This window comes from Rana temporaria, chromosome 8 (assembly GCF_905171775.1).
Source record: "Rana temporaria chromosome 8, aRanTem1.1, whole genome shotgun sequence".
Lineage (NCBI taxonomy): Eukaryota > Metazoa > Chordata > Amphibia > Anura > Ranidae > Rana > Rana temporaria.
In genome coordinates this window covers 99,299,550-99,363,355 of record NC_053496.1, presented here as the reverse complement: position 1 = coordinate 99,363,355, position 63,806 = coordinate 99,299,550, and the positions used below count along the sequence as shown (strand labels likewise).

Genomic DNA, 63,806 nt, shown 5'->3' with positions numbered 1-63,806 from the left:
CGTTTGCGTAAGTCGTCCGTGAATCGGGATTTACGTCCACGTCAAAATCAATAGGCCCGTGCGGCGTACTTAGCCGCAATGCACACTGGGAAATGTAGGCGCCCGGGTGCATGCGCAGTAACAAAAAAACGTCAAAAATGTAAGGTCAAGCCTTATTACCATTAAACACGCCCCCCTAACACAGATTTGAATTCGGCGCCCTTACGCCCGCCCGCTTTAGGCTACGCCGCCGTATATTAGCAGGCAAGTACATTGAGAATCATTACTTGCCTAGCTAACTTACCGCAGCGTAGCCTAAACACGCTAAGCTACGCCGCCGTAACTTTATTCCATTCTACCTGAATCTACCTATTGAGCTCCAGAAGGTTTTACCTGCTTCATGACCACAGCATTTTTTTTGTTGTTCAGCACTGTGCTATTTTAACTGGCAATTGCACGGACATGCAACACTGTACGCAATTTTTTTTTTTTTCTTTTATCCTTTTTTCACACAAATAGAGCTTCCCTTTGGTGGTATTTTATCACCACTCTGTTTTATTTTTATCTTTTTTGCTAAATAAACAAAAAAAAGGGCAAAACTGCTGAATTTTTTTTTTGTCTTTCTGTTATAAAATCTTGCGATATAAACAAAACAAAAAAAAAAAATACCAAAAATGTTAAAACACACGATATGTTCCATTTTCTGTTATATGTAATAGTCTAATTTCTTCATTATTTAGGATACAATTGTGTCTGCTACATAGAGCTGCACGATTAATCTTTCTATGCAGAGAATCCTCTCTGCTCTGCTGAAGCCGACAGCTGGCAAAAGAAAGGAAAAAAAAAAAAAATGTCAGTCTGCCAAGTATCACAACATTCTTTAGCAGTGGAACAAAGTATAAACATTGCAACGATTTGTCCTTTAGATCAAAGGAATACACTTCTGTGTGTAAATGAGGAAAGTTTAAACACTAAGGGCCAGATTCAGGTACAAATACGTTACGCTGCGGCGGCGTAACGTATCCCATTTACGTTACACAGCCGCAGGTTTACAGCGTAAACCTGTGTAAGTGCTTGATTCACAAAGCTCTTACCTGTAAACTTGCGGCGGTGTAGCGTAAATCCGCTCGGCGCAAGCCCGTCTAATTCAAATGGGGCGGGCACCATTTAAATTAGGCACGTTCCCGCGCCGAACGCATGCTCCGTTAGGAAATTACCCGACATGCTTTGCGCGAAATTACGGCGCCCTGACTTATTTTTTGAATGGCGACGTGCGTTACGTTGTTTCGTATTCCCGGACGTCTTACGCAAAAAAAAAAAAAATTGAAATTCGACGCGGGAACGACGGCCATACTTTAACATGGCTGTTCTAAATAAAAGCCATGAAAAAGCAGGCCTAAGTTTGCGACGGGAAAAACCGACTAGCGACGACGAAAGAGATTGCGACGAACGCGCGTATCTTTGTGGATCGCCGTATTCAGCTAATTTGCATACCCGACACAGGAAAACGACGCGAACTCCACCCAGTGGCCGCCAGAAAATTACACCTAGGATCCGAAGGCGTATGAAGCCGTTCGCCTGTCGGATCTTAGCCAAAAGCCGTCGTATCTTTTTTGTGAATTACAAATAAAGATACGACGCGGCAAATTTGAAAATTCCCCCGGAGTATCAGTAGATACTCCGGCGTATTTCCTCTGTGAATCTGACCCTAAACCTTTTTCCGACATTTGTTGGTTTCAAGTTAAAATATATGTATTTTTTTTTCCTAGAAAATTACTTAGAACCCCCAAACAATATATATATATTAGTAGAGACCCTAGACAATTAAAAGGTGGTTGTTGCAATATTTTATGTCACACTGCATTTGAAAAACTGCTGCGCAAATACAATTTTTTGGGGGGAAAAAAGTACACTTTAATGAATAAAAAAAAAAACTAACCAGTAAAGTTAGCCCAATTTTAAAATCTGTCCATTTGAATGAGGCTGGTTCACATATGTGCGTTGCATTTGCACTCCGCATTACCCCAAAAATGTGTGCACATAATCTTGGGAACGCATCTGATTCGCAGAACAAGAATACTCTCCCCCTCCTCACTACACCTCCCCGCTCGGCTGATCCGCAGATACAACAGAGAGGAATCGCCGAGAAAACGGTGCTGGATTTTGCACCGCCCATGTGTGAATCCAGCCCAATACTCCACTAGTGTGTGGTAGCGACAGAAGCAGTCCTTGATGCAGAGACCAGGTTGGCCAAGACCAGGTGGAACAAAAATACTGGGCGTTATGTCTCATTCCATGTTTGCTACATACAGGACGTCTTTTTTGGGGTGACCTTTGAGTCGGGGTACCTGAGGAGACATCTGGAAAATGCTTTTCTTGCAGCCTGCTAACTGCATCTGGATTCCAGCTTTGGCCACAGTACCTTTTGGATACAAAAGGGCTGTGATGTTTGCTTCCTAAAATTGTATAAAAGGATCCATTTCTCCCAGTTGCTGTGTAGATTATAAAAGCATTAGATAGAGAGCCAATTAAAAAAAATACACTTTTTTTTTTTATATACCAGTGTCTAGCTCTGGGGGATGCTAAATACAGCTTCATCATTTGGTCGTTGTAGTCATGGACACAGAAAGGCTTTTCAACAACACCAGATGCTGTGTTAATTTGGACTATCATATCTGTGTGAATGGAAGACAGGATGAATACATCTCATTTGTCCTTCCACTTCACTGCGAGTAGTTCTTCATAGTGCAAGCAGGCTCTCTCCCTTTCTAAGTGGGGTGGTAATAAACCATTGGAGGAAGCCCCATGTGAATATGTTGCATGGTGCCACAGCAGCCAATTCCAAGATTGAAAAAAAGTGGTACACTTACATAAAAGTTGTGCGATGGCAACAAGTACCATACTATCTTGCCACTGCTCCCTGCGTGGTCTGAGAGCTCCATTTTACTGTCTTCTCCCTCGTAAATTCTAAAAGGATATGTATAGCCTGTGGCCCTGTCACAGAGCTTACGCAGTTTCACCCCATATCTCCACAATTGCTGGGGAGATATTGCTTGAATACAAGCCTGACCGTAAAATTTGTGGCGTATAAAAATATGCACATTTTTGGGAAAGATAATTTGAGGGGCCGAATTCTGTGGAGCTGATCAGAGTCAGGGTCACTAATAGAGTATTGTAATACAACAAATCGGGTCTATGGAGCAATAGGACCACAATTCATTCTATTGTTGTAGAGCCCATGTTAGGGATTGGGCTCCAAAAATCTTAAATTCAGAAACCGTGATAGGTCTTCACTCAAATGTCCTGGCAAGGAAAAGTCAAGGGGGGGGGGGGGTTAAGTTTGCGTTTTCCACCTGAACCCCGGGCTGGGCTGAGTTGGGGAATTACGGGTGATGCTTAATCTGGATCTAGCCAGTTTGGGTTTGGAAGGGCTCTACTCCAATTCATTCCGCTACTAGTGCTAACCACCTCACCAGCTTGTCTTGCACTTTTGGTGCTTGCCCCTTCACCATAAAATACTGGAGTCTTAAAAGGCCACCATGTACTAGGCCGCTGGTGCTTGCCAGATCACCAAAAAGTAGTGCAGCGCTAGTACTAGCACTCTGCTGCATATGAGCATAATCATGCGTTTCTAGCACCTCAGCAATCTGGGGCCCGGTATGCCTGATCTTAGCAAGGATCATCATCTGCGCTACCTGTCAGGTTTGTATTCTGTCAGTGAGGATTCCCCTTAACTCTCATCTGACATGCTCAGAATCCTGTAGGCCTTTTTACTAGTGTACATTTTATGGGACATTTTGGCCACAAAAATGAACAGGTACCTAGTCCAACTTTGGGAACAAGAGCCCCTGGTTGTCAGGGACTGCTTGCGCGCTAAAAATAGAAAAAAGTGCAAGCAGAGATCGGGCCTGATCTTGCCAACACTGTATAATGTGTCAGAAATGGCAGTGATCAAAAATTATACTGACACTGCACTTGTTGGGGGGGGTGGGGCTAAACGCAAGTGCTGGCAGTGAACGGGGCGGATCCTGCCAACACTGCATTTTTGGGGATACTATATTAAGAGGGAAAACTAGTCTAGTTCTGATCATGATCTAAACACGGATTCGCTCAGACACTATACTAGTAATGGCGGTGATCAGCGACTTTTAGTGTGACTGCGACAATATGCGATCAATCGCTAACTGATCCTTGCTGGGAGGGATGCTATCTGAAGTCGCCTGTGACACATACTGTACAGTGATCATAAAAAAAAAAAAATGAAATATTGTACCAATGATACTGTGACAGGGCACTCAAAAGGGTTAAATGGAGGGCGATCAAAGGGTTACATGTGCCTAAGTGTGTGCAAGTGTAGATGTGCTGGTTCTACGCACAGGTCTGCTTTCTTGTCTCCCTGAACTGAAAAGGGCTCAGGGAGAGAACGGTGCAGTTCCTGTGTCTGTTTTCACTACAGGCAAACATTGTCTGGAACCTGTTGGTAAACTTGTGCTGTAGAAAAATCACAGCACAGATCCGGCACACTCCCTAAACAGGCTGGAGGATTTACAGGTTTGTGATCCAGCCTGGCCATTCCAGGAAGCAGTTAAAAACAAAACATACATACCTCTATGCTGCAGCTGTCCCAGTCAGCTTGGAGCAGAGAGCAGTGAATGTCAGTTTTCCACTCTCCGCTCTGCCCCTCCAGCTCAAAGCTGGAGTGTCTGAGCCAGCCGTCAATCAGGCAGCTGGGTGAATCCCTACAATATGGTCAGATCAATGATAGCACACTTGCAAACAGTCATTAGCTAGACATAGCAGCTATACCTAGCTCCTTCAAAACCAACAATGTTAGAAGGCTCTAGCGCACAATCACTTTGAAGGTCCCACTATATGGCTGGGCTGCAACAACCGAAAGTAATTGCTGTATGTTCCTCCAGTAGCATCTGGACATTGAGAGCACCTTATGCAGAGATGTCAGCTAACATGACAGGCAGGATCTATTATGGCGCAATCTTTCAGCACTACTGAAAAGTTTAGTAGCCAATTATTAATCCATGGAGGCACTAGGAAACAGAAAATTGTATCATACTTCCTGTAATTTTCATTTCCTGGTGCCTATCCATGGCAACATACTAAACTCACCCAGTTTGTTCCTAGTGATGTACAGAGTGATGTACAGGCTGTTGTGTGGGTGTTAACTCTTTATAGCTATGCACTGGTTTTGTGGGCAGAAGTAGGTGGGGCTACCAACACATGTATGCTGCCAGAAAATTACAGCAATAATAAAGAGATTTTTAATACAGCTTACCTGTAAAATCTTTTTCTTGGAGTACATCACGGGACACAGAGCGGCATTCATTACTATATGGGTTATATGGAGTACCTTCAGGTGTAGACACTGGCAATCTCAAACAGGAAATGCCCCTCCCTATATAACCCCCTCCCATAGGAGGAGTACCTCAGTTTTGTAGCAAGCAGTATGCCTCCCAAAATGGTCCTCAAAAAAGAGGGGTGGGAGCTCTGTGTCCCGTGATGTACTCCAAGAAAAAGATTTTACAGGTAAGCTGTATTAAAAATCTCTTTTTCTTTATCGTACATCACGGGACACAGAGCGGCATTCATTACTATATGGGATGTCCCAAAGCAATGCTTACAATGAGGGGAGGGAGAACATCTCCAAGACAAAAGGATTTAATTTAGAGATATACTCAAATCATAATAAATCCAACTTAGTTGAGAAAAATAATTTTAAATTTTAAATTTAACTCAAAAAAGAGGAGCCCCCGGAATCCGAGGGTCTCAAACTGCAGCCTGCAGCACTGCCTGCCCGAAGGCAGTATCAGTATTCCTTCTTACGTCCAACTTGTAGAATTTTGTAAACGTGTGGACAGAAGACCAGGTTGCCGCCTTGCAAACTTGAGCCATAGAGATCTGGTGGTGTGCTGCCCAGGAGGCGCCCATGGCTCTAGTAGAATGAGCCTTTAATGATACTGGAGGAGGCAACCCTTTCAAGCCGTAGGCCTGAGTGATTAATTGCTTAATCCACCTAGAAATGGTGGACTTTGCAGCTGCCTGCCCCTTCTTGGGCCCATCCGGTAGAATGAACAGCACATCTGTTTTCCGGATCTTCTTTGTAGCTTTAAGATAGGCCTTCATGGCCCTGACAATATCCAAGGTATGCAGCAACCCTTCCTTTCTGGAAGTAGGTTTAGGGAAGAAGGATGGTAATACCAAATCCTGGTTCAAATGAAAACTGGATATGACCTTCGGTAGGAAGGAAGGATGAGGGCGGAGAACGACCCTGTCCTTATGAAAAACAAGATATGGTTCCTTACAGGATAAGGCCGCTAGCTCCGAAACTCTTCTTGCGGAAACTATGGCAACCAAAAATACTAACTTCCTTGTCAGTAGAACCAAAGGAATTTCAGCCAACGGCTCAAACGGTTGTTTCTGTAAACTTGACAGAACAAGATTTAAATCCCACGGACAAAGCGGGGATTTAACTGGAGGTCTAATACGTAAGACCCCTTGAAGGAAGGTCTTAACCAGCGAGTGGGTGGCCAGCGGCCGCTGAAACCACACTGACAGAGCAGAAATCTGTCCTTTGATTGTGCTTAATGCCAATCCTTTATCCACTCCTAGCTGGAGAAAACTTAATACTCTATCGATGGTAAATTTGCGAGAAAAGCCATCGCTTGGACTCACACCAGCCTACATAGGCCTTCCAGACCCTGTAATAAATCACCCTAGAGACCGGTTTCCTGGCTCTGATTAGGGTAGAGACTACTTTCTGAGACAGACCTCTACCCCTGAGAATCAGGGATTCAGCTTCCAGGCCGTCAAATTTAGATGCCGTAAGGCAGGGTGGAGGATCGGACCTTGCGATAGCAGGTCTGGCCGTAGAGGAAGAGTCCAAGGGTCTCCCACTACCATCTTTAGGATGAGTGAGTACCATGCCCTTCTGGGCCATGCTGGAGCTACCAGGATGACTGGTATGTGTTCCACCCGGATCCTGCGCAGCAGGCGGGGTAGTAACTGGAGCGGGGGAAACGCATAAAGAAGTTTGAACTGATGCCAAGGGCAAACCAACGCATCGGTTCCGCAGGCCATCGGATCCCTTGAGCGGGATATGAACCTGTCTAGTTTCTTGTTGAGTCTCGATGCCATGATATCCACGTCCGGCACTCCCCATCTTTGGCAGAGTGCTTGAAAGACTTGTGGATGCAGAGACCATTCCCCCGGCCATAGAGTCTGGCGGCTTAAGAAGTCCGCCTGAAAGTTGTCCACTCCTGGAATGAATATTGCCGATATGCAGGGCACATGCGCCTCTGCCCATAGGAGAATCAAGCTCACCTCTCTCTGAGCGGCTTGACTCCTGGTTCCCCCTTGGTGATTTATGTATGCCACGGCCGTGGCATTGTCTGATTGAATTCTCACCGGGAACCCCTGCAATTTTGACGTCCAAGCCCTGAGGGCTAGTCGAGCAGCTCTGAGCTCCAAGATGTTGATGGGCAACTGCTTCTCTGGCTTTGCCCAAGTACCTTGGCGAGTGCAACCATCCAAAATTGCTCCCCAGCCCGTCAGGCTGGCGTCTGTGGTCACTATCTTCCAAGCCACTGGGCTGAAAGACTTCCCCTTCAGTAGATTCTGAGGGTCTAACCACCAACACAGACTTTGTCGGACTCTTGATAAGAGCGGCAACGGGATATCCAAGGCCTGTGGCCTTCTGCTCCATGCTGACAGGATGGCTGCCTGTAGGATGCGAGTGTGGCTCTGGGCGTATGGTACCGCCTCGAACGTGGCCACCATCTTGCCTAGTAACCTCATACATAGGCGAATAGTCGGTTCTTTCTTGCTTAGAACCAGTAGGATTAATTCCTTGATGGCTTTTACCTTCCTCAGAGGTAGGAACACTCCTTGTTGTTCTGTGTCTAATCTCATGCCGAGATATTCCAACTGCCTTGTGGGCTGGAAAGCTGACTTTTCTCGATTTAGGACCCAGCCGAACCTCTCGAGGTATTGGACCGTGAGGGCCACTGCTCGCTCCAAGCCGGGAGACGAGTGGTCTATGACTAGGAGGTCGTCCAGGTATGCTAGGATCGTGACCCCTTGGATCCTTAGCTTGGCTAGGATCGGAGCTAGGACCTTCGTGAACACCCGGGGGGCCGTAGCCAACCCGAAGGGAAGCGCCACGAATTGGAAGTGACGCGAAGCCACCATGAAGCGTAGATATCTTTGATGTGGCTGATAAATTGGAACATGAAGGTAGGCATCCTTTATGTCTATGGACGCCATGAAGTCGTCCTTCTGGAGTGTGGCAGCTGCTGACCGCACGGATTCCATCCGAAATGAGCGGATCTTTAGATATGCATTTACCATCTTTAGGTCCAAAATTGGCCTGACATCTCCATTGGGGATGATGAATAGGTTGGAGTAGAAACCCAGCCCCTGTTCCAGGACTGGCCGGAATCCGAGGCGGATCGTTTGGAATCCTCGACTCCTGGAAATGAGGAGGAGGAAACCTTAGGAAATCTAATTTGTAGCCTGTGGCCACGGAAGACCGTACCCACTCGTCGGGAATGCTGGCTTCCCAAATCTCTGAAAAGAGTCGCAGCCTTCCCCCCACCTTCGTGGGTGGGGGCGCCCCTTCATAAGGCTGGCTTGGGGGCTGGTTTTGCTGGTTTGCGAAACCACTGCCCTTTTGCCTCTAACAGCCTGTCCTTGTGATTTGCTGTTGAAGCCGAAGTTTGCTTTTGCAGGAGGCCGTCGATACTGCTTGGCATTAGAGGGCCCCTGCCCAGGGGAATACTGTCGTTTAAACGCAGGCCCCTGAACCTTCTTCTTAGTTGGCAAGAGAGTACTCTTGCCGTTTGAAATGGTCTGAATGTATTTATCTAGGTCTTCTCCGAAGAGTCGTCCTCCATGGAAGGGGAACCCTACCAGGAGCTTCTTGCATGGGGGCTCAGCCTCCCAGCTTTTTAACCATAAGAGTCTTCTCATATGGATAAGGGATAACGATAAACGTGACGCTTGCTGGATAGAATCCTTGATTGCGTCTACCGTAAAACATATGGCCTTAGGGACATCCGAAAATTCTTCTGCCTGCTGGGCAGGAATAAGTTTAAGCATCTGCTTAAATTGATCCGATAATGCTTGAGCGACCCCAATCGCAGCCACAGCTGGCTGTACTACTGCCCCTGCAGTAGTGAAGGAGTTCTTAAGTAGTGCTTCCAAGCGCTTATCAACTGGATCCTTGAACACCTGTATGTTTTCTACAGGGCATGTTAACGATTTGTTAACACATGAGATGGCTGCGTCCACTGCAGGAGTAGCCCATCTTTTGGAAAATTTTCCTTCCATAGGATATAGGACAGAGAACTTCTTAGGTGGTAAGAAGATCTTATCTGGCTTGTTCCAATCTTGGAACAAAACTCCCTCTAATAGAGGATGGATCGGAAACACAGCATTGCTTTGAGGCGCCCTCAGTGAGCCCAAAGCTGAAACCGTCGATACCTGGAGATCTGGTACTGGCAAGTTGAATGCCCTATGGACCAAGTCCGACAATCCTTGAATCCACCAGCTCTCCCTCAGGGAGACTGCCCCAGACTCCTCTGTATCCGGATCTTCGATCCCTGAACCTACTTGGTCCTTGTCCAAGAGGTCGTCCAATTCCCCTGAGGAAAGGACCTCCTCTTCTGAGGGTCCGCGCTCGGGCGACGGAGATCTATTCCGCTTACTGCCCCGCATAGCTGCGGCTATCATTTTACCCATGCTTTTCTGCATCTCTTTTAAAGAGGTGAGTAATACCTCCTCCGTGACCATCTTAGGGTTGGACTGACCCGCGTCAGCTCCAGCCCCAGATCCCGATGGCCCCAAGGCTCCCTGTGGGGAAAGCAGCGGCATAGCATTGTCCGAGACCTCAGACTCTCTGGGGGAATCCCCACCTCTTGTACCCTTGTTTTTTGATGCCATGGTACAATACCGAGGTACACCTGCTACTTATTGGTACCTGGGACTTATAAATAGTTAAATGCCCAAACACCTGTTTGGGGGATAAAAAATGCTTCCTCTCCCCTAGATGACACTTTTTTTTTTTTTTTTTTCAAATCTAGGAAAGAAAAAACATTCTGTCCCCCTGAGTAGTATTGCAAGAAAAACTATGAGATGGAAAAGAAACAGCCTATTTCTAGGCTTGAAAACAGTCTTTCTGAAGACTGCAATATTCTTTCTGGCCACTGTGTGTCCTCGGCGCCCCGTGCTTGCCGTTCTGGTCTTTCCTCCTCAGTTCCAAAGTATTGAATGAGCTATATGGAACAAACAAGGAAGGGCCGCCCCTTCCTTAAGCCACTGACCCGCCCTTCCCCCCCAGCAATCTCAAACAGGAAATGCCCCTCCCGACAGGGGGGGGGTGGGGTTGGGAGGAAGGGACCTCTCTGCTCCAGAGGTCGGCGTTTTGCCTGCTTTGCAGGCCGTGAGGAGGAAGACTGAATGGAGCATCGCCTGGAGGCTTGCAGGTAAGCACAGCTCTCTGACACACACATATACTTTTATATCACACAGGCCCCACTCAATGCTTTTCCAACACTACAAGGGAGGTCACATCTTATGGGGAATAATACATATAGAGCCATCCTATCTTTATGATATGTGACTAGTTTGCCAGATGCAGTGCATAACTTTAGGCATGTCCCCTGTGACCCCCCAGAAAAAACCTGCTAAGAACCAAGTTCCGCAAGTTTTCCCCTCACTTACCTGCTCCATGCCGCAGGACTTTGCCAAGCAAGAGGCCCAATCTTCCCCCATCTCGGTGGGGATGTCTAGACCTTCAGGCCCTGGGTTCCTATGAAGGATCCACTGTCCTGGGCCCATATAGCACTCTGGCAACAGAAACATTAGGCACCCAAAGGTTTCTAAGTTCTGGGCCCAGGGTCCAGCTCTCTAAAAAGAAAAGCATTATGGGCTATACCCCAAGGGTTTGGGGTCCGGTTACTGACCACTTTAGCGCTGAGGCTTTTTTGGACAGAACCGGTTAGCTCACCTAATCCCAAGGATGTGGAGGCAAGCTAAACCATGACTAACACCTAAGACACTGGCGGAAAAACTGAGGTACTCCTCCTATGGGAGGGGGTTATATAGGGAGGGGCATTTCCTGTTTGAGATTGCCAGTGTCTACACCTGAAGGTACTCCATATAACCCATATAGTAATGAATGCCGCTCTGTGTCCCGTGATGTACGATAAAGAAATTACAATTTTGTTTTATTTGACATTTGGATTTAAAGCTAGTTTTAGTTTAATCTGTAAGCATCACTTAAAAAATAATTCACAAAATTGTAAAAGAAACATTTTTATTTCATTTTTAAAATTCCTTCGACAATATAAGGTCAGTATAAAGAGGAGAAATCACAGAATAAAATGTGCACTTTTTATCTACAGTAACACTGGTCAAACAGAAAAATGCCTGTGGCATACGTGTTTTTTTCTTAAAAATACATTGAAAAAAGATGTAATAACTAAACTTTACATTGTTTTATTAACCACATCTAAGTTCCAGTTTACAACACTAAATAGGTAGATAACCTTGCCTTGGACCTTCTGCCTAAGGACTTGGCAGGCAACCCTCCTTAAGGGAACTGTAAATATCTTGGCCTGGGAAACATCCTGCAAAGTGGTAGCGAGATGGTACCTAGTGCCAAATTGGAGACTATAGTATGTTCCGGGCTACCCATCCACCCATTTCCGGGGTTGTAGGGAGCCCATGACATACCTATACATTTGGTGGATGTGCCCACTAGTTAAGTCTCTTTGGGTGTAACTTTTTCTCTCCTCTTCCACATATTTGGTAAACCCCTGCAACCCGACCCTCGGACAGCCCTACTAAAATGTAGCATCCTTGGAGCTGACCAGGAACCAGTGTCACCTCATCTTTTATATCATGACTGCTGTGAAACAGACCATTGCCAGATTCTGGAAAACGCCATCACTATATATAACCACCACCAAAAACAGTTACCCAGGAGAGGATACACTCCAAGAGAGGCCAACCCTGCAAGACAAGGTGAAACTGTATACTAGCAACACTAGATTGATAAATGCTTACCTCATTTTTACTAGTCTTTCTTAGAACCATGTCCCCACTATTGACCATGTTTTTAACCAACACCCCCCTCCCCCTCTCTTCCCTATATTTTCTTTCTCCCTCATTACAGCCAGGACACTTTCAGAGCACTGACTAGCGCCACATTAATCCCTGAGCTATGGCTGGGGTGAGCCAGCAAATGCCGCTGATCCATCTCTTACTGAATTGTACTAGATGTTGTTGCCATCAACTAGTAGCCCGTCAATGCAATTTCAAGTCTCATTCTATTTAACATATCTAACATCTAAGCCTGTTTTACTAGCCGTTTACCCTTTATAGGTTTCTCCTTGCGTGGAGATCTTAACATTCTATGGCTATGTATGAGATGGCATGTTTAAAACACAATAAAAATCCTTGAACAGAGTTTTCGAAAAACAGAACAGACAATACGGAACTGTAAGTCCCAGTAGTCCCCGTGTTCAGAAAACAGCACACAGTCAATATTGAATTATCAGTCTCACCAGTTCTAATATGATTTTGGTTATATGGTCTGTGCAGTTTAACCACCTCAATACTGGGCACTTTCACCCCCTTCCTGTCCAAGCCAGTTTTCAGCGCTGTCACGCTTTGAATGACAATTGTGCGGTCATGCAACACTGTACCCAAATGATAGCAGCTACAAAATAGGAGATAGATTTATAGCATTTTTCTTTTTTTACTAGTAATGGCGGCGATCAGTGATTTTTATTGTGACTGCGATATTGTGGCAGACACATCGGACACTTGACACTATTCTGGGACCATTCACATTTATACAGCAAACAGTACTATAAATATGCACTGATTACTGTGTAAATGTGACTGGCAGGGGTTAACACTAGGGGGCGATCAAGGGGTTAAATGTGTACCCTAGGGAGTGATTCTAGCTGTAGGGGGGAGGGGACTGACTGGAGGAGGTGACCGATCGGTGTCCCTATGTACAAGGGACACACCATCGGTCTCTCCCTGACAGGACGTGAATCTGTGTGTTTACACACACACACACACACACACACACAGATGTGGGCAAGCTTACTGAGGAGAAACAGGAAGTGAGAAATTCAGACAAAGAAAAAAAACATTTAGAAGGGAAATTGAAGGAAAAGGTAAGTAAACCAACAATGCACTAGCTTAAAGGAAGCCATTTAGAAAATAAAAAACAAACCTTTACAACCCCTTTAATAAGTAAACTTGTATTTTAAACTGCCTGACAGTTTCTTATAGTAGGACTCTTTGCCAATGTGCTGTGACCATCATGTTAGATATTTGTTTCTACATTATTGAGACTGCATCAGGGGGTACTGGAGCACACAAAGGTGGATGCTACCAGCCAAAATGTCCAGGTTGTTACCGTAAGAGCAAAGAGTAGACATTTGAAAGGGAGAAGAGAGAGGCCACTGGTATCCAAGATAAAGAAGCATCCAGGAGCCAACTAGACTATCAATCACTGAAACATCACCTTTGGGTGGACTGACCTGTTGATGTAGAATTGCATTATCCACTTGCATGTGTACAGTACAAATACCAGGCATTAGACACTTTTTTTGCTCACTCATGTCTACTGGCATACATTGGTCTACACAGGCAAGAACCGTTTCTCTGCAGACTGAATTATCCCCTGAAACAAATTCCCACAATAAATTTTAGCATCCCAACTGGAGAAACAATGCATATCTTTACACCGACATGGTTAGTAGCAGACTTACATATTTACATATTGAATTCAGACCTTCTTTGTGAGATCAAATGACATATAAAAAAGTAGCACACTATATACAGTTTTATTAAAACCAAGTACTGGCACTTTCATTTTAACAAACACCAAATAAAATGTTATCATTCAAAAAAGAGCTAATCAACACAATAAAAAGGATAACCAACCTTCCTAGATTAGCCAAAACAAAACAATACAATTAACAAGAAAAAAAGCTGCCTATATTAAAAACAGTCACAAAAAGGCAAACAAGTTTATGTCAAGCACTCTGTAAGGTTTCCTTAATAATGGACTGCATTGCAGTATTTAAACATTATACTTTTTTTCCCCAATTCTAACAAATTGAAGCTGAACTGCAGCTCACAGTTTATAATCAGTTACAGGAAACAGCAACAGCTAACTATTGTAAGCACCCCATCAGTGGCAAATCGGTGGTCTCACCTGCTACATCTGCAAGACAGTTTGTTCTGTTGAAAAACGACAGACTTACTGTCTGGTTCACCAGGTGAAAAAAAAAATCTAAAGCAGCCATTGTATCCAAGAACTGGTCAGGGACAATAGAATAAATATTGGCTTTTGGGTGTAATACCACTTCAACATTCCCAGTAGACTGTAAAAGGCAAGTGATTTTTTTTTTTAAATAAGCTTCACACCTTAGCTTTACCCTTCTCATGAAGGTCATAGACATTGACACAAATCTAAGATACTTACTAAATCTGTTTTACATCAACTTCGGGGGAGTTAATTATGAGCAGCACATCTCCCCATCGGCAAATCCGGACATACATCTGTGTGCACCAATTGGTTTGGATCACCCACCCTAGGGTCCTATATCACTCAAAGGGTACTAGTGCTGACATTTTCCCGCCATACTTTTTCACCCCCACCTCTAAGAAGTTTTAAAAAACAGGCGTACCATTTCTGGCAGTAGCAATCCCAAATTATATATTCTACATTTAAGGAATCTGGCGGGTTGAGCATGTAATTGTCATATATTCTGATGGAGATATATCAGCACTGGGGTCCCCAAAAGCTATAAGTGGTTTAAGAAGCCAGCAAGTTGTAGATGGAGTTCGCATTTCAATTTAGCATGCTGTTCAGAATAGTTTGCTCCCCTTTACTCCCTGGGATCCAGGACACATAAGGAAATGGCAGGCTGGAGGTAGCTAGCATTCCATTTCACATATCTCCACCACAATTCTCAGCACACACTAATCATGTAGCATGTTGGGGTACAGAAAGCTTGATATTTATGTTCCTTCAGACTGTCAGTACAATGTTTAGCCAAACAAATGTATCAAGCATTGAGCAGCGTCATTTTTCATCAGCTTTGTTACACAACTGCTTAAAGCGGAGTTCCGGCCACAATTTCACTTTTTAAATATAAATACCCCTGTAATACACAAGCTTAATGTATTCTAGTAAAGTTAGTCTGTAAACTAAGGTCCGTTTTGTTAGGTTGTTACAGCATTTAGACACTTTATAAAATAGAAATTGACTGGGGCCATCTTAAGTGTGGGCATCATGAAGCCAGACTGTATCACTTCCTGGATTTCAGCCTTGCAGATCTCGCACATGCTCAGTGCTGCACAAGCTTTGTAATAGGTTTCAGATCAGGTTTCAGCACCTGTACTGTCCAAGTCACATGATTCTTCGAGACTGGGGAGTGCACAGACTCCTGGAAAGTTACACCCACTACATTCCCAGGAGTCTGTGCGGTGTAGGTTAGGAAGCTTAAGCACCTAGGTGCAGGAAGAGGGAAGATTAACTATTCTGCCTAGCAACAACACTTTGAAGGCATCTAAAAAAAAAAAATTTTTTCTTAAAGGACTAATGACATTTTTTTAAAACTACTGATGTAATGTTATATTTATGGGTGGAACTCCACTTTAATTTCCTGTACGAAAACAAATAACAAAACAAACTGTCAAAACACATGCACATTGTGTGTGTGTGTATATTATATATATATATATATATATATATATATATATATATATATATATATATATATATATATATATATATATATATATATATACATATACATATATATACATATACATATATACACACACACACACACACATATACATACACATACACACACACACACACATTTTCCAACGGGATGAAAAAAAATTCTTGGTAGATGACATTAATGCATACAGTCACAGTGGGTGTTCTGTGGCATCAATGTATACTCTTGCTACAGCACAAGTATATATGATTGAACTGAATAGGGGAAAACCACTCAATTATTGTATAGCATTTGCATCTTAAAAGGGTAATTTATTTTTACAATTCTATGCATTTTGCTTATATCATCTTTGATGTAGCAGATGAAAAGTTGTCATGTCTGAGACCCGACAATTTAAAGGCCAATGGATAAGAGAACGAATTACAAATTGCATGAAACTTTTACAAAATGTGTTTGTTCTCTTATGATATTTAAATACAGGGTATTAAAAAAATCTTCTAATCATCCAGTCTATGTGCAGCCTCATGTAAGAGTATAAACAGTAAAATGCACATATGAAAACATATGGTACAGAGGGAGTGGTATGAAATATGGGAAAGAACTCCATACTTTATTTGTATACATCAGGGATATGCAATTAGCGGACCTCCAGCTGTTGCCAAACTCCAAGTCCCATGAGGCATAGCGAGACTCTGATAGCATCAAGCATGACACCCAGAGGCAGAGGCATGATGGGACTTGTAGTTTGGCAACAGCTGGAGATCTGCTAATTGCTTATCCCTGGTATACATGGTACTGTTACAGAACACATTTTCTATTGAAGGTTTCTGTATTTTATCTATGTTTTTCATATAAAACAGCCAACACTATAGCAATTCTTATCCAAAATACACAGAGTTTTGATCTTTGTTTTCATCCCGTGTGACAGTGCTGGCAGATGATAGACTTCACAACAGTACAGCACAGTTTCTAGGATGTTCCAGTTACACATGGCAAGAGTGAGAGCAGCAAAATGACACAAACACCAGAGTAAGCACAAAATAAAAATACTACAAATCATTGCAATACCTGCAAATAATAAATTGACTATATTAAAATAGATACATCTGTGGTATATTTACATACGTGTGCGGTTGTCACGCTTTCCCCCGATGTTATGTATTGCTTTTTTTGGGAAGAGAATATCCACGCCTCACACAGTGAACAGCGAATAATTAAAAAAAAATGCAACATACAGTGCAGTTCTCTGGTGCTTCCAGAACAGAGTTTTCTACCTATCCAGTGCACATAATTCAGGTAAGACGTAGCCAGAAAAGGTTGCAGTGACTTCAGCTGTCAGTGGAACTTGTACTTCCTAGCAGGTTTAAGATTTATGTAGGTTTTCTTCATCTCTTCGCTTTCAGGCTTCTTTTGATCTTTGTACCGTTCCCCCTTTGTGCTCACTACCTGATTGTCAATGTATCGAATCATTTTCTTTGGGGCCTAGAATTACAAAAGTAGAAAGAAGGCTGTTGCAAAATCTAGAATATGTAATGGGAAGGTTTATACCGGAAAACATTTGAACTTGAAAAGACAGAAAAAAGATTGAGGGTTAAAAAAAAGCCTGCTACTGAAATCACTGATGTCTGACAACACATGCCTCACTTTTTCTGACTTTGCAGCCGAACCAAGCAGACTGCTTTAGTCTGGATTCACACCTATGCAGTTTTAGCGCTTTTTGCAGATTTGCAGTACAGAACGTGTTCCATAGGAAACCATGTTAAATAGACTGTAGTGCAAATCTGCAAAATGTAAAAAGCACTAAAACTGCATAGGTGTGAATCCAGCCTTAGTGGCCAAAAGAGCAGTGACCTTGGATTGGTGGGGGATTAGCCATGAAGTCATGCCCTAGAAACAAACTGAATGAGTGCTATGATCTCATAAGTAAGAATTTTAAACCGGGATCTGCTGGGCCATAAAGAAGACCCCTCTGCTGCTAAAGGTTTGATGTGACACCTCATGGTGCCTAGTCTACAACTCCTAATCTAACCTGCTAATGTTTAGGGATATTTTGCTTTAGGCTCCATTCACACTTGTACCTGGAGATTAAGGGGTATTGCCTCAATAGAAAAGTTTGGCATGTAGGAGTGGGTACCCTCATCCTATAATTAGACAATGAAGGAAGGAGGATCGTTTGTCATGGTCTACTCTAAAATATTGCCCTATGATGCCAATAGTGTTGAGGACTATCTCGGTACCCAGGAAAATATTACCTGGAGTCGTGCAACTTGAGATGGGTGTGACTCGAATGAGACTTGTCCCTCTGTTGCATGTAAAAACACTCAAGTACGACTTTCACTAAAGGAGGACTAAATTAGTGCATGACCTACTTTGCAGTCACACATATATTAATGGTTATCATTGGAAAACATGGGGTATGACTTGCCATATGACTTTGATATCCCAAGTCACATGACAAGATGCACAAGTGTGAATAGCGTGTTAGAGTAGAACTAAGGTCAGAATTTTTTTTAAGATTGGATAGAGAAACGAATAGTTATAACCCCTGATATTTTTTATTTTTTTTTGCCATCTGTGTCCCATTGGGGAGATATCTCCGCACTTCCTGTCCCATAGCCTAAAGAGGAAGTGAGAGGAGATCCTTCAAAGTGAGGGAATCCCTTTTGATGACAACGATACAGAGGACAAAAAGAGGATGAATCTCACAGACAGCTATAATATCCTGACAAGTATTCTAATTTCTCTACACACTAAATAAATAAATTGCCTTTAGTTATACTGTAAAAAGTTTGTTACCTGTTTACGTGCTTTCGTTATCCGCTCTCTCCTCTGGCCCCCCCCACCCAGCTAGTGACCATGCCCGCCCTCCCATTGCTAAAGTGACTTTTACATTTTCATACAATCCTCTCTGTTTCCTAATGATAGGTGCCTCTGTGCGCATGCTTTATAAAAAGAAAATGCAGTCTTTACCTTATTTCAGAGTGTCACTTTGTCCTCACGTGACTGGCCGCACCTCTCCTCCCAACTGACGTCAGCGGGAGATTCTCGGCCCCTTCAGCTGTAGCTGTCAGATCGAAAGAGGGGAGAGACGGTCAGTCACGTGAGCGCCAAGAGGCTCTCTGAAATAAGGTATAGACTGCATTTTTTTTTATAACGCACACACACACAGGAACCTATCATTAGGAAACAGAGAGGACTGTATGAAGAGGACACAGTGGCTTAACAACCACTAAGTTACGGTAAGCATACCATGCAAGTGCACAGTACATGAGACCGGTACATGGTGGTGCAATCTCCTGCAAATATGCATACAGGTAAGTGCAAAATATACAGCAGGGATTACCCAAGGAAGATCTATGTTTCAGTTCAGAAAAGTATTCACATACCTCCTTTGGCATTAGTGGTCTGTGAGTCTTTTTATCTTCCTCATCGTCAACTAACATGTATCTGATGTAAAAAAAATAAAACAAAAAAACAAAAAAGTTAGTAGACTTTCTCTGCTGCTTTAGTTTACAAACAACAGTGAGACTCGCACCAAACAAAGCAAGGTACACCTTTCAAGGGTGAGTTACAAATGTTTAATGCAAAATATCAAAATTGCAAAGTAACTTATTTAGATATTACAGAGAAAATTGAATGCCATGAAAAACAAAATGTCAGCCTAGTACCAGAGAACTTAGCAATATCAAAAACAAGGGGAGGGAAAGCAGTTGTGAAGGTGCCACCAAAAAAACATAAGAAACAAAACAAAACAAAAGAAAACAAAAAAAAGAAACACACACACACACACACACACACACACACACACGTCCAGACAATAAAAAATCTAAAACTTGCTGACCAATTGAGAACCGCCCAAAGACATGAATATGATAAGTGTTGAACTAGATATTTATTGAGGAGAGCCCGAGGGCTTTCACACTGGAGCGGTGCGCTAGCAGGACCGCTCCAAATGTCCTGCTAGCAGCATCTTTGGAGCAGTGTGTTTACCGCTCCTCCCCATCGAGAGCAATGGGAAGCTGCTATATTAACCCTTTTTCGGCCACTAGTGGGGGTTAAAACTGCACCGCTAGCGGCCAAATACTGCTGCAATTCCGACGGTATAGTGCCACTATACCGTCAGCGCACCTCCCGCACCAGAAAGGGGCCTTACTGTATTTTACTAGATATTTACTGTACCTATAGGTAAACCTTATTATAGTTTACTCACACTTTATAAGTCCTTACATTCATTACATACAATTCAGGCTATAATTTACCATTAGAAAAGGCTCCAATAACCTCTAAATCTGAGAAAATATTGTAAATTCACTAGATACAGTTATCATTACGACGGTGACAATCTCTTCTTTCACATCACTGTACCTCAAGCTAAAAGTGAATGAACAAGTAAAGAAGGCAGTGGCCACAGGTAGGTAGGTTCCATGACTTTTGATTTTGGTTATATAACCAATAGACCAGTACAATAGGCTTTATGGACAATATGAGTAACCTTGAAAATATGTAAGCCTTTAGACTGTGTTCAGATACTGAATCTTCATCAATGCAGCTGTAAGTATTGTGTATTGAAGTATAACTGTCCTGGTATATTTGACCTGAGAATCACCAATAAAACATCAATTACCTGACAAGACTGAATACTTACTTCTGTAAAATAAAGTCTTTCAAGTCTTCCTTTTTGGGAGCCTTCTGTAATTCCTTATATTACAAAATCAAAAACAAATGGGTTAGACAGTGTAATACACAAACTATTATGATTAAGCCGTTCATAACTCCAGTGCAAAAGAACAGCTGCTTTATAAAAGGCAATAATTTAATTTAGTTTGTAAAATAAATTCTTTGTCCTCTGAAGGAAAGGAAGTCTGAAAAACTTTAGGTCATACTGCCACCTACAGGAGAATTAGACACCGTAAAAACAAACAAAAAACAAACATACTGTAGGCCAGCCCAGTATATAGCGCCTCCTGCTGCCTCAATTTTATAGCAAAGCAGTACTGAATGCAAGATCACAAACGCAGACTGGCGCAACCTGTATCCCTCAATGGACTCATAGAGAAGGATACATAGCAAGTCCAAAAACCCTGTTTTCCTTCTTGACCATTGAGGAACACCATTGACCATTGAGGAACACCAAAAAATAGTCTGAGCAGTGACAACACAGCAAACAACCACCAACAGGCCCAATGTAAACAAAAGGAACTGAGGACTGCCTGCAGCTCAAAGAGCAACCGGAAGGCCCTTATGCCCAAAGCTGGGACCAGATGAGCCAGAATTGTCCACCTAGCAGAACTTGGAGAATATGTGAACAGAAAACCAGGTGGCATTCTTCCAGTACTGGGCAAACAGTTGCCTGATGCTGAAAAACTCAAAAGGCGCTCATAGATCTAGTAAATTGAGACTTAATAGTAAAGAGAAACCTGATCCTTAAAGTGGATGTAAACTAGGGTGACCAGACATTCCCAGTTTCAGGGGACAGTCCCCAGATTGAGGACCAAGTGTGTCCCTGGTTTTGTCCCCAGATTGGATTTGAACAGGGGCTGAGGCAATTTCAAAGACAGTCAGTGCAGAATAAAAGAAAACAATCTGAATTACACCCCCCCCCCACTCCGCTGCTCCTACTACATTAGGAGGGTGTATATTTCCCCATTATCTGTGCCCCTTTCTGATGATCATGTGCAGGTCAGAGGGGAGGCAATATTTATTTTGGGTGTCCATTTAGCTCCCCTCGCACGTTGTTCTCCCTTGGCTCAGGTCCCGGCCAGCCATCTGTTTTATCTCCTTGCCTTCACTGGTGGAGTGATCTTCCTCCGCTACCCACCCAGTAGTAGCCATGGGCCCAAAGAGTGAGTCTTGACAGGCTGTGAGGTGGGCAGAGGTGGTGACGGGCAGAGAGTCGCTGATTGCCGCCATTACTAGTATAAAAAAAAAATATGTCCCCGGATTTCATTTAAAAAATCTGGTCACCTTAATGTAAACCCTCCATACACTCAGTGAAGTGAATAGCCTCAGATGATACACAGAGATTAACCAAATCTCCCTACATAGGTTTTATATGTATATCTGCTGTGTTCACATTTATATACTGTTTAGAAAGTTGAGATCGTGTTAGGAGATTTTCTCTTCCTGGTTAACACAGAGTGTGATGTCTGGGCATACAGCCAAGATAGCTAACATGGCTGATTGGAGGAAAGGCACACACCCCCTCTCATCATAGGCAGAGACTCTCAGAGCCGTTTTGTAATAGGAGCTGCTCTCTGCTAATCTATTTTAGCAACCTCCTTTGACAAAAGATTCAGGCTGCTTTTGTCTAAAAATATGTCAGGAGTTCTCAGGCTGATAACAGAGGAACCGTTCAGAAGAGAGCTATAAGACTTCGCTCGTTGAAAAGAGATAACAAAATACTGCAGATATATGTGCCCAGTTCAAATTTAATGAATCGCGTTTACATCCACTTTAAGACCATACGATTGAACAATAGTCTGTCTGAGCCATCTAGAAATTGTGGAATGAGAAACCAGGGTGCAGTTTTGGGGTCCATCCAAAATGACTAAAAGGGAATCAGTCTTCCTGTAAAAAAAACAATGGCTGAGAGATAGAAATGTACAGCTCAAAACACATCCAGACAACTAAGGCAAAAAGGAAGTCCTGGGCACCAAGATGTCCTTGTTCCTTTGCAAGAAAAGGCCAAGGGTCCAAACTCTTGCCACACGTAGGTGGTAGTTACAAAGAAAGCAACCCTGTGGGATAGAGAAGAGAGGAAAATATCTCTTATGGGTTTAAATGACAGCTTCTGAAGCACAGAGAGAAACAGATTCAGATGCCATGAAGTTATAGGGGAATGTACAAGTGACCTACACGGGAGACCCCTTTGCACAAAGGTCTTATTCAAAGAGTGAAAGGTCAACTGTCTCTGAAATAGAATGGAAAGAGCAGACGTGATCTTTGATGGTGCCAAGTTCGGCATTCGTGGATGTTTTATTCTACTTCACTACCTAAATGTGAGTTTTTTTTATTAAATTTATCCATTATATGGAGTCACGCTATGGTCTCTTTTTCGCTCTTCCTAATGCTCCTATGATACATTGAGCCTTGCCATTTGGACGTATGAGGATCAGATCACACTCTCACCTGTATAGCTGACACTCTGAGGGGGATACGAGTTCGGCACTCATGGATTTATGCCCACTGTCCTTTCATTCATGTGAGTGCATTTTCTCAAATCTTTACCTGTTTGAGGTACCCTCACAGTGTCACGCTATATGCATTGCATATATCTTCTCTTTTCCATGACACACATTGGCAGCCGAGAGCTGTCTTAGGAGTCAGGAGGAGGTGTTTTATCAGCCCACACATCCAGCTGCGATCAGCTTCTCTGTTAGCTGTTTGAACAAGCAGCCGTGAGGTGAGCTGCCAGCACACTCAAAGGTGTCATCACTGAAGATTTCATTTGTGCACATTGCATTTTTGGTGAAGGTGTTTGATCTAGACACTGTTCTGTGGAGGAATTACTGGACTGCTAGATTTGATCCTTATTTATGGACAGGACTTTATCACATGTGTGATTTTTGATAGTTTGGCACTTTTTTTCCCCCACTTATTTTATGCTAGTTTTGGTGTTTGTATATGTAGTAGTCATTTTACTATGTATTTTCACTGTTAAATCTTTACAGGATTATAGGTGTTTGTTCACTTTCATCTGTATTGTTTATTGTAGTATCATCAGATACCTTTTTTTTTCTCTCACTGTTTAGTTCACCCACGATCCCTTTATTTCGCATTCCCTTTTCACTTCCACCTTCCCATTCCCTCCCCCACAGCGCAGCTACCATACTTCACATTAAAAACAAAATGCATTCATTATATTTTCTGCATAAGAGACTTTAAAGCACTGCAGCCACGATCACTTCAATTCAAATGTGACATCATCTGCAGGGAAGAAGAACCCTTTGCACGCTAGGAAAGGGTGGCTTTTAGAAGGTGGGGGGGAAGGGGCCTCCACGATTCTCTTGGCACCATGTTACTCTAATTACGGGTATAATATGGTGTAAAAGGTGGAGTTAGCCTTTAAATCACATCTCATCTGTAGAGAAGTTATGTAGCACAATAATAATTATGACATTGTTATGGCACTGAAATGTTTTCTTTAACCGCCTTCCATCCTTACATATACTTTATAAAAGACGAAAAGTGTATACAATTTTTCAGGCAACGATCTTCCCATACTGTGCCCCCCAACCACTCCATTCCAGAACTGCTGTAAGTGATTGCATGGGAAAATGTGCACCCCCCCCCCCCCCCTCTGTGGCCAATGAAGCCAGAAGTGACAAGGATTTTGTCACTTCCTTTTTATCGTCTACCTGGCCAGAAAAGGCAGCTGATCAAACCGATCTGTGCTTGATCAGCTGCCTAGGAGGATAGTGGAGGGATCTCTCAATAAAGAGTACCTGTTGCTGCCCAAGCTATCACAAGGGATGGTGTTCATCCCTTGTGATAGCAAAAAAACACAATTGCATTCTAATTGCTGGGAAACATCCCGCTGTTAGAATACAATAGTGCAGCGGGAATAAATGCATTATGCAAAGAAAATTGCATAATGTATAGCTTGCCTAACCCTCTTGAACCGTTTTGTAACTCCCTCTCTTTATTTTGCAAAAGACTGCACAAACTGTTGGCATAATATAAATGCTGTATAATAGTAATTAGACTTGTTTCTACAGATCAAAAGCTGGTGTAGTAGTCTGTCACAGTTGGTAGGACTAACCTGTGTCTCAGAGGCATTGTCAAACTGCCCCTCGCTGTCAACTATAATATGAACTGCATCCTCGAGATTTCCTTTAGCCATAGAGAGAACGTTCTCAGCTTGGTGCAAACTGCAGCATGGAAACATTTCTAGCAGTACATCAACATTTTTCTTCAATTCACTTTTTTCCTGTAGAACATATAAAAGCGGAAAAAAATTGTTTGTTTCTATGGACACTTGTCAATTAAAACCAACAGAGGGAACAATTTTATTAGCCAAACAAACATTTCACTTGTTACTAATCCTTGGAACAATGGGGCATGCCCACCACATAAAAAATTATCCTTCTGGTATAACGCATGCACTCTGGAGGAAACAACAGATCTCCATGTAGAGCTCTGACTTTTATTCTATTAGATGGGCTTAGTGGTTTCTTCCACTTGGCACTGTACAGCAGTGGAGGCATTGAGTTACAAATACAGTCTACATTCTTGTTCTCAAGAAAGATTCTCCCACTCTCCCTTTCAGTGTAAAGCTGACCATACACTATTAGAATTTTGTTTGAAAATTCTCATCTTGAGAATATGCTCAATTTTCTAATTGTTAATGAGGTTAAATCAAACTTTAATTTTCTACCACAATGACAAGAATGCTAGAAGGTACATGATTCCAATATTTTTCCAGAATAAGCTAATTTCTAACAGTGAATGTGTTTTTTTATTGGCAAAGTCCATTCATTCAAAAATCGATTGTTAGAATGCAAAACCTGTATGATGCATACAAAAGCCTGTCAAAACAGGCAGTTATCCTTCCGAGTGTCCCCCAAACTTCAAATGCAGTAAAACAAACAAAACACTGGTGGCCAGCAAAGCCTGATTTATAAATGATACTTTGTTGAGAGTACCTGGGCCTCTGCGCCTTCCAATTGCACTTGTAATTTATTTTGAGGGGGTTCACTTCCATCAGATTCTGGAACTAAATCTGAAGTCTCCGATGATGGTTTAGGAGAAAAATGTTCTGAAAATAAATTATAAACAACTGTTATTGTCACATAAAATACACTAGGTCTGCAACTGCCATCAAACGTCAACCAACCTCTGATTTCCCCTACTACTACTGGACTCTTACTAGTGAGCAGGGAAGCTGTAGACCTGAACCAGGATATAGTCGAGTCCTGATCCTGGCTGAAAAACAAATCGAAATCCTTAGGCAGTGAAAACAGTTCACTTACACAGTATATGTATTTCAACTGTGCATTTAGCTGGCTTCCCAGAGTTCCTCTTAAAAGGATTAGTTGATCTTCACATACTTTTCCCATAAATGCCCCTTTGCATTGCAGTGTCTTTAATACACTAAAATTCTGTGCTCTGTTCTGCAAAGTAATGCTTACTTTTCAGCTGTTGCCATTATTGTCCTCCCTTCACTATCCTGCAGATAGCAAGATTTACCCAGCGTTGGATTCTCAGCCCTAGAAACTCATGAACAAACACTCCTGGCTTTGTTCCCTACCCTTGCAGGCACAGTCTGCTCTCTTCCACTACTGCAGAACATTAAGCTGCAAGAGAGAGAGTGTACTGCCCATGTGTGGGTAGGGAACAGAGCACAGCATTTTAATGTATTAAAAGACATGCATAGGGATGCTTTTGGGAAAATAATGCAAGAGAGAACTCACCCTATAAATAGTCATTTTGTTCTCCACTGCATAGTAAGCTTGCTAATTCAGCACCACATTTCTGCACTGCACATAACCTGATGAATAATTATCAGTATATGGAGGATAAAAAAAAATAAACAAATCCTTCAGAGAAATAGCAGCAACATTAAGAGTGGCCAAATCAACAATTTGGTACATTCTGAGGAAAGATCGCACTGCTGAGCTCAGCAACATAAAAAGGCCTGGACGTCCAAGGAAGACAACAGTGGCGGATGATCACAGAATCCTCTCTATGGTGAAGAAAAACCCATTTACAACATCCAGACGAGTGAAGGACACGCTCCAGTAGGTTGGCGTATCATTGTCAAACTATACAATCAGGGGAAGAGTTCACGAAAGCAAAAACAGAGGGTTAACCACAAGGTGCAAATCATTCATAAGCCTGAAGATTAGAAAAGTCACATTAGACTTTGCCAAAAAAAACATCTAAAAAAGCCAGACCAGTTCTGGAAAATAATTTTGTTGGACGAATGAAAGGAAGATTAATCTGTACCAGAATGACGGGAAGAAAAAAAGCGTAGAGAAGGCTTGGAACAGCTCATGATCCAAGGCAAACAACGTCATCTGTAAAACGTGGTGGAGGCAGTGTGATGGCATGGGCATGCATGGCTTCCAGTGGCACTGGGTCATTGGTGTTTATTGATTATGTGACAGAACACAGAAGCAGCCGGATTAATCCTGCAGTGTTTAGAGATACACTGTCAGCCCAGATTCAGCCAAATGCAGCAAAGTTGATTAGACAGCGCTTTACAGTACAGATGGACAATGATCCAAAACACTGCAAAAGCAACCGAGGATCTCAACCCAAATCAGCATGCATTTCACTTGCGGAAGGCAAAACTAAAAGGCAGAAAGACTCACAAAGAACTGAACACAGCTGCAGTTAACATTTATGATTACATTAATTTGTCCAATTACAGTTGAGCCCCTGAAAATGGGGGGGACGGGAAGGGACTGTGTATAAAAATAGCTGCAGTACCTACAGTTTTTGCTTGATATTTATGTTCAACCCCTTGAATTAAAGATGAAAGTCTGCACTTCAAAATAATTTTGATTGCTTCATTATAATTTTTATTCTGGTAGTATACAGAGCCAAAAAGTTAGAAAATTCTGCCAAATATATATATATATATATATATATATATATATATATATATATATATATATATATATATATATTCAATACATTTGCAGATAAAAAACAAAAAACAATAAAAAAGAAAACTTTCCCACATACCTTTATTACGTGCTTCACTTAGCCGCCCAGACAGTTCAAACATCATTTCATAAACTTTATCGCTGCAAAAGGTAGCAAGACATCATTACATGATTGCAAGTTTATTGAGAAAATGAGAGCTAATGAGATCAAATACACGATGTGTCATTGCTAAACCTCTGCTTCTGATAATTCTACATCCCTGTCTGTCATATTGATGCTTTGGCCTAAATACTTTGGAGTTACTAACGTACACTATATTGTCAAAAGTATTGAGACACCTGCCTTTACATGAACTTTAATGGCATCCCAGTCATAGTCTGTAGGGGGGAGTTGGCCCATCCTTTTCAGCTATAATAGCTTCAACTCTTTTGGGAAGGCTCCAAAAGTAGCTCCCTAGCACTGTGTGTAGAGACTTATATTTTTGAAAAGAGCTGGCAGGATTAAAAGCCCTCTAAGGATGTTTGTGCCATCTGTGTCCCATTGTGGAGAATTTACTTTGTCCCTTAAACACAACAAGATGTAAGCAGAAACCTTTCTGAAATAAGGGAAAGCCCTTCTTAAGACAATTGTCACTGTAACAAATGTCCTTAATACAAAATTTCCCTATTCCCTTCTAGGAGGTCTCCAGGACACATACAACAATGAATCCTGACAGTCTTTAACCCTTCCCTACCGAACACAAAATGTTCTTTCTTTGGCTTAAGATACAGTGTAAGAAATGTATAAAGTACTGCTTTGTATACATACCTCCCAATTTCTGCGAAACCAGGAATGTAGCCCTCCAACATTTCTATAAATGTTTCCATCTCAAAATCCTCTTCTGTGGACTCTTGTGATCCCAGCTCTTCTAACAACCCGGTTACATATGAGAAGAAGACTTCATCCATAGAACTATGGAGATGAGCAAAAATCATTAATCCTGTACAGAAACAAAAGCTGATCCCCGGAACCATCTGCTGAATAAACCATCATCTTTCAAAAATTTGATTTGTGCTTTTGAATATGGCCACTTTAATCAGAAGCTTTTGAGACAGGAATTTAACCAGTTAAGCCCCGGACCAATATGCAGCCTAAAGACCCAAGGTGTTTTTACAGTTCGGGACTGCGTCGCTTTAACAGACAATTGCGCGGTCGTGCGACGTGGCTCCCAAACAAAATTGGCGTCCTTTTTCCCCCCACAAATAGAGCTTTCTTTTGGTGGTATTTGATCACATCTGCGGTTTTTAGTTTTTGCGCTATAAACAAAAATAGAGCGACAATTTTGAAAAAAATGCAATATTTTTTACTTTTTGCTGTAATAAATATCCCCCAAAAACATATATAAAAACATTTTTTTTCCTCAGTTTAGGCCGATACGTATTCTACCTATTTTTAGTAAAAAAAAATCGAAATAAGCGTTTATCGATTGGTTTGCGCAAAATTTATAGTGTTTACAAAATAGGGGATAGTTTTATTGCATTTTTATTAATTTTTTTTTTTTACTACTACTAATGGCGGCGATCAGCAATTTTTTTCGTGACTGGCGGACACTTCGGACAATTTTGACACATTTTTGGGACCATTGTCATTTTCACAGCAAAAAATGCATTTAAATTGCATTCTTTATTGTGAAAATGACAGTTGCAGTTTGGGAGTTAACCACAGGTGGCGCTGTAGGAGTTAGGATGCACCTAGTATGTGTTTACAACTGTAGGGGGGTGTGGCTGTAGGAATGACATCGATCGTGTCTTCCCTATAAAGGGAATGACGCGATCGATGCGCCGCCATAGTGAAGCACGGGGAAGCCGTGTTTACATACGGCTCTCCCCGTTCTTCAGCTCCGGGGAGCGATCGCGATGGAGCGGCTATAAACAAATAGCCGCGCCGTGGTCCCGGATCGCTCCCCGAGCGGACCCGACCTCCGCATGTAGCGGGGGGGGGGGTCCCGATCGGACCCCCCACCCGCTAATAGGCAAGGACGTACGTGTACGCCCATGTGCCTGTACGTGCCATATTGTGGACGTATATGTACATGCGGGGGTCGGGAACTGGTTAACTGTGACAGATCCCCTTTAAACAGCTAAAATGGTGACAAACAGTTTTTCCCACTGTTATTTAATCCAAAATGCACCGTTGTATTTACCTAGTCTAAAGGGTTAAAATGTGGCTGCGGTCAAAACCATAATTCTATATAGATAGTAAATGCACACACTAAGATGCTTAGGGCGCCGCTTGAGCTGGGGAAAACACAGATGGGTGCCTAGACTACAAACAATCATCTTTCACTTAAACCGAAAGAACCTCTGGTGAGGAGGAAAAAAAAAACAAAAAGGATCAAGACATGTAGGTAGTGTCCTTATGTCCCCTGATGCCAGGAAAAAAAAACAGGCTGGAGAAATGCCACTACAGCACACCGCTTACTTTATTTGACATTCTTGTCGATGTCGAAAACTGTTGAGAAACATTATGATTCAGTATTCGGTGAACCTCATCATTCAGCTTTGGAACCATAACAAGGTTTGAGAATTTATTATTATTTTTTTTAACTGCCATAAATCACCTCAACCAAGGTGATCGAGAGCCTGCAGTAGCAACAAGCCTTGGATCCATAAAAACACCTAAAAGCCTGAAAATGTGGAGGAGAATTCCTGGAAATTCAACTTGCAACCATGAGAAATTGTACAAGGGACCCATATGTCAGGTAATAGCCATTGTCATGGTTCTGCAAATGCTTGTAAACGTTCTCCCATCCACACAGGGTACCTCCTGCATAGCAAGGGAGACTTGGCATCCAGCATTTCAGTAAAAAAATTGTACGATAGTGGACGGGCACAGTCCTAAGTGCAAAAATTGCTAAACTGAACCTATAGCTGCACGATTTATCGTTAAAAAAAGTGGGGATCTCGATTTAACTCCCTCCTATAGGTCACCAGAGGTGATTGGACACTGGCACAACCAATGAGAACAAGTTCCCCTCCATATAACTCCTCCCATACAGAAAGTACCTTAGTTTTTTCGCCAGTGTCTAAGAGGCTGGACGCGATTAGGATGTGCTAAAGGAAGCCCTGCCATAGAGGCCCCTGGGGCAAAAGAGCTATACTTCGGGTCCATCCAAGACACTTAAGTTATTACGCCAAAACTGGATGGTATCCGGGCCTCGCGCAACGAGGTGTCACCTGTAATGTCTCTCTTTGGAGGACTGGGCTCTAGGGTCGCTTTTTAAAACCGCTAAAAGTCCTGGCCAGTCCAGTCTTTTACAAGGCCCAGGGAATAGGCATCCTTTAAGTAGGAACCCATATCCCTGAAGGTTGGCACACATGCCCGCCGTGATGGGTGAAGATTGGTTTTGTCTGATTTTCAGCAACCCTGCGGCGGGAATAAGGTAAGCAGGAAAAAAGTGCTAAGCATATATCTTAAATACTTTTTCCTTTGAGTGGGTGTCTTCTCTATTACCGCCACTAGAGGGAGTAAAGAGTGGAGTTTTACTCACCAAGCTCCAGTACAGTGTCATTCCAATGTGTTCAGGCAGGCAGAAGTGTACATAAAGCCTCTCAAACCTGCAGCTCTCCCCTGACCGGGGACACAGCAGCTTACAGGGCACGCAAGGTCTCTATGTGGTTGGTTATTCAGCACCCCCAAAAGAGGACACCCACTTGGCATGAAACTGATTAGTTGCATACTGTATGTAGATTGCTTAACTAGCACAGGAGTATATGCATTAGACAGTACCTTGGCTTTTTTGCTTAGTAATATGTCTTCCCAGAGGAAAAATTTGGGGACTAAAAAAGACAAAAAAGCATAGCCACCTGAGACGAGAGCCTCTAGCCGGGCCCGATTGGTACTTTCCTCTCCGGTAATATATGATGCACCTGTACAGGATGAGCCATTGTCTTCATCAGGAGTAACAGCCTCTCCTATGGTGCCTGGCTCTGCATATGTCACTGAGGACACTTTGGCAGTAGCCCTAAACAATTTAGAAGGAAGAATCGCTACGTTAATTGCAAAGTCCTCGCAAAAGAAAAAAAAAAGCGAAGCAGAGCTCCTTCCGTTTCAGACCTCCTTTCAGAAAGGTCCGAGGATGAGGAGGACATAGCACCATCAGAGGATAAGGATGAGTCGTCAGAAGGATCTGGGATTTCAGAAGAACCTTTTTCCGCTTCCCAGATTCTTAAATTGCAGGTGCAATATTATACTGAAACAGTACGCTCTGCATTCAAGTTACCTCTTTCGAAGTTAACCGACTCACCTGTCTCCTACCTGGGTTCATTAAAATCCCCACAGACTGCATGCTCCTTTCCGGTTCATCTATTATTGGAGAATCCGATTTACGCAGACTGGAAGCATCCAGATAAGCGTTTGTCTCCTCCTAGGAAGTTTGAAGTTCTTTATCCCATGGAGGAGAAGTTACCAAGAAGTGGAGTCTGCCTTCAGTGGATGCGGCCATTTCTTGTGTGAATAAAAGCTTAACCTGTCCGGTGGAAAATGCCCAGGTATTTAAAGATCCTTCTGAGAAAAAGTTGGAATCGTTACTGAAGTCTTCCTTTCTCCTGGCGTGTGCAGTCACCCAACCCGCCGTGGCAGCAGTGGGTAGGTGTCAGGTGTTAAAGGATCAGGTGAAACGGGCTGAAAGATCTGCCACTGGAGCAGGTCAAACTTTGGGAAAATATGCCTAGGGCCCTATGTTTCACAGTGGATGCCATTAGAGATTTTATTCAACAAGCATCTCATCTCGCCTTACGCTCCAGCTGGTGCATATGCGCAGAATTCTTTGGCTAAAGCACTGGTCAGCGGAAGCCCCATGCAAAAAACTTTTGACCAGTTTTCCCTTCCATAGTGGATGCCTCTTTGAGGATGATTTGGAAAAGTATATTCAAAAGATATCAAGCGGTAAGACTACTCTATTGCCGGAGAAGAAGAAAAGCAAGCGTCCTTGTTTTAAGCTTTCTCTCTCCCCAGCTCCCGGAACATCTGCCTCCAGGCAGTGGCGACGGCATTCTCAGACAGCCTTAAAGGCTAAAAGACCAAGGCAAGGCCCAGAAAAACAGGAAGCAGTGGGGGCAAAGAGCTAACAAGCAAAGCCCCAAATCTTCCTCATGAAGAGGTGCCCCCATTCGGCCGAGTGGGGGGACGGATTCGGCAGTTTTCAGCAGCTTGGCAGACAGAGATCCAGGACAAGTGGGTAGTTTCTGCTGTATCCCTGGGGTACAAGCTGGAATTTCGAGAGACCCCACCTTATCGTTCCGAAGTTCAAGAGTCTCCAAAGATCCAGTAAAGAGAGAATCCTTGTTCCGAGGTTTGGATCATTTGCTGTCTCAGGGGGTAATCAAGTAAGTCCCCCTAAAAGAGCAAGGTGCAGGGTTTTATTAAAACCTCGTTGTGGTTCCAAAACCAAATGGAGACGTCAGACCCATTCTGGACCTAAAGGCTCTAAACCAGTCTCTGAACAGTCGACCTTTCCGAATGGAAACCATTTGGTCCGTGGTCGCCACCTTACAAGGCGGGGAGTATTTGCTGTCTATAGACATCAAGGACACCTATTTACATGTGCCTATTTATCCCACTAAGGTTCGCGGTAGAACATCGCTACTTCCAGTTTGTGGCTCTGCCTTTTGGTTTGGCCACCGCACCCCAGGTATTTACAAAAGTTCTGGCCCCACTGTTGGCAAACTTGAGAGCACAGGGTATAACAGTGACAGCCTATCTAGACGATCTACTTGTGATAGATCAGTCAGTGGCAGGTTTAGATCACGCGGTGCTCAATACAGTAAGATACCTGGAGCATTTAGGATGGATCACAAACCTACAAAAATCCTCTCTACAAGCCCTAAGAAGGGTAGTATTTGGGAATGATCATATATACAGCCCAAAGCAGAGTATCCTTGCCAGACTCAAAGATCAAGTCCCTAAGAGAATTGATCCACAAGGTCAGGGGGCGAAGAAGGGACCATCAAGTCACCTATGCATGAGGCTATTAGGGAAGATGGAGGCCTCCTTCGAGGTTGTTCCTTACGCCCAGTTTCATTCGAGACTACTGCAGGGTGGTATTCAAGCTGCCTGAAACAGGAGAAGCCAAGCTCTGGATTTACCCATGCGCCTGTTTTCACAGGTGCACCAAAGCTTCAGTTGGTGATTAAAGACCAAGAACTTGCGGAAAGGAAGGTCATTTCTCCCAGTCACCTGGAAGGTGGTGTCAACGGATGCCAGCCTGTTGGGCTGGGGAGCAGTATTAGAAGAAGCTTCAGCCCAAGGTACCTGGGCCAAAACCGAAGAGAGCCTGCCCATCAACATACTGGAGATTCGGGCAGTATACTTAGCCCTCAGAACCTGGACACACAGGTTACAGGGCCACCCAGTTTGGAATCAATCCGACAATGCTACTGCAGTAGCTTATATCAATCACCAAGGGGGCACCCGTAGTAGGGATGCTCAGAAGGAGGTGAATCGGATTTTGACATGGGCAGAAAAACATGTTTCTTGTCTTTCTGCAATCTTCATTCCAGGGGTAGAAAACTGGCAAACGGATTATCAAAGTCAACAGCAGCTGTCACCAGGAGAGTGGTCTCTCCACCCCGATGGCTTTTCAGGCAATATGCCAGAGATGGGGGACCCCGGATGTAGACCTACTAGCTTACAGGCTCAACAGAAAGTTGGACAACTTTGCATCCAGGACAAGAGATCTGCTGGCCTACGGAACAGATGCTCTGACAATTCCATGGAAATCAGTTCTCACTGATCTATGCTTTCCCCATGATCCCTCTGTTACAGAGATTGCTGGGCAGGATCAATAAGGAGGGAATACCAGTACTCCTAATGACCCCAAAGTGGAGATCATAAAGATGATGGTAGGAAGACCTTGGGTGCTTCCACTACGTCACGACCTGCTATCACAGGGTCCAGTGTTCCACCCTTCCTTACAAAAGCTAAATTTGACAGTCGTCGCTACCAATTCCAGTTTAGGCCTTTTTGCCCTTGTTAGGCGATCCAATGGTTGGTCGTCCTTAAGAGGCCGGAGTCTATTTATATAGTTTAATTTTTATTCCTGGCTTACACTCTCTTTCTTGGATCCCTCATTATTATTTCACTTACCTTCATCTCACGATTATCGTGAGACTCTACACTTCACATAGTAGTGGGGTGCACATTTTATTCACTACCCCAGAGGTTTATTATTTGCTTTCACAGATTGCTGTTTATAGTTTGCATTTGTACCATGCAATTTCCATGTGCAGAAAATTGCACTTTGCATTTTAGTGCATTTAGGAGTCAATGGTACCCCTTCACGTTTTCTGTGCAGCACCTCATTTTGTGCGCAGCTGCTTGTTTCCCTCACATCTTCCCCACCACATCCATGTCCCCCTTCACATATCACCCCACACAGTATTACCCCCCTTCACATATCCCCCCACACAGTATTGCCCCATCACATATCCCCCCCACACAGTATTACCCCCCCTTCACATTTCCCCCAACACAGTATTACCCCCCTTCACATATCACCCCTGATCTTATTATGAACGGATCCTGCAGAAAGATTGGCGAGTGCCCATGTAGTCTACTAGTACACATTTACTAGGCGTGCACCATTTTTATGAGGTTCGTGGCTGCCTAAGTAAAGCAGCATGGTGGTGGCCATATTTTTGGTTTGAACACTGATCGAATAATTATTGCTATTATTATTTAGGATTTATATAGGTTCAAGAGTTTTCACAGCGCCTTACAACATTAGGCCACTAAGTGAAAACCTCATGTCCGCTCTTCTCCAATGCTCCCCATCAGTGTACAAAGTGCAGCCTGTATTTATGATAGAAATAACAGATATCTTTTACTACCAAAAGCCATCTTGAAAAACAAAGCGCCTGTGTAAGCAAGCTCTGCTATATGTAGAGTTTTGATGAGGAACACAGTAGCTGATATTCCTCTAAAAAATACTAATTGGATGGATGTGCCTGGCTTTAACGTATTTTGGGTCAAGGATTTGGAAGAAATCTGCAGCAGAGTAAAGTCTGAACCTTCGATTAGCATATTTTCTCTTGACCAGTGAGGACAGAAAGCAATAAAACCAGAGAACTAGCATTTTCCTTAGAGTTCAGAATGCCAGCATACATACATCCTACAGTATATATTGGTTTGATGAAAAAGTAAGCATTTGCATCAAAAAGATGTCAGACTGAACATACCTGAGATCAGCATCTGGGATATGGGACTGTATAAAACTTGATAGCGTAACTCTAATTATCTTTTCCAGTGACATGTCCAATTATTCCTAGAAACAAATAGGACAAGACTTGAAAAATGAAGTCCATACTGTTTTTCCAACCTGCTAATGTTATGAAGACTTACAGCAGATAAGCAACAAATATAGCTCTTTACACTAGAATTTTCTCCTTAGAAACCGTCAGATTCTAAATAAAGCAACTTTTGATTCTGAGAAATGGGGAATTCAGCATAAATAAAGAACCAGGCATAGAAACTTACAAACTGAATTATATGTTAAGCACAATATAAATTAGCAATGACATTCAAAAAAAGGGGACAAAATCCTCAGCTTGTAAAGAATGGCAAGGTTGGGTTACAGTTTTTTTTCCACTGGAATATCAGCATTACATTTCATCATCTCATGAATTAACAACAAAATAGTGAACAGGAGTACATTTCTTATACAATTTTCAGCACTGACACTGTATATGATATAATGGCACAAATCTACCTCAAGAAAAAAAATCATCACACCTAAAATACATATTATACTATGTAAATCACTCAGTCCAGTCTTAACCCCTAAATAATAATGCTAGACTTTTACCCGATTCCAACCTGTAAACCTAACCCTTGACCCAACCCCAAAAGGGCATTGCAAAACCAGGTCCTGAAGTGCTAAAAACAGTGCTTTTTTTCTATACAAGCTCGTTTTTACACAGATGGACAAATCAGTGTCTCCGCAATTGAGTTTGGGAAACAATGCCTAATGCCGCGTACACACGATCATTTTTCGGCATGAAAAAAACGTTGTTTTTTAAAAATGTCATATAAAATGATCGTGTTTGGGCTTCACATCATTTTTCGGGTTCTGAAAAAAGACAAATTTTTTTTTCGAACATGCTGCATTTTTTAACAACGTTTTAAACAATGTCGTTTTTCGGGTTGTAAAAAATTATCGCATGTGGGCTAAAACTATGTTAAAAACCTGCGAATGTTCAGAAGCAAGTTATGAGACAAGAACGCTCGTTCTGGTAAAACTACCGTTCATAATGGAGTAAGCACATTCATCACGCTGTAACAGACAGAAAAGCGCAAATCGTCTTTTACTAACACGGAATCAGCAAAAGCAGCCCCAAGGGTGGCGTCATCCGCATGGAACTTCCCCTTTATAGTGCCGTCGTACGTGTTGTACGTCACCGCCCTTTGCTAGAGCATTTTTTTAAAACGATGGTGTGTGGGCAACGTCGTTTTAATGATGAAAAACTTTGTTTTTTCAACATGCCGAAATTTTTTTTTTTTCATGCCGTGTGTACGCGGCATAAGGCCCCAGAGTGCATACGAGGCCTTCCAAATACATTTGGTAATATAGTGTATATATTTGACCTCTATTTTATAAGAGATCTGCAGCATAAAAAATAGTAAACGTCACATCCATGGTCAGCAAAAATCTTCCAGCACCATCATGAATAGCCAGAAGCAATATCTCCTCCCCCTACTAGAGCGTTGGGGCTTTGGCCCGAGATTCATGGGGGTGATACAAGCTCTCTATTTCAACCCCAAGGCCCAAATCCGAATCCAAGGGTACCATTCTTCCACAATAGACATAGCTAGGGGTACCAGACAGGGATGCCCTCTCTCCTCAATAATTTTTGCAATGGCAATTGAAACCCTGGCGATAGCCATCTGACAGAACCCTGACATTCCGGGTGTATCATGTGGAGATCAAACTCATAAATGTGGGCTCTTTGCCGATGATTTACTATTATTTCTAACCTCTCCCATTACTTCCTTATCAAACCTCTACAGGGTAATTTCAGAATTCTCTAAAATCTCTGGGCTTCAGGTTAATTATGCCAAATCACAAGCCTTGAACGTGTCCCTCCCACATTCCACAGTATTCCTCCTCCAACAGTCATTCAAATTTGAATGGTGTCCCTCATCCATCAAATATCTAAGGATTTCCTTAACAGCGCGTACAGAATCCCTTTACACAAACAATTATCCTCCCCTATACCGAAAACTTACAGCAGACATGAATAACTGGGCCAAATTTGAACTTTCCTGGCAGAATTAACTCTATAAAGATGACCTTGCTTCTTATGGGCCGTACAGACGACCGAACATGTCTGCTGAAACTGGTCCGCGGACCAGTTTCAGCAGACATGTTCGGTCGTGTGTAGGCCCGAGTGTGCAGGATTCCAGCAAACATTTGCCCGCCGGGCCTTTTCCCAGCAGGCAAATATTTAAGGACTTGTTTTAAAACAGTCCGCTGGACATGTTCGGTCGTCTGTACAGACCTACCGTACATGTCCGAGCGCCCGCCATCCCTCGCATGCGTCAAATGACTTTGACGCATGCGTGGAAGCATTTAACTGGCAGGGCCGCCCACGTCGCCGCGTCATCGTTGCGGACACGCCCCGCGTATTGTTTACGTGCGGATTTCTGTACGATGGTTAGTACAGCCATCGTACAGAAATCCCCGGGCAGACATGTACGGTGAAAACGGTCCGGCGGACCGGTTTCATCATACATGTTTGCCCGTGTGTACGCGGCCTTAGAATCATATCTATTTCGCTCCCTTCCCATCTCCATCAGAAAAGACCGGTTGCAGCCTTTACAAAGCAAAATACTCAAATTCATCTGGGGCAAGTCAGGTTACAGAATCCCCCAAAACACTCTATATAACCATAGGAAAAGAGGGGGGCTGGGATTACCGCATCTATATAAGTACTTCTTAGCCGCCAGACTGGCTCAACTATCCGTAGTTTACTACAAACTTGATAAACCGGACTGGGTCCACATAGAGAAACAGGCTGTCCCCCATCTTTCCCTAGACTACTTACTTTGGTGCCCCCAAAAGAGAAGACCACCCATTTTGTCCCCCTCCCTCTCTCAATCTTACGCCCTTTGGGATAGAATCCGTCACCTTCCAGCCCTGGTTTCGAAGGGGCAACCTCTAGCCAATATATTTCAAAACCCAAATTTTCCACCTCGAATGGACAGTGGGGCCTTCAGTTGGTGGTTGGACAGGGGCCTGTACCGCATAGGACACTATTTCACAGCCAAGGGCCCTCTTACCCTAGACCACTGTTTAACCAAATTGGATCTCCCTGACACTGAAAAATTCAGATTCAGACAGATATCACAATTCCTACACACTCTATGGACGGAGAGACCTCTACCTCCCAAATTCACAGATTACGAGCTCTGGTGCGGGCAGGCCATGGGACAAAGGGGAGGGATATCTGTCATCTACTCTTCACTCACTCGCCCGACTGAGAAGTCTTCCTACATGATGGCATGGGAGGCCGATCTCCAACTTGAATGGGACCTGGAGACCTGGCATGCGGCTGGCTTTGATTAATTTCAGGGTGTCTTAAATACTTCCTTGATGGAAGCAAACTTAAAAGTTCTCATGAGGTGGTACATGACTCCTGCCAGACTTGCGGCCATCTACTCATCATCAGATCCCAATTGTTTTAGAGGATGCCAACTCCTGGGTTCGATGGTGCATGCCTGGTGGGAATGTCCCAGAATTAGACCAGTCTGGAAGAAAATTTTTAACCTCATCTACAGTCACTGAATGCTCGGTCCCCAGGTCAGCATCTGTTGCTGTCCTAAACGCTTGGATTCCGGGTATATCCAAGCCCAATCAGAAGCTGATCCGATTTATGCTCCTCGGGGCTAAAATTACCATCGCTAGGGCTTGGAAACAACCCAAGGTTTCCATTAAAGCGGTAAACCACAAGATTTCGTGGATCAAGATGCAGGAAAAGCTGGCCAGCATCCTATCTAACACGAAACAAAAATTTGAAGCCGTGTGGGAACCATGGGCGTCCCACTGTGGTATATCTCTGGCTACTGGGGTACACCCTGTGCACTCTGCATCCTTCAGCTCTAGTTAGTCACATGCTCGCTTTCTTTTTCTCTTCCCCCCACCTCTCTTTCTCTTTTCTACCTCTTATTCTTTTAAGATAGTTGTATGACTTGAGGGCAATGTTTTATATTCGGTTTTTTATAAAAAAAAATATTTGGCAACACTATAGGCCTAATTGAATTCGTAAGTATGAGCTAGAAGTGCACTGAAGTCAAATTCGAACCCACTAATTTTCTTACAAATGCTTTTATTGGAGGGTGCTGATTGGGGGGGGGGGCCTGGCTGGTGCACAGAATGATCCCATTAGGGGTGCCCGGGACAGGTAGGACTCCCCTGAGCGAGAGACCACTATATTCATTTATTTTCCTTCCCTTCACCTGTTAGCAAGCTTGTATGCCTCCTTTAATCAGCCTACAATTGGGCAAAATGAAATCAATTGAGGCCTTGTTGCTGACATTATGCCTTATTTGTTGAATGTTATGATGTTGTAGACACAGCCTTTGGTCATACTGTAATTGTATTCTGTTTTTGGAAAAATAAAAATCTATTGAAAGTGAAATGAACAAGGACAAGCCAAATTGTGTAATTCCGGTTATTCTAAGAAAGTTGCTCACAATGGGGTAGATTCAGGTACGAATTACGCAGGCGTATCCATAGATACGCCGCATAATTCAAACGCTACGCGGGCGTATCTATTTTCTGTATTCAGAAAGCTAGATACGCCGACTGTAGCCTAAGACACGACTGGCATAAGTCTCTTATGCCGTCGTATCTTAGGGTGCAATCTGACGCTGGGCGCTAGGTGGCGTTCCCGTAGTGGTCAGCGTAGAGTATGCAAATTGCATACTCATGCCGATTCACAAACGTACGCGCGCCCGGCGTTCGAGTTTTACGTCGTTTGCGTACGTCGCTTCCGTCGTAAGGCTGCTCCTGCTATTAGGAGGCGCAGCCAATGGTAAGTATGGACGTCGTTCCCGTGTCGCGATTTTCGAAATTTGCGTCCTTTGCGGAAGTGGATCGTGAATGGCGCTGGACGCCATTTATGTTCACGTCGAGGCAAATGACGTCCTTGCGACGTCATTTACCGCAATGCACGCCGGGAAATTTTGCCGACGGCGCATGCGCAGTACGTTCGGCGCGGGAACGCGCCTAATTTAAATGATCTTAAAAATATTCCGATTGCACACCTTCCGGAGAAATGGCCAATAAGTAAAAGGGTGCTGAAACGATCACCGGCTGGGAACCGGAAAGCAAATCATATATACATAATCGCCAGCACACCAGGGATCATTTAAAAAAGCGTCCAAAAATGTAATGCATATCTATTGATCCAAAAGAGCAACGTTTCGAGGCCACGCAGGACCTCTTCGTCAGGCAAAAGATGACGAAGAGGTCTTTTTGCCTTACGAAAAGGTCCTGCGTGGCCTCGAAACGTTGCTCTTTGGGATCAATAGATATGCATTACATTTTTGGACGTTTTTTTAAATGATCCCTGGTGTGCTGGCGAATATGTATATATAATTTAAATGATCCACGCCACCTACGGGATCATTTAAATTACGCGCGCTTACGCCGGCCCCTTTTACGAAACACCGCCGAAAATTACGGAGCAAATGGTTCGTGAATGAAGCGCAGCTCCAGTAATTTACGGAGGCGTAGCGTAAGAACGGTACACTGTGCCGCCGTAACAGTGCACGCCCCTACCTGAATCTGGGCCACTGTGTATAGGAGGCCAAAGCATGTAATGCATCGTTGTGATCCAGCCAGTGGGCATAATAGTGTCACAGGCTAGGCTCTGCTCAATGGATTTCGCCACACAGAGGACTTTGTCAGGGAAAGGAAGAAAGTAAACGGATTATGGGAGATACAGGCATGGTATTCTGCATCTCTGTACCTCAAGCCCAGAACTAACCACAGAAGCACGGATCTGTTCCCATGCTTGCCATGGTCAGTTTATATTGGGGGCCAGCAACCAGTAGATTGTGAACCCGTGACTGATAGATCTCGGTCTGGTCTTGTTGACCCGCCATTCCAGAGCATCAAAACAGAGTGAAACGTTGATTGACTACTTGTAAACTTAGAGCTGTTGAAGGGAGCAAGAGCCACAATACCTGTGACTCACTCTATCTTCCACCTAACTATGGGCATATACTGAAAGGTGGGGAGAGCAAGTCAAATAGAGGGATCCAACCAATTTATGAGATCCCTCTGGTAACCTGGGTTCCTTACCTCCCTCCCCCCAAGAGGGGTTACCCACCGGGGACCCGACTTTGACTTGCCCGCAGTTGTAGTCGCGATCCCTTCCTCCTGTTCCATGAGGAGGTTGGCCTGGTCCTGGGCTGCTGGTCGCTGGTACAGCACGCCATCAGCTTCCCGCCGCCTTGCTCTCTGCTCCTCTACCCCCACACCGCTCTTTAGGCGTTTTCAGCAGCACTTCTGAGTCGTACTGTTCTGCAGACGCCACCGTGACCTCTGCTGCTCAAAGCCAGGCTTGAAGTGCAAGCCGTTCCTCTCCAGCACGGGATGGCTTTCCAAGAAGGTTTAGGAGCATCAAGAGAGCAGCTGGTGGCGGTATCTTGCACTGCAGCGGTGGCATCATACTCCCCTCCAGCCGAAGTGCTGGTACAGCCTTTAAGGTGGCCTGTGAGGACAAGCCTGCAGGTTAGTTCAGCCCTCCCCAGCTTTCCTAAACCTGCCTCAACAGGGAATCATCTGACCCTGCCTGGTCATCTGGTCACAAACAAATGTTTTGTCGCAGGGCGAAACCTAATCAATACTTGGGAACAAGGTGAAGGGTGGGGACTTATAACAAGTTGTCAATTAATTGCGCTTCCTGTAGGGAGGAACCCTCATCTCTCAGGTGTGCCATCCTGAAAGGTGATGGAGAAATGGATATTTACATCAATCCAAGCCAATGTAAGTTCAGACAAGTATATTGCAGGAATTATGCTTCAAATTCCACCATTATAGAAATTACCCATTTATTCTGCCAGGCACTTGTGAATCTTCTTCTCAGGTGGGAATAATCTTCAGGATCTTAATCTGCAGTGTTGACACCACAGTGTGTATATTCCCAGCCCATGAACAACTAAGCTGTCTGCTCATAGCTTGGCAGATCGGATGCCTTGCCAGCCTGTGATGGAAGTCTCTTTACCGCTTCTGCCATTATCTTTGATAAGATTCTGGGTGCTGAGGAGATGCCGAAAGGGAGAGCTGTATATTGCAGGTGCAGAGTGGTTGCCGGCCCTTGTACTGCGAACCTCAGAAATTTTTGATGATCCTCCTTTATGGGGACATGTAGGTAGGCATTCTGTAAGTCTATGGTTGCCATAAATGTTTTCTGTGGTAGGATGTTTGATCGAGTAAGTGGACTCCATTGTGATGTTTTTTGTATTTTATTCCTCTGTTGAGTGGTTTGAGGTTCAAGATGAGCCTCAGCTTGCCTGACGTTTTCTTTTCTTTACAAAGATATGGGAATAGAACCCCCTTTGTTCCTCTTCTTGAGGTACCTGGCAGATCACTTTCTGATCTAATAGATTTTGCAGGGATTCTAAAGGCTTTTGCTCGATCTTCGTCCTTTGGTAGCGTGGTTACTAGGTACTTGGTTGGGGGGGGGGGGGTGATTGGCAAATTCTGTTGCGTAGCCATCTGTTATGGTGCGTATGATGAATTTGTTTTTTGTTGCTTCCATCCGTTGGTGGGAAAAAGCTGCAAGTCTGCGTCCTGCCTGATGACAGTCATTGTTTTTTGTTCTTTGGGTTAGGAGGCTTGAGGATGAATTCACCCTTGCCTTTTTTGTTTTGTTGTCCCCAGCTCTTTTTTGCTCCCGGCTTGTTAAACTTCTTGAATTGCCAAAAGGGCGTCTTCCCTGGTTTCTTTTTGGTTTGGGGAAAACCCTTGTTATTTGCTGCGGTCCTGTCCAGCACCGTTTCTAGTTCAGGTCCGAACAGTAGGTCTCCAGTGAATGAAATGCTGCACAGCCTGTTTTTTGAAGAGGTGAAACATCCCCAAAGTTTCAGCCACAGGGCTCTTTGGGCTCAGTTGAGTAGCGCTGTGGCCCTTAAAGATATGACAGTTTCAGCTAAGGCATCTGCTAGAAAAGCTGCCGCTCTCATCAGTGTGGGGATGGTTTTTATTAATTCTTCTCTAGGTGCTTCACTTTCCAGGGAACTCGATGTTCCCAGGCAGCCCACGATTGTGGTCGGCAAAGGCAGAACAGGGGGGTGCCTTTGTAAACAAGGCATTCCCCTATACTGCCTAGTGACATGTCACTGATGGCTGTTCCCCGTGATGTGATCGGAAACGGTCATCATTGACGTGTCATGTGTAGCCACGCCCCCAACAGTAAGAATCACTTCCTAGTACTGACTTAACCCCTTCAGTGCTACCTAGTGGTTAACCCCTTCACTGCCAGTTTCATTTTTACAGTAATCAGTGCATTTTTATAGCACTAGTCGCTGTAAAAATGACAATGGTCCCAAAAATGTGTCAAAAGTGTCTGCCATAAAGTCTCAGTCACAAAACAAAAACAAAAAAAATCGCAGATCACCGCTATTAGTAGTAAAAAAAAATGTATTAATAAAAATGCCATAAAACGACCCCCTATTTTGTAGATGCTATAACTTTTGCGCAAACCAATCAATAAAAAAAAAAAAAAAAATTGATTTTCTTTACCAAAAATTTGTAGAATACGTATCGGCCTAAACTGAGGGAAACATTTTTTATTTATATATTTTTGGGGTAAAAAAAAAAAAAAAAAAGGACATCAATTTGGTTTGGGAGCCACGTCGCATGACCGCGCAATTGTCAGTTAAAGCGACGCAGTGCCAAATCGCAAAAAGTGGCCTGGTCTTGGGCCAGCTCCACCAAGGGTGTGCCTGTTGCTAGGCAGATCGTCCTAATCTGCCACTTCCTGATCCACGGTCCGTCTTCATTCTTCTGTTCCTCGGCTGCCTCCTGTGGAATGGTGGAGCGGTGTCTTCTGGGACATTGTGTGTGTCCCAGGAGACATCATCCATTCACGGCGCGCTGCACGGCTTGCGCAGTAGGGAATCGGGCGGTGAAGCCGCAAGGCTTCACTTCCTGATTCCCTGACCGAGGATGGCGGCGGGGCAGCCGAGACGTGAGCGTTTGCTCGGCTTCGGCTACTGTCATCGTGGGCACCCTGGACAGGTAAGTCTCCTTAGTAAAAGTCAGCAGCTACAGAGTTAGTAGCTGCTGACTTTTTTTTTTTTTCACCGGACCTCCGCTTTAAGGTACCTGCGTTGAAGGCCAAGTCAGAGTTATTTGTGAAGCATGGTTTTGGTGTCTATCTCTGCAAACATATATCTGCGCTTGACTGCAGCTGGTATGAAGAGATTTCTCTCTGGGTCTTCCCACTCTTTTTTTTTTACAATATCTTTAAGAGTTTGGTGTACTTTAGGATTCCTTTTGTACATCTTGTCATGTAGCGTGAGCTCTGTGGCTTTTTGCTCTTTAATACCTAGCGTGTCTGCTATAGCTTTGAGAAGGTTATCTGTGTCTTCTGATAGAAATAAGTTGCCCTTTAAGGCCGGATCTTCCTCCTCAGAGTCTGAGCAAAGTCCATCCTCCGATTTGGATTGCTCGGATTCATCCGAATCCTCCTCCTGTTCCTGGCGTTCTGCCTGTTCCATGAAGGGACGCATGTCCTGCTGGTAGATGGAGTACAGGTCTGACTAGTATTCACTGGCGCTTCTAACTTCTCAATAGCTGGGCGTAGCGGTGCCATGGTGTTCTCTATCTCTTAAAAAAGCTGAGCAGTTCTTGGAGATAACCTTGTGATTCTTTAGCCACCATTTTGTCTATGCATTTTTGGCATAGAGGCTTTTTCCATTCAGGTGAAAACCGGTGACTGCATGAAGCACGTTTTGTTGCTTTTCATTTTCCTTTTGTCTGGGGTCCATGCCTGAAATCAAGCACAAAAGGGGCCCCTGTGAGGAAGGGTGGTTAAAGACTGCCTGAGAGTGGGCAGTTTTTACAGTGAGGTTAAGACAGATGTGACTCTGGAGTATTCCGGCTTAAAGGATCTGCAGGGCAGGGTGGAGAAGTATCAGACATGGTCAGCCACCAGGATCCTCTGCTTAAAGGAGTCTTTTTAACCGCTTTCTGCTTGAGCTCCAGCCCCACCCCTGCGCAGGTTGGTGGACATACCTGCACATGCTGCGGTTGCTGGTGTCCTCCTTCCTGAGCTTTCATAAGGGAGGGGGACCGGAAGTCTTGGTACTCCCCGCAGAGTGTCTACCAGAAGGGGAACCGGCTCTGCTGGGCGATGGAGTGCCGTGGGTGGGTTGGGTGCCATCCGCTGCCTCGCGGGGCAACCCTTTGGCGGTGTGCAAGCCTGGGCCGCAATCGGGTGGCGGTGGATCAGGCAGGTGGATGGACAGGCATCCCCAAGAATACACTTACCTGAGCGACGCCATCTGTGGGATCCAGCCACACCGGGTTGAAGCAGCAGCAGGCCCCTCCAGCATTGCGGTATGGGGGAAAACCCAGTGCTTTTGTTTCAGACTGGGGGGGGAAGATTGCAGACCACTGTAGGGGTGAAATCTCAGGCAGAGCAAGTTTTTATGCTCAAAATTGCTGCTCCTGCTCACCCTCCCAAGGCCCGCTGGGCTGAATGGAACGCTGGCAGGGGGCCTCCTGCTACTAGCACAGAGACAAGGTAAAATAAACGTTTCTTGCAGCTCCTGTGGGTCCGGAGGAAACAACTGAGGCATGTAGGTGAGACTGTGAAATTTATAATGGTGGACTAATGCTTTTCTTGTTTCAGGGAGGAGGAGCCTATTTCTCGGATGCTGCCCTGGAAGACGATTCGAGAAAATAAGTTGTTTCCCAGGTTGCAATGGAACTACAGAGCTCCTGTAATACACAAAGTTGACGGAGACCACCAAGCATCTATTCTGTTTCTGCTCTATCCCACATAACTGAATTCTGAAACAATCACACAACCTCGATTAAAAGCCATTTGGAGGCAGTTTTATTGAATTATATTGGTGATTATTAGCTAAAAATCCGATTATATTTTTTCTTTAGCATGCAATTACTTTGTTACTTTAACCCAGTAGACAAAGAACATACTGTGAATTCAGAGTGTCATGGGCCTAAGGGGGTGTTTCCACAGCACATTCTATTCATGGTTCACTGTGATGTATCATGCACCTATTTGGTAGTTCACTGAATGCTGGTTTAAGTGAAAAAAATAAAAATAAACATTTTTTGCAGCAGTGCAATTACTATATTCATCTAATTATTTCTTTAGTTTGTCATAAAAAAAAGTGAAGACGATTTATGGTTTTAATGTCACATTTAATTTTTTTGACACCTCTTAAGGACCTTAAAACCATGTCGGAAATAAGGAAAATTTCCGGCAGTTGTAAGCAGGTCAGGTTTAACACCAGTCAGATCTGTGAAACAGTAGAAAGATCAAAGTTCCACTTGACAGAATCATTGAATTCCCACTCTGCTCAGTCACGGTCTTGTGGAACTCTACAATTCTGTCTAGCGCCGCTATTAATCTGACTGGTGTTCAATTCAATAATTAAAGAAACGCTAAAAGCAAAACATACAACTTGGTAATAAAGAAGTCTTAATAGTAAGTCACTTAAAGCCCAACTTCAGGCTCACAATCCACTCCTCTGCAAGCCCCTACTGTGTTTTATTTATACTTAGTAGAGGTGCGCATCTTCACTGGTCTCACGACTCGTTCGAAATATTATCCAGTCAACGATTCGATTCTGTGATGCATCACAATTACTGCCCATGGTTTTCATAAAAAAACATCAGTGCAGCTTTATATGTGGCCATCAGTGCAGCCCCACCAGTGCCACCTCAAGTGTGCCCTTCAGTGCAGCCTTACCAGTGCCCATCACCAGCCGTCCCATTAAAGTGAATGGGACTGTCAGTGAGTCAACAGCGGATCAGAGATGACAGTTGCTCTTTAAAATTATGATTTTAAATCGAGCCGATTTAAAACAAGCCTTTTTACTAGTGATTTAAATCAAATCCAACCTGCCATCAATGCAGCCTCATCAGTGTCGCCTACCAATGCCCATCAATACCGCTTTGTGTCACCTATCAGTGCCCATCAATGCAGCTAATTAGTAAAGCCTACCAGTGCCTATCACGGCAGCCTCATCAGTGCCCGAATTACACAGAGCTGGAATCTCCCGCTGTTACACGGAGCTTGGATTTGAATTGCCTGGCGGCCGTGGTCAACACCTCCTAGACCGGCTCCTATGATACACGTGACACTGATGCAATTTCCTGGCATTGGATCAGTGTGCCGTCCATCATAGGAGTCAGGACTTTGTTACAGCGGCCAGCGTTTACAGATCCAAGGTCAGTATGTGATCGCACATACACGCTTAGGCAGAGAGAGAACTGAGGGAAGGACTTTGACAGGGGCCGATGACGTAATTGATGCAATCGCGTTTCAGCCAATCTCTGCATCGATGCAGAATCGTTTAAGACTGAATCGCGATACATCGATTGCATGATTATTTTCAACACCCCTAATACTTAACTTAATCTAGATATCTTGAAGCAGGTTGTGGGTGGTCCTCAATGATTCAGGGTGTGGTGCTGAAGTGATGACGCGAGTACAGGGTACCACTGTAACGCTTCCTCGAGTAGCAGGTCCAAGACACTCTACACTCAATGGCTGTCCTCAATCTTTGGGTTGAATAATGCTGGATATCAGACATATAGTGGGAGAAAGAATTGTCTATGGGAAACAGCATCAGGTAAGAGACGAGTATTACAGTCAGATGTTTTTTTGTTTAAAATCCCTGCTGGGGGTCTATTTTACTTGGCCTTATTTCCAGAGTAGGATAGAAATAATTGAGATTCACTGTGGAAATTAATGAATTGTGCCAAAGCAGATGCACACAAAATCAGAGGTACAATAGCGGGTTAGCTGAAAGTACTGGAAGCTGTAGAACTTCTTCACTGCAGAAAGTATGAGGCAACACTCTTTAATACTGTATGTTTTCACGTGTATTGCATTTTATTTTTAGGCATCTATTCAAATATTCAGAAAAGCAGAGAATAACCCACCGCAATTACGCAAGACTTTTTTCCAATGCATTGCAACACAGCATGTTGGTGGGAGAGGTCTCCACAAAAACAAAATACTTCAGTGATATGAAAAATAATTCCCCTAGCAGTTAGGACTTTTAGGGCTCTGAGGAATGCACAAACACGAAAACATGGTATGAATATAGAGTATTGTTATCAAAAGTAATTGAAAGGTATAAAATGTTACATGTACAATTGCATATAAAAAAATGAGTGGTCGGAAGCCACATGGCAAAAATTAAACCACTCAATGGTGGTACTGGAGATTGATACAGAAAAATCCTCAACGTATATAGTGTCCAAGAGGGGAATATCTGAATGCCAGTAGTTCACCAGATAGCAGTGCTAGAAAGGATCCACACTGCATTAGTTGGTCTGGGATACTTGCTGATTGAGGGATCTTTAAAAGGCACCAAAGGTTACTTTGTGAGCTGTGGATTTTCCCGTCTCCTAGGAGGTAACCTCCTCTAGGATAAGGTGATCCCTGTGCTCCACACGTTGGTCGCCCTCAAGCCAAGAGGATTTCTGCACACTTTTTTTTTACCTTGACTGAATTCATTATAATATTGTTTTTTCCATTGGTTGGTCATGCGCTTCACATCTATACCCAGGCACTAATGTATTTGTTAAGATTGTTAAAACCTACCCTGAAGGAGGAGCTAAAAGGACTCTGAAACGTGTTTGGTTTTCTGTGTCAATCTCCAGTACCACCATTGAGTGGTTTCATTTTTGCCCTGTGGCTTCGGACCACTCATTCTTTATATGTAAATTGTGTACATTGTAACATTTTATACCTTTCAATTACTTTTGATAACAAAAAATATGCTATATTCATACCATGTTTGAGCATTCCGCAGCTGCAGGAATGCAAAGAGCGCCCGACAATGGCTGTGAAAGCGAGAAGCGATAACTTTACCCATAGGCTCCCATATTGCAGCCATTGTCACCACTCCCTCCTCTCCCCTGCAGCTGTCGATAACCGACACAAGGGAGCTGGATCACGTGACTGGGTTGAATAGGCAATTTCTGTTAGGCCTTAGGTGTACGTTTAATAAACCGTGATAAGCCGAGATCATAATGATCACCGCTTATCTCAGAGCATTGCCGGTTTAATATACTGAGATGAGGACCAGAGAACATATTCTCTATTTCTCATCACAGCACATGGCCGTTTTGTCACAAACGGACAGTTTAAAGTGGGAGTTCACCCGAAAAGTTTTTTTTAACATTAGATTCATGCTGATTTTGTCTAGGGGAATCGGCTAGTTTTTTTTAAAAACGAAGCAGTACTTACCGTTTTAGAGAGCGATCTTCTCCGCCGCTTCCGGGTATGGTCTTCGGAACTGGGCGTTCCTATTTGATTGACAGTTTTCCGAAAGGCTTCCGACGGTCGCATCTATCGCGTCACGAGTAGCCGAAAGAAGCCGAACGTCGGTGCGGCTCTATACAGCGCCTGCGCACCGACGTTCGGCTACTTTCGGAAAATCGTGACGCGATAGGTGCGACCGTTGGAAGCCTGTCGGAAGACTGTCAGTCAAATAGGAACGCCCAGTCCCGCAGCCCATACCCGGAAAGGCGGAGAAGATCGCTCTCTAAAACGGTAAGTACTGCTTCGTTTTTAAAAAAATTAGCCGATTCCCCTAGACAAAATGAGCATGAATCTAATGTTAAAAATTTACATTTCCGGGTGAACCTCCACTTTAATAAACTGAGATCTGAAGATCTCACAGCCCTTCTACTGAAATATCTCCCTTCCAGATTCACCAGCTCCGAGGTGGAGAATCTGGGAGAGAGGCTGGTGTGATAAGAGGAAGAAGGCTTATTTCTTCCTAATATCAGCACCAGTGGGTTAAAAATGAATATTAACAACATAATATATATACACACACGTGTGTGTGTGCGCGCGCGCGTGTATATATATATATATATATATATATATATATATATACACATACACACACACACACACACACAGGGCTCAAAATTTCAAGTCCTGAGCTACTAGCCAGGCCTTAAGAGTCACTCGCCACCAGTTTCCCCGCCCCTAATTCCACCACTAAACACGCCCTCGTAAATGATCTTGTGAAATGATACGGTTAATTTTTTTTTGCAGTATTACGTTTTAAAAATAAATATTAACAACAACTTTAACAATATTAACATAAAGCATTAGACTACAGAGTTCCCCTTTATATCACAGTCCACAAAGTTGTCTGTTACATCAGAGTCTACAGCATTCCCCTCCCAACATTATGGTCTGGACTCTGCAGCGTTTCCCTTTACAGAGTTTCCACTTACATCAGAGTCTGCTCTCTGCAGTATTGCCCTTCACATAAGAGTTCCCCTTTATGTCAGGGTCTGCAGAGTTCCCCCTTATGCCCAAATTCTTTCCAGTCTACCGGGCATCAGAGGGGCAGGAGACTGTCCAGAGCGTGACTGAAGATTCACTTTAAAAGAGATTGTACAGTGTATGGCCATCTTACAGAAGATTGTACAATCTGATTGTACAGTGTATGGCAATCTTACAGGAGATTGTACAAATACATTGTACAGTGTGATTGTAAAATCTCCTGTAAGATGGCCATACATTGTACAATCTAAATGTATAATCTCCTGTAAGATGGCCATCCACTGTATAATCTGACTGTACAGTGGATGGCCATCTTACAGGAGATTGTACAATCTGATTGTACAGTTTATGGGCATCTGCAATCAGATTGGACAGTGTAAGACCATCTGCTCTCTCTCCTTCTGTCAGCATGCAGCCTGGCATTGCTCTGCAGATGTGGAACTACGAGTCCCAGCACTCTGCAGGCAGGTAGGGGATAGAAGTACAGCTCCTGTACACTCAGATTGGACTTTAGTAGTGATCTACAATCCCCACCATACCTTGGCACTGCTACGCACTCATGGCCATCTGGGACTTGCATTCCTTCTTCTCCCCGGCTGGTTTTACCCTTTGGTGGGGATAGCTGTATCACCTCCATCCGGCCTCTGCTCCCCGCCTCTTTACTTGGCACACCGTCCAGGGCTCCGAGGAGGCAGCCAGACCTCATGCGATACCTCCTCCGCACTCAGGCTGCCGTGTCCCGGGACCGTCCCAGCTACCCCTGCGGTAGGCTGTGATTCATAAAAGGCGCCGCCGCCGTGATGTCACTGACTATACGCCGATCTGTCTGCCCCTTGTCTGGGCTGGCCTCAGAACTGAGCTTGCACAGTTCTAAAGCCTGCCGTGGCCATATTTTGTATGGGCAGCAGCCATCTGTAAAAACGGACAGGTGGAGAGGGGCGGTCTAAGGCGGAGAGGGGCGGTCTTGGGTGTCTGGTAAAGTAGTGCTGGATAATTGTAATAGACTGTGAGAGGCGGAGAGGGGCGGTCCCGGGCACAATCCTACTGGCCTATGGGAGGTGGAGAGAGGCGGTCCTGGGCGGCGCTGGTGTCCAATCTGCTGCTGCTGCTAGCCTGTGCTAGCCTGTGAAGGGACGGCGCGGCAGCTGTATAGTTGACTACTGGCCGCACTGTGTGTGTCTGAGCGGCGTGGGATACTCGCACTGCACGTAAATCCCCTCGCCAAACGCGAGGAGGCGAGCACAAATTTTGAGCCCTGTGTATATATATATATATATATACATATACATATATATATATATATATATATATATATATATACACATATATATATATATACATACATACATACATATACATATACATATATATATATATATACATACATATACACACATATATATATATATATACATACATATACACACATATACACACACGAATATATATAAATATATAAAAATACTGTATATGTAAATATATGTATATATAGTTATCACATGTCTGAAAACATGCAATTACATGTTCTTTTAAACTTTAGTTTCACTTTTTGAACTTGGCTGGCAGCCCACCCACTTTTGCACAGATCTTGGCCGTTTTCAGAGGAAACACTCAAAGTTCTCAGTTTATTAAACCGGCTACAGAGGAGATCATTTTCCTCTGAGAACTGAACTGAGAAAAAAACTTCTCAGTTTATTAAACAGACACCTTAGCTGGAATTCTACTTTAACGTCAGCCCCGGAAGGATTTGCCCCCTTCCTGACCAGGCCATTTTTTGCGATGCAGCAATTGGGTCACTTTAACGTCCTTTTTCCCCACAAGTAGAGCTTTCTTTTGGTGGTATTTGATCACCTCTACGGTTTTTATTTTTTGCCCTATAAACAAAAAAAGGAGTGACAATTTTGAAAAATAAATAAATAATAATAATAATAATATTTTGTACTTTTTGATATAATAAATATCTTCCCCCCTCCCAAAATGTTTTTCATTTAGTATGTAGAGGGTGTAATCCATGCCAAATTATTGTTTCCAACCATTTTTTTGTATTTTAAAAACTGCATATTGCCTATACCGCAAAATTGAAACCCATAAAGCAGATTTTGCAATCAGACGTATTTCCACAATTGCTGCTGTTCCTGCTTCAGCCAGGTGCTGTAACAGTAGCTGAGAAAGTCCCACTTTGCCTCTGCCTACAACTGCACTATGAAAACCAGCATGTCGTATGAACTATATGCATGAATTTCAAACAAAACCTGGTATTCTTAACTTCATGGATATATACGTTTTTTCCCCTCAGTTTAAAGCCGATATGTACATATTTTTGGTAATAAAAAAATAAAAATCACCAAATGAGTATATTGATTGGTTTGCGCAAAAGTTATAGCGTCGACAAAATAGGGGATAGATTTAACATTTTTGTTATTTGTTTTTTTTTACTAGTAATGGTGGCAAGCTGCAATTTTTATCAGGACTGCGACATTGCGGCAGACAGATTGGACACTTTTTTTGGGACCATTGACATTTATACAGCAATCAGAGGTAAAAATAGCCACTGATTACTGTATAAATGTCACTGGCATGGGAGGGGTTAACACTAGGGGCTAATCAAGGGGTTAACTGTGTTACCTAGGTGTGTTCCAACTGTTGGGGGGGATGGGACTGACTAGGGGAGGAGACTGATTGGTTTTCCTATATACTAGGAACACACGATCTGTCTACTCCCCTGACAGGACGTGGATCTATGTGTTTACAAATCCATGTTCCGAACGATCGCGGGTGCCCTGCGAACATCACGCTTGCCGGGCACCCGCATCGGCTCTAGTGACATGCGGCAGGCACCGCCTGCTCGATCGTCTTAAAGGCGATTTGCGCAACCATGCCAACCTGCCCAGTATAACTGCAGCGGTTAGTCGGCTAGCGGTTAAAGTGAAGGTAAAGTCTATTTTTTTCCCTATAAAAATAACAAACATGTTATATCTACCTGCTCTGTTGCAGTGGATTTTTCACAGAGCAGCCGGATCCTCCTTTTGTGCTCCTGGCCCCTCCCTCCTGTTTAGTGCCCCCACAGCAAGCAGCTTGCTATGAGGGGCACCAAAAGCCCAGTCACAGCTCCGTGTGTCCATTCAGACACAGGAGCCCCGACTTTGCCCTCTCTCCCCCGATTAGTTAGCTGACTGATTGACGGCAGCGGCAGCCAATGGCGCTGCTGTGTCTCAGCAAATCAGGAGGGAGCATCTCGGATGGCTGAGACAGTCGTGGACAGAGAGGGACCTCAGGTAAGTGTTAGGGGGCTGCTGCACACAGAAGGCTTGTTATCTTATAGAATGCATAAAGATAAAAAAAACAACTCCAGCCTTTACAACTCTTTTAACCCCTTCCAACCTGTGCTATAGCTAAAATATGGCCACAGCGCAGCTCTCCAGTTCTGGGAGGGCAGTCTTACTAGAACCGTGCCTCCTGTGTATTCCTTGGGATGTCCTCTGTGTCTTTTGGACACAGCTGATCACAAATCGCGGGAAAAGGGCCAATCACAGCGTCCCTTTTACCGTGTGATCAGCTGTGTCAAATCACAGCTGGTCACATGTGAACAGACTTGCTGGTTATCTGCAATCCTTTCCTCACATGCTGTCTCTGTGTGCCAATAACAGGCAAATCCGACAGGACACAGTAAGTACATTCTTTACGCCAGGGCTCGACAAATCCCGGTCGCCAGGTCGCCATGGCGACTAGAAATAGGGTCCTGGCGACTTGAAAAAAAAGAAAAAGGGTGGGTTAGGTGAAGGGATCTTCAACCTAACTAACATTGAATTCTCCCAGGAGGAACTACTGGTATTAGACAAGGGCATTAAGTTTGCGCCAAGCAGGGCCTTTAACAGTTTTGAAACTTTTATAGATTTGCAAAAATTTATAAGAAAATTAAACCTAAAAAAATTCTTCGAGGGGAAAGGGGAGAATGCCCATAAGGCAAGTACCCCTGAATACGCACATAGTCAACTAAAAAACAAATCCACTTTTAATCCCAAAATCAGTTCCAACCACCATATAGAAGTATTTAAAAAGATGGTGGAAAAGGAAATAAAAAATATCAAACCAAAGAAAAACATCAAACAAGATAGAATATGGCAAGGGATAAGAAAACTAGAAAAACGTAAAAACATAGTGGTGAGGCCGGCAGATAAGGGGGGGGGGGCTGGTCATCCTGACCAAACAAGATTATGCGAGTGAACTAAACAGGTTAGTTGATGACATCACCACTTATCAACTATTAAAAAAGAACCCCAATAAAGAACTAAAAAATAAACTGAGAGATTTTCTAAACAAAGGGATCGCGGATCACATTTTGAACAAAAAAGAGGGAAGATACATACTACCTAAGGCCCCCAGAATACCAGTGATCTATCAGGTACCAAAAGTACATAAAAATAAATCGAAACCTCCCGGCCGCCCAATAATAAGCGGCATAAACTCCGTTCATTCAAGACTGGGAGAGTACTTAGATGTATTCCTACAGCCATTGGCAGCGAAAGGTGAATCATTTATTAAAGATAGCAAAGACGTCATAAACGCACTGAAACAGGTACCTGTAGATAACTCCACACTATTAATAACCATAGATGTGGAGTCTCTATATACGAATATAAAACAAGCAGATGCACTGGCAGCAGTGGCATGGGCTCTAAAAAAACACTCGGAACTCAAATTAAAACAAAGAAGGTTTATACTTGAAGGTCTGCGGATGGCCATGAAGAACAATTTCTTCTGGCACAACCATAAGTACTATAGCCAAATAAAGGGGGTTGGCATGGGGAATAAGTACGCCCCAAGTGTCGCCAACATTTTCCTGAATAAGTGGGAAAACGAGGAAATATTCGGAAAATGCTGGCCACACATACAAATATACAAAAGATTCATCGACGATATCCTAATCGTTTGGAAAGGGAATCGCGAGCAATTAAGTAATTTCATAGAGCATATCAACGCCAACCACTATGAAATTAAATTCACGGTAAACGTACAACCTGATGTGACCCAGTTCTTAGACCTGGAAATATTCAAGGTCGAAGGTGAACTGCACACGAAAACACACTTTAAAGAAACCGACCGTAACGGTTATATACCATTCGGAAGCTGCCACCATCCGCAGTGGAAGCGGGCTATACCCAAAGGCCAGTTCATCAGAATAAAACGAAATTGTAACTCTATGGCCGACTATCAGACACAGACAAACATCTTAATTGATAGGTTTGCTAATAAAGGTTATGATAGAGGAAGGTTGGAGCAAACTAGATTGGAGGTTGGATCTCTGAACCGGGATGATATGCTAAAAAAGAGAGTAATTGCACCCCCTAAAGAGAATGATGTCACCTTCATAACGGGTTTCAATGCAGACTACAGAGTGTTTGAAGACATCATTAGAAAACACTGGCCCATTATTTTGGGAGACCCACAACTCAGTACAATTTTACCAGCTAGACCAAAATTTGTGTACAGAAGAGCAAAGAGAATACGAGATTCCTTGGTTAAAAATGTACCGGACCCACCCAAAAAGATGATATCCTTCCTTGACCAGAAGGGTTTTTATAGGTGCGGAAGATGCAAACCTTGTCGCACCACAAAAGGATCAAGAAAGGTTGACCAGTTTCAATCTCACGCCAATAATGAACAATTTAAAGTGGGTAAACTGATCACGTGCAGCAGCACACACGTAACGTACGTAATAGAGTGCGAGTGTGGGCTGCAATACGTGGGCAGAACCACAAGGAAACTCTCGGTGCGAATGGGAGAACACATTAGAAATATCAAAAAAGGGTATATACATCATAGTGTGTCATTACACTTCAGAAATAAACATAACAGAGACCCCAGTAAAATGAAGTTTTATGCCATAGATAAAATTGAACAGAATTGGAGGAACATAAATTTAAGAAGGGAAGTATCGAGGAACGAAACTGAGTGGATTTTTAGATTGGACACATTAAAGCCCAAGGGAATGAATGTGGAATTAGATATAAATTGTTTTTTGGAAGATTTTTGATGTTTTAAGTATTCCGCATTTCATTCCCCCTAAGCATTCCATTAATAAGTTGATAACATCAATATTTCTAGTATGTATGCAATTAGAGCAGTTCCCCTTTAAGAAACAGCATCTAAGAAACAGCACTAGATCACTTGATGATGGATCACCTACCATCAAGTATCAGAAACCAACGAGTATGCGTATTAATTATATAGGGTTAAAATATCAGTAATGATATACACTGAGAAGGGTTTATATAGAAAAGTTAAAATATAGCAGCAGAAAAATGAAAACTGTATTTGTTTCCTGCTTTTTATGGCCTCATGGTGTTTGATTAATTTTTAGTAAATAAAACTTTTAGTAAACATAGTTTTTGACCACTTACAGTAATATAGGTGATAAAATGTTGTTTTTTGTAAAGTGTCCCTGGCAGCGTCAACCAGAGACGGTGACTGCTACACAGGGACTATTGCCAGTAGCTAAAATAACCAATATTACATCTTGTGTGGGGAATTAGCCATTACCTAAAATAGGCATAGACTAACACAGGATGCCAGTAACCAAAATGGCGGAACGGACACTTCCGGTAACGGAGGCAAGGTGGCCGCACAAGCACTTCCGGTTGCGGCGATAATACAGGGAATAACACACAGGGCGACAAGCGCTCGCACACGGGGGTGGGGGGAGGTGCACAAACGAACGGAGGTAGCAGCGCACACAGCGCCCCACACATACAGCCACCCTGGCTGCTGGGCATATTTATATTTTTATTGCTGACACCCAGTAACAACAGCCAGGACTGGCAAATAGCCAGGTATCCAGTAACCAAAATGGTGGAACAGGAACTTCCGGCACCATCAGCTAAGATGGCGGCCGGAAGACTTCCTGTTTCCTGTGAATGGCTAGGACTGGCAAAAAGCCAGGTATCCAGGAACCAAAATGGTGGAACAGGAACTTCCTGCACCACCAGCTAAGATGGTGGCCGGAAGACTTCCTGTTTCCTGTGACTACCTTGCAGCATTTCAGGGAATCCACAGGGGTATAAACACAGCCTAAACAGTAGTGTCCACAGCTCTCCTGACGACGCAACTAGCGAAACGCGTAGAGGCTGTTTGGACACACACATTGAGGGTGCAGCACACCAGCGCGCACGGACCCCTTGTAGCAATACATGCGGAGCACAGCGGGGCAAGCACACCTCTTAGGACGCCACTTAAATGCTGGTCAGCGGCTTTTAACGGTTGACACTGCCAAAGACACTCAGTGCCGGTCAGAGGCACTTTATATTGTAAGTGTTATATTTTTTTACCTTTTTTAAATAAATACATATTTTAATATACTACACCATGATGAGCCCCTTGTTTTTGAGGAATTGATGACACCTTGTAAAAGGGAAAAGGAGGCAACACCCACTGACCGACAAAGAAAAGACACCACTTTGGAGCCTAATAATATCTGGGGTCTGGTGAGTGTTGATTTTAACCATTGGTGATGGTGGCACATCTTTGTCGGGTGGAAGAGATAGCGGCACTTTCCTGTATACAGCATTACCAACATTGAACCTTGTGTTTGCTGGAACCTATTGTATAAGAGCAAGATTGCCTGTCATTTGGACTATTTTTAAGTGCAGCCAGCACATTGCACATTTGTATGGTTGTTTGATAATTATTTCACTTTTATTGATATTTATTTTATTTTGTTCCAATATTGGTTATTGGACAACTCACGGTGCAGTTGGCGTACCGCATATTGGGTTTTTACACACACACATATATATATATATATATAATATATTTTTTGTAATATCTTTCGTATTGTTTTCACTATTTGGTTGGTCAGTAGCAGCAACAGCCATTTTTCTCATAGAAGCACTGTGGCATATGGATTGTATGCTGACACACTGATCTAGATATATGATTTAAGTTTGAAATCACTGTGTCACATTTGTATGTCTCATATATTTCTTATATTTTTTATTGTTTGTATTCAGGTTATTCACACTTAAGATTGGGTACATTGTGGCCCTGACATTTCACTTATGTCCATATTCCCAGAGATTAAATACCTCTGGATAATTAGATCAGCGCAGTAACATTTTTCTTCTTAGAGCACTCCTGGCGACTTGGCTTGCAGGGGGGGGCAAAAAAATGTATTTAAAAAAATGTTTTTTTTATTTATTTTTTTGTGAGCTGGCGCCATCTGGTGGTGAGCCGTTGGTATTACAAGTTACCACCAGATGTGTAAGCTGGCACCATCTGGTGGTGGCCATTGATATTACAAGTTAAGCATTACAACAGCAATTTAAACAGCAATTCTAAAGTAATTTTTCACAATTTTCACTGCCATCTTCTTCCCTCTAATTAGAACCCCCAAACATTATATATATTTGTTATCCTAACACCCTAGAGAATAAAATGGCGATCATTGCAATACTTTGCTACTATTTGATACTATTTGCGCAGCGGTCTTACAAGCGCACTTTTTTGGGAAAAAATTACACTTTTTTCAATTAAAAAAATAAGACAACAGTAAAGTTATCCCCATTTTTTTTAATATTATGAAAGATAATGTTACGCCGAGTAAATTCATACCCAACATGTCACGCTTCAAAATTACGTCCGCTCGTGGAATGGCGACAAACCTTTACCCTTTAAAATCTCCATAGGCGTTGTTTAAAAAATTCTACAGGTTGCATGTTTTGAGTTACAGAGGAGGTCTAGGGCTAGAATTATTGCTCTCGCTCTACCAATCGCGGCGATACCTCACATGTGTGGTTTGAACACCGTTTACATATGCGGGCGCTGCTCACGTATGTGTTCGCTTCTGCGCGCAAGCTCGTCGGGACGGGGCGCGTTTTCTGGCTCCTAACTTTTTTAGCTGGCTCCTGGATTCCAAGCAAATTTGTCAACCCCAGCTTTACGCTGATCATCAGTGCAGCCCCATCGATGCAGCTTATCAGCGCACATTAGAGAAGATGAAAAAAAATATATTATTTGCAAAACTTTATAATAGAAACTAAGAAAAAAAAACAGTGGTGATTAGATATGTGCAGGGAATCTGGTGACTAGAACAGCAGGAAGGGTTCTGTTTTGTGCCAGATGGAGGTCTCCCCCCGATAATCACTGAGTGGAAGCCATGTTTGGGGCTCTACAGACACACTGCCAGCTCTAGTCTGGGGGAACCACAAAGCCTGCAGCCATGTTGGCATAAAGTACCCTCCTCCCTGTAGATACATTGCGAGGGCATCATTAAATAATAGAATGCTCAGCGTATTTATAACAACCATGCTCAGATAATAACCACGGCACCGTGCAGTAATGGCCGCAGTGAGAACACTGCACCAGGGGGGGGGGGGGGGGGGCGCCATGACACAAACACCCAACACAGACCTGACACCGTTCAAACCTACCGCCCGTATCCTGTACAATACACAACACAGCCAGACCTGCAGCGCTCTTCCGTTTACAGACGTCACTTCCTCCCTACCTGAACACACGGAGACTCATGAGCCTTTGGCCGCCATGTTGCTTGTGGGCAGCCTAATGTTACCAATCAGTAAAGCAGAAAAACACGAACCATTTTTTATATGTAATTATTTTCTGAATACACATAGGGCGCACTAATGATTTACCTACGTACGGCACTTTTTTTATGAACATAAATAAGCTTAAGTTACAGGTAAGCTTGTAGCCAATCAGAGGAGAGAGGCGGGACGTATGTAAGTTTGTGTACAGTCTACAGTACTTTGGCTCCCAATTGTTGGATCCATTCATGCTGTACTGAGGGCTCTTTATGCTGTACTGAGGGCTCTTTATGCTGTACTGAGGGCTCTTGCATGCTGTACTGAGGGCTCTTGCATGCTGTACTGAGGACTTGTGTGTGCTGTACTGAGGACTCTTGCGTGCTGTACTGAGGACTCTTGCGTGCTGTACTGTACTAAGGGCTCTTGCGTGCCGTACTGAGGGCTCTTGCGTGCTGTACTGAGGGCTCCTGCTCGCTGTTCTGCGGGCTCTTGCTCGCTGCACTGAGGGTTCTTGCGTGCTGTACTGAGGGCTCTTGCGTGCTGTACTGAGGGCTCTTGCGTGCTGTACTGAGGGCTCTTGCTCGCTGTACTGATGGCTCTTGCTCGCTGTACTGAGGGCTCTTGCTCGCTGTACTGAGGGCTCTTGCTCGCTGTACTGAGGGCTCTTGCTCGCTGTACTGAGGGCTCTTGCTCGCTGTACTGAGGGCTCTTGCTCGCTGTACTGAGGGCTCTTGCTCGCTGTACTGAGGGCTCTTGCTCGCTGTACTAAGGGCTCCTGCTCGCTGTACTGAGGGCTCTTGCTCGCTGTACTGAGGGCTCTTGCTCGCTGTACTGAGGGCTCTTGCGTGCTCTACTGAGGGCTCTTGCGTGCTCTACTGAGGGCTCTTGCGTGCTCTACTGAGGGCTCTTGCGTGCTCTACTGAGGGTTCTTGCTCGCTGGACTGAGGGCTCTTGCGTGCTGTACTGTACTGAGGGCTCTTGCGTGCCGTACTGAGGGCTCTTGCGTGCCGTACTGAGGGCTCTTGCGTGCTGTACTGAGGGCTCTTGCTCGCTGTACTGAGGGCTCTTGCTCGCTGTACTGAGGGCTCTTGCTCACTGTACTGAGGGCTCTTGCTCGCTGTACTGAGGGCTCTTGCGTGCTGTACTGAGAGTTCTTGCGTGTTGTACTGTACTGAGGGCTCTTGCGTGTTGTACTGTACTGAGGGCTCTTGCGTGCTGTACTGTACTGAGGGCTCTTGCGTGCTGTACTGTACTGAGGGCTCTTGCATGCTGTACTGAGGGCTCTTGCTCGCTGTACTGAGGGCTCTTGCTCGCTGTACTGAGGGCTCTTGCTCCCTGTACTGTACTGAGGGCTCTTGCTCGCTGTACTGTACTGAGGGCTCTTGCATGCTGTACTGTACTGAGGGCTCTTGCATGCTGTACTGTACTGAGGGCTCTTGCGTGCTGTACTGAGGGCTCTTGCTCGCTGTACTGAGGGCTCTTGCGTGCTCTACTGAGGGCTCTTGCGTGCTCTACTGAGGGCTCTTGCGTGCTCTACTGAGGGCTCTTGCGTGCTCTACTGAGGGTTCTTGCTCGCTGGACTGAGGGCTCTTGCGTGCTGTACTGTACTGAGGGCTCTTGCGTGCCGTACTGAGGGCTCTTGCGTGCTGTACTGAGGGCTCTTGCTCGCTGTACTGAGGGCTCTTGCTCGCTGTACTGAGGGCTCTTGCTCGCTGTACTGAGGGCTCTTGCTCGCTGTACTGAGGGCTCTTGCGTGCTGTACTGAGAGTTCTTGCGTGTTGTACTGTACTGAGGGCTCTTGCGTGTTGTACTGTACTGAGGGCTCTTGCGTGCTGTACTGTACTGAGGGCTCTTGCGTGCTGTACTGTACTGAGGGCTCTTGCATGCTGTACTGAGGGCTCTTGCTCGCTGTACTGAGGGCTCTTGCTCGCTGTACTGAGGGCTCTTGCTCCCTGTACTGTACTGAGGGCTCTTGCTCGCTGTACTGTACTGAGGGCTCTTGCATGCTGTACTGTACTGAGGGCTCTTGCATGCTGTACTGTACTGAGGGCTCTTGCATGCTGTACTGTACTGAGGGCTCTTGCGTGCTGTACTGAGGGCTCTTGCGTGCTGTACTGAGGGCTCTTGCACACTGCACATAAAAAATGCTGCTTATACAGGCTTTTGGCATTTTTGTCATCAGCCTGTATAAGTAATAGAGATGGGCTCGGTCGGGCGTGTTCGAAATCCCATGTGCCCAATCCCACCAGGAAGTCGATACTGCACACGGCTATTTACAGGCAGTGAGACATTTCCCGATTTGCAGCTGCACAGATCGAGAAATGTCTTCCTGCCTGCGATTAGCCCTGAGCAGTGTCGGTTTCCTGGCAGGATTGGGCAGGTGGGATTTCGAACACGCCTGAGCCCATCTCTAATGAGCAACTCTATGTTAGCTCCCAATGTTTGAACTTCAGAATGAGGCACAATTGAGGGAGTAAGTGAGCTCCGGTGCGTGTAATGGCAAAATGTGGGTGTGGCCAAAGTCCTAATGGTGGGAGGTGCTTAAAGGGTGTGGGTAAAACACAGCTTTCTCAGCAATGCCCCCAACCTAGCTTGCTCAGCAATGCCCCCCCCCCAGCTCTCTCACCAATGCCCCATCCCAGCTTTCTCACCAATGCTCCCCCTCTTATCGGTGCCCCCAGCTCTCTCACCAATGTTACCATTCTCTTTTACCAATGCCCCCCAGCTCTCTCATCAATGCCCCCCAGCTCTCACCAATGCCCCCTCCACAGCTCTCCCACCAATTCCTCCCTCCTCTCTTACTCCCCCCCCCAGCTCTCTCACAAATTCTCCCTCCCTTCTTACTAATGCCCCCCAGCTCTCTCGCCAATTACCCTTTTCTCTTACTTATGCCCCCCAGCTCTCTTACTAATGCCCCCCAGCTCTCTCGCCAATTACCCTTCTCTCTTACTTATGCCCCCCAGCTCTCTCACCAATTCCCCCTCCTCTCTTACTAGTGCCCTCCCCAGCTCTCTCTTAAATACAGATTGGTAGGTGCTTTTTTAAGAACAGTGCCGCTGATAGCTCCAAGTGTCAGGACTGTAGCATAGAGCCTCTGGCATCCCCAATGTGAGGGCAGCAAGGTGGGCAGTTGTGGTGCCTGGACCCAGGGCACCCACCAGCAAATATAGGCCATATCCCCCCTGGGTGCCTGGTGCAGACACACAGATGCAGGTGGAGTGCTTCTGTGTGACAAGAAGTTCAGTTCCTCTTACCTTTCACGAGCTGATCACCTCTAACAGTAATAATCTATAGTCGATGAGCCATTTGGCCGCTATGAC

General features: G+C 44.0%; 1 protein-coding gene across 2 annotated transcripts; it reads right to left on the bottom strand.

Moving 5' to 3' along the window:
• Positions 1-16,490: 16,490 nt before the first annotated feature.
• Positions 16,491-60,471, bottom strand: CUEDC2 (CUE domain containing 2). Of its 2 annotated transcripts, XR_005750856.1 has the most exons (10): positions 60,373-60,471; positions 35,603-35,688; positions 28,194-28,337; positions 27,465-27,526; positions 25,418-25,530; positions 24,535-24,702; positions 20,419-20,471; positions 19,160-19,220; positions 18,744-18,837; positions 17,171-17,255 (listed from the first exon to the last, which is right to left on the bottom strand). XR_005750856.1 is itself a non-coding variant. In XM_040362358.1 (9 exons), exons 2-9 carry the CDS (start codon positions 35,674-35,676, stop codon positions 17,109-17,111), a joined length of 822 nt encoding a protein of 273 aa, XP_040218292.1. In that variant the 5' UTR covers positions 35,677-35,688; positions 60,373-60,470; the 3' UTR covers positions 16,491-17,108. The 2 variants fall into 2 exon arrangements, 1 of the variants encoding a protein (XP_040218292.1); XM_040362358.1 differs by lacking the exon at positions 18,744-18,837 and having other exon boundaries at positions 16,491-17,255; positions 60,373-60,470.
• Between the last annotated feature and the right edge of the window lie 3,335 nt (positions 60,472-63,806).

Coding starts and splice junctions, on each gene's coding strand:
- CUEDC2 (XM_040362358.1), bottom strand. CDS start 35,676: ATGTCACTGGAAAAGATAATTAGAGTTACGCTATCAAGTTTTATACAG. Junction 25,531..27,464: donor AAGTGAAGCACGTAATAAAG/GTATGTGGGAAA, acceptor ATTTATTTTCAG/AACATTTTTCTCCTAAACCA. Junction 17,256..19,159: donor GACCACTAATGCCAAAGGAG/GTATGTGAATAC, acceptor TTGTAATTCTAG/GCCCCAAAGAAAATGATTCG.